Raw genomic sequence first — 72089 nt, 5'->3', positions numbered from 1 at the left:
GGGAATGCCTAGGGTGTAGGTGTTCGCCCTGCCCTACAAATCAGTAAACAAAAATCATTAGATGATTAATGAAAACAAACTATTATCATTAGTTAGTACCATGCTGCATAATCTATCAATTATAAACTAGATTTTAACACCTAAACATTAATTTAGTTAATTTTCTAAATGTCATTATGAGACCTCCTTGTGGGAACTCTATTCATGGTAATTCATGGGATGACCTTACTTCTTTTGTGCAGGCACCCCTTTCCAGGTAGGGTTGATCCACCAACTTGTCGTATGGGTGCCCCTACCAGGCGGGCACCCTGGGGTTCACAACACATGATTCCCCCATGGGTGGCTAGGCGCCCTCACCTTCATGTGGGTGCACCTAGGGTGCTGACATTCGCCCTACCATGCAAATCAATCATCAAAAATCATTATATGATCATTGACAACAAAATATTATCATTTGTTCGTACCATACTGCATAATCAATCAATTATAAACCAAATTTTAACACCTAAACATTAATTTAGTCAATTTTCTAAAAATCATTATGAGACCCTCTGGTGGGAACTCTTTTCATTAGAAGTCATGGGACATACTTACTTATTTTGTCTGAGCACCCCTTGCCAAGTTGGGTCGACCCACCAACTCGTCACACATGCACCCTTACTGGGCGGGGCCTCGGGGAACCTAACACGTGACGCCCCCATGGGTGCTGAGCACCTCGCCTTCGTGTGGACATGCCTAGTGTGCGAGTGTTCTCCCTGCCATGAAAATTAGTCAACACAAATCATTATCTCATCAATGAAAATAAAATATTATCATTTTTAAGTACCATGCTGCAAAATCAATCAATTATAAATTAGCTTTTAACACCTAAACATTAATTTAGTAAATTTTATAAAAATCATTTTGAGGACCCCTTGTGGGAACTTTGTTCATGGGAAGTCATGGGATGAACTTAGTTCTTTTGTGCGGGCGATCCTTTCCAAGTCGCGCTGATCCACCAACTCGTCGCATGGGTGCCCTTGCTGGGCAGGCGCCCTAGTGTGCCTAGAACACAACGCCCCATGGGTGCTCGAGCACCTTGCCTTTATGCGGGCATGCCGTGGGTGTGGACATTCGCCCTTTTGTGAAAATTAGTCAACATAAATTATTGACTCATTAATGACAAGAAAGTATTGTCATTTTTTAGTACCATGCTACATAATAAATCAATTATAAATCGAATTTTAAAACTTAAACTTTAATTTAGTCAATTTTATAAAAATCATTATGAGACCCCCTTGTGGGAACTTTATTCATGGGGAGTCATGGGCCGAGCTTAACACCCCTATCGAGCGGGTGCCTTAGCATGCCCAACACGCGACATCCCATGGACGCCTATGCGCCTAGCCTTTGTGCAAGCATGCCGAGGGTGTGGGCGTTCGCCTTATTGTGAAAATCGGTCAACACAAATCATTAGATCATTAATGAAAACAAAATTTTATCATTTGTTAGTACCATGCTACATAATTAATCAATTATAAACCTACTTTTAACACTTAAACATTAATTTAGTTAATTTTCTAAAAATTATTATGAGACCCCTTGTAGGAACCCTGTTCATGGGCAGTCATTAGTTGACCTTACTTCTTTTTTGTAGGTGGTCCTTTCCAAGTCAGGTCGACCCACCACCTCATCGCACAGGCACCCCTGCTAGGTGGGATCCTAGGTGTGCACAACATGCGATGCCCCCATGGGTGCTCGAGCATCCCACATTTGTGTGGGCATGCCTAAAGCATGGGCGTTTTCCCTGTTATGCACATCACGTTATTAATTTTTCGTCGGTTTCTTTGCTCAAATGTCATCATTCACCCGACTACTCACACATCTTGTCCTTGCTTATTTTGCATGTCTAGCTGACCGCTGTGTTACCTTGTTCACTTGTTGCCTAACTGGCATGGTCCATCTGATGTGTGAAACTTGTCCGCCCATTGCTGTGTTGTGCAAGTCACTTTTAGGTGCCTTGGCACGCCGAGGGCTATCACTTGTCATGTACACGACACCCTCGATTCACTTCACTCATTCAATTTTCCCATTGTGTCGTCTGCCATGCACGCCCCATTTGTACATGGGAGTCAGAGCACCCTACCTTTATGTGGGCATGCCCAAGGTGCTCGCCTCCGTGTTGTGCATGCAACACCCCCACAATCTCACTTCGGTTCATACTTTGGTTTTTTACCACTTTTAGTGGGAATGAGCAGTTTGTTGGAATTTCTAAGTCTAACTGTTAGAAACCCTTCATGTACTTTACTGCTTTATTCCTACCTACTTGTTCTGTTAATTAACAATTTATTTACCATGTAAATACTGGAAATAAATACAAGTACATGCTCAACACCTTACATATCATCAACCAAAGGAAACAAAAACAAGCACACAAGTGACATTGTTGCTTTTGGACTAATGTCCCCGAAAAAACCCAATGCAGGAAAACTGGTGAACTATCTGAGGGTTTGATTTATTAAGCAATTTCAAAATACAATCTAGGTGCCAAATCCGGCTCACCCAACAGAGAAAAATCTCGGCAGTAGTACCTCTCTTCTTGGAAGTAGATAATTCGGCTGAAACCTCGGATAAACTCTCCGGCAGCTTGAATCCGCCCCACGAAACCCCAACATCAGCCTCTAGGGACTGTGTCAGCTCTCTCTAGACCAACGTTAGCCCAACGTCACTCTAGCTTGGCCTGTGTTAGCCTCTGGAGGCAATGTGTTAGTCCTTTGGCCCTCTGCATTACTCACACTGGCCCTCTGAAGCACTGCGCAACTCCTGGCTGGCTCTGCGTGATCCCTGGCTGGCTCTGTGTGAACCCTTGGCTGGTTTTGCCTCCCTCTCTCCAGCTACTGCACTGATCCTCCCGGTGCTTTCTCTGCCTTTCTGCTTCTGTATTCACTGCCCCTTAGCTGCAACTATGATCACTCTCTCAACTTTCTCAACAAACCCAGCCCCAAAAAGTCGAAATATTGATCTCTTGGTGTGTTCTCCAAGTGACCCTCAAGCCTCCTCTTATACTTTTCTTATTGACAAATCAATGATCGAGATTAAGTAGCCAAGATTAGATCTGGCTTGATCCATGAATTTTGGACCATTCTAACACAGTTTTATATTAATTCACTTAAATTTTATTTTCCCTAAGTTTAGACTTAGGGACTCCATTAAAAATATTAATTATTTTAATATTTCCCAAATTGTTTAGAATCTGCGCAAACCCTTTCTGGGTATTGGATATCTAATGTGCCTTAGCCTCTCCACCAATTTTCATGGCTAGAGCACATCCGATGCTACCCCAAATCAGCACTCCCTCTTAGCAAGGATTGTGCTCTAGTAATGCTCCTCATTGAGCATCACTCTGATCATTCGGCATCGGTCCCTGTGCCGATGAAAGGCCTGCTGCCCATCACCTGCCTGGGTACCTCAAGGATCTTGCCCCTCATCATCTGTAGTCCGTCTGACTACAGCTCGATGTCTCCCCACTTTTGCTCAAGTGGTGTGTGTGCACTCATGGCACAATAATTGTCTATCTCCACTTCCTTCTCTACCCTTGTTGGCGCAGTTTTGGTCTCGGAGGCCTCTCCCTTGCTCTTCTTCCTTGGACATTGGGTCACATAATGACCCAACTCCCCACAATGGAAGCATTTGACCTTGGAGAGGTCCTTCTTCTTCCATTTCTCCCGCTTTCCCTCAAATGCTAGGGCAACATCCACCCCCTCCTCCTTCTTGATTCTGATCCCCTTGTCGCTGCTTCCTGCCTTGCTTAGCCTTCTGATCTCTTGTTGGCGAAGAGTAGCCCACATTTCCTCCCAATCTGGAAGGGTTTCCCTACCCAGTATGCTCTGGACAAACACTTCCCAGTCTTCTGAGGCTGCGTTCAGGGCTGTTCTCACCATCAATTCTTGATTCAGCGTGGCCCCTATGGAATTTAGCTGATCCTAGATCCCCTTCAATTGACTGAGGAAGGGGTCGATCTATTCTCCCTTCTACATCTAGTATTATCGCAATTGATTTTCTAGTAACATCCTTCTCTTCACATAAGTATGTTGGTACAATTTCTTTAGGGCCTCCCACATCTCATTTGCCGTGTCCTTTTCGGCAATTTGTGGTACCACATGGTCCTTGACCCCATCAAGAATGATGCTCTTGGCCCTTGCCATTTCCTCCTCGTACTTTTCGTTATCAGCTGGGTCAATTGGGATAACTATCGTCCTTAAGGCGAAGTGCTTGACACGATTGCTGTCTAGAATGGATAGGATTCTGGCCTTCCAGACTACGAAGTTTGAGGCTCCGTCCAGTCTGTCTTGGTCTCTTACCCCGTTCACTGCCATCTCGCTGCTCCTTTACTTCCCTCCTGGAATTTCTTGGTGTGACTCCCTTTGAGCCTCGACTTCCCTCCTAGAAACCCTTCTGCCAATGTCGATATGCCCCCCCAATCCGATCGTTAGTGTAACTGCACCACTGATCTGAATTTCTCGGCTAGAAATCCTCGGTAGAAACTCCCTCCTCCTTGGCCTTGCCCTGTTAGGTACTGTTCTGACTACAATACCCCACCAGCTCCACTCTGCAACTTACCCACAACCTCCTAAACCCCAGCAAACTGAAGGTTGGATCTTCTAGGCTTTGCGCAATCCCAGTACCAGCAAATCAACTTCCTTAGCCATGTGTGTCAGCCCTCCTAGCCTATGCATGGCTCTGCGTGAGCCTATGTTTGCCTCCCTCAGCCTCTGCGCTGCCTCTTCTTGGCTCGAACTTGATGACACAAACACTGCGTCACCCCTTCGTTGCTGCTTCTCTGCTAGGAACAACTTCTGTCACTCGGGACAGATGTTTTCTAATGTTGCTGCTCTACTCGGCTGATGTCCTTAATTCTCCTATGATCTGCAACCACGCTCTGATACCATGTTGGAATTTCTAAGTCTAACTGTTAGAAACCCTTCATGTACTTTACTGATTTATTCCTACCTACTTGTTCTGTTAATTAACAAGTTATTTACCATGTAAATACTGGAAATAAATACAAGTACATGCTCAACACCTTACATATCATCAACTGAAGGAAACAAAAATAAGCACACAAGTGACACTATTGTTTTTGGATTAATGTCCTTGGAAAAACCCAATGCAGGAAAACCGGTGAAGCTATCTGAGGGTTTTATTATTAAGCAATATCAGAGTACAATTTGGGTGCCGAAATTGGCCTACCCAATAGAGAATTTCCTTGGCAGTAATACCTCTCAGTTTCTAACAAATCCCCTGGCTGAAACCCTGGATAATCCTTCTGGTAGCTACTCATCACCAATCTGACCTCGAAACCCTAGTGTCTGCCTCTCTTTGGACTATGTCAGCCCCTCTTTGCCTAGCGTTGGCCCTACATCAGCCTTAGGAGGCCCTGCGTCAGCCCTCTGGCCCTCTGCATCAGCAACACTAGCCTCTTTGGGGCTCTGCGCAGCTCCCGACTGCCTCTATGTGGCCCTGCATGAGCCCTAGCTAGCTCTGTGTCACTCTCCCCGACTACTACGCTGCTCTCCCAACACTGTCTCTGCCTCTTTGTCTCTCTGTACTCAAATGCCCCTCAGCTGTATCTCTCGATCACTAATTCTATCTCTTTTAACAAACCCCGCTCTAGAGAATAGAATCTCATGGGCCAACCTTTCTTCTTTTTTGCGGGTTCCCCTTTCCAAGTTGGGCTGACCCACCAACTCATCGCACGGGTGCCCTAGGGTGATTTTTCTAGATCAACATGTCACTTGGAGGAATTGAACATAATTGCGAATGATAATAATCATGCCTCCCAACCACCTAGGTAAATCTTATTAACAACTAGATTGCTTTAATTATTGATTCTAAGTACCATTTTGATTATACTTATGTTGATAGCATTTCAAAATTGTTGAAGAAAATGTTTCTACCTTAATGACTTTCCAAAAGTAAATAATTACAACTTATACACTTTTCCAAAATTCCTTTTATACATTTTGCAATGGGTTTATAATTAATTGCTTGAGTAATTATATACAATTCAAAAATTTGATTGTCTATTAATTGTCAAATTATTTATGTGATTTGTATTTGAGTCTCAAAACCATCCCATATCGTCAATGCATGCATCTACGATAAGCATGTCAAATTTCAGTGCATATGGGCACGAACTGAAAAAAATTCAATGTTGGTCCAATTCTCAAGTCACATCTGCAACCTTATGGAAATCGATTCACTGACACTTACAAAAAATAGATAGTGAAAAAAATTAAATTATACAATCAACTGATAACACTTTCAAATGATGATGATGGCGATGAGAATAATGGTGACACCTCCTAGTAGTAGATCAACAAATATACCAGTCAACAAAAATCATTAGCTCATCAATGACAACAAAATGTTATCATTTGTTAGTACCACACTACATAATTAATCAATTATAAACCAACTTTTAACACCTAAACATTAATTTAATCAATTTTATAAAAATCAATATGAGACCCCCTTTTCATAACTTTGTTCATTAGCAATCATGGGCCGACTTTAATTCTTTTGTGTGAGCGCCCCTTGCCAAGTCAAGCTGACCCACCAACTCATTGTAGGAGTGCCTTGGTGTGCCCAACACACGACATCCAATGGGCACTCAGGCACCCCGCCTTCATGCGGGTGCGCCTAAGGTAAATCTGTTAGCATGCTCAACAACCGTTTTATCAAGGTCACGTTCATGGATTCATAACCTAAACCATTGGACAACAAATACAACTATTTTGAAGTATTCAAAGTCACACTCAAGTATATCATGCATATACCCATAGTATCAATTATCAAAGAATTTTGGATGTCTCTCACCTTTAGAGGTAACATTGATAACCTGAAATACTGTAGTTATCCCACTATTAGAAGTTTTCATCTTTTCATCCAAACTTTTGATGCAAAATTTGCAGCCAGCACACCATATTTTGTCGTGGGGTTTCAACTGCAATATTTCAAACACATAAAAATGCATTGTCAATTGATAAGCATATTTATACTTGGAAAATTTTAAAATTAAGAAAAAAAAACACGGCATATGCATCAATATTATTGTAGAAAAAACTAAGTAGTATATATGGGTGAATATTCTTGCCTGATAATCTTTTAATCCATATGCTAAATCAACTTCCCTCTATGTAATATTGGTATCTCCACTACGTTGAACTTCTTTGACCAATGTAGACACACCACACCATGATAACCTACCATTACTAGCTTATTTGCATCATTCAATCCATACCTTCATCCAATCAAGATTGTTTGCAATGTATAAATGTATTGTGCCCCACTTTCGACTGGTTGTATTAAAATAAAACAATTAACATATATATAATTAGTTACCATGTTATACCTTCATAATAATGGATTATGCAGGAAAATTAAAAATTAAATAAGTATGATATACATAAAAACAAAAAAAAATCAAATGTGCTATAAATCTTCACTATCTACTTACATCTCACTTCCCTCATTCCACCTTTCCAAAATAGGTCCTCCCCTTCAAATTTGTTCATGGAATTGACATCCCAAATGTGATCCAAAGCATTAATACTTTTTCCTATTGCAGGACTATATTGACGAATATAAACCATGTGTTGATATACCATGCATATATCCCTCCACCATAGAACCCTCAGGACATGCTCTTTATCTGAACAAAGCCTTTAGTGATTTCAAGTGCCTCTCAACCATCCACATTGATCTTGTGTGTATAGGCCCACATTTTTCAATCTCCTTGACTTGGTGTATGAGGTAGTGTTCTTGTATATTGAAAAATGATGGAGGTAGATAATTTTTCATTTCACACATTAGATGAGGAATTTGTGTCCTCCAATACTTTATATATTCTTTATCAATTTCTTTTGATGACAACCATCTACAAATGAAGCAAGAAAATCACATGTTTCAACAAAAAAAAGTATATAGTACATGATGACAAATAAAACACATGCAATAAAAAATATGTGACACAATAAATTATTGAACAAATTACACTTTGCACATAAATCTCCACTTACCTCATGTATTTTCCAAGATCATATATAACTTGTTTGACATTGTTGTCAATTTTTTCTGGGAGAGATAGAGGTAGAACATACTATAACAAAAAAATGATCTATGATTATTTTTTTCCAAATTAGTAGAAAAAAACACTAATTAACAAGATATTTCACCAATGTATAAATATATACACCAAAATAATTACCTTAATGAACGTATGCCAATCATGAGTTTTTACCCCACCTAATTCACCTCTCTTTGTTAGGATATTCTTTATGTTTGAAGAAAATCCAATTGGAAATTTATTTTTTTCAATAACCTCTTTAACATCCTTGCTTTGCTGCTCTATTAATAACCATGGAAGGGAACTTATATTTTGTATGTCTCCATCACTATTTGAATGAGTCACACTTTGCAATGCATGGTTGGCCTCCTTAATGTCATTACAAATCTTGACAAATTTTTCTTTATCTCTCCTTCCATCTAAGATTTGTGATAAGGTCTCTGTTTCATTCTTCTTGATGTGCATTGCATTAAACAAATGAACAATTTCTAGGTGCTCATAGTAGGGGAGTCTATTGAATTTCTCAAGATAAATTTTCATTCCTCGTGGAAGTGCCCTGTTATTAATGCCTTGACGACCTACAACAGAAATCATAGTTAAAGATATTATAACAAGAATATAACTTTCCAATTAGTACAATGAAGAAAGTTCCATAAAAATATAAAATAATCCAAACATATCATGTATATTGATACGTAGACAATTCGATCCATAGCTTGAGAGACTCTATTATATTGCAACTTCCATGCACGAGGCGTCATTCTCCATGGTCTTAATCTAGTCCCTTCTTTCCCATTGAAAATATGTTTTTCGATACTTTGGTACTTACGGTTCTTCGAAAGGAAGTTCCTATACCCGACAAACACCTCCTTTCCTAAGCCTCTTGAATGACAAGATTTCATCTTAGGACCATAAATTGGACAAGAAAACTTACCCTTTGTTTAAAAACTTGAAGAGATGGAATCCTTTTTATATCAATTATTTTAAGTAAGTACAATGAAGTTCGAACTATTTAAAAAACATACATGAAATGAACTTCATAAAATTAAGCACTATTAAAGTGCAGCGTAATGATATAACATACCACATAAATGTGTTAGCCCTGGGGCATCATGAATTGTCCATACAAGCATTGCATGAAATTCAAATTCCCTTTGTGCATCTACTAGTCTAGAGATATCATACAGAGTGAAACTATTCCATAACTCCACTAACTCATCGATACGGGGCTTGATATATACATTCATATCTTTTACCTGGTACTTACCTAATTGATTGAACATAGAATACATAATTACTATAGATATGAGTAAATAAAAAAATTTACATGACAAAATTATAAGGCATAATTGACAATATATGAGTAAGCAAAAAAATATAGGACATGATTATGAAACAAATAAGACAAATGAGATGTTAACGTGTTAAAAAAATTTATTCTAAGAAAATTAATACTTGGAACAATAATTGTCAATGTTATGTGCTCCCTTTTTATTGACTTCAACATAGGAATGTTAATGTTGATAACAAAAATTGGCCATACCAAGTAAGTATATCTGGGCTCTCCAAATGAAATCCTAAGATTACAAGGTTCTCTTTTAACTCTAGCCACTTTTCCTCTATATTCCTAAATGCAGATCCATCTATAGACATTCGAAGAACACCATATTCACTTCTAATCGTTGCATGGTAATCCATAAGTTCTTCTAAGCTTTTGCACCTTAACAATTGTCACAAACATGGAATTATGGGAATATAATGAAGAACCTTGCGAGGCACCTTTTTTGTTACTTTATCGGTTTGATATGTAATCTCATCACATTTTGGGCATTTTTCTTTTGCCACATGTTCTTTATAATAGATAATATCATCATTAGAGAATGCATGCATAACTTAATACTCCATTCCAATATCTTTCATAATGGCATGTAATTCTTATTATGTACGAGGTAAAACATTTGACGGTGGTAATATAAATTCACCTGATAATCTACAACATAAAAATAAAGTAGTACTGGTTAATGTACTAAACAGTATTAATCATACATATTGCATCCAAATGTTACAAATCAATTAAAGGTTGATCAACATACTAACATTAAAAATAACAGAAAAAATAATTTCTTTATCATCTATATAATACTAATGTCACAAAATATATTACATACCTTAAGAGCCATGTCACACATGTGTTTGAAAAACCATTCACCACCTTTAAGTTGACCAATAACAATACAACATAGAGAAGAGATGTTTCTCTAGTACAAGTATATCAAAAGCACAATCATCATACTGGTTTCCATCATCATCGATTCCAACATTATTAAATGTCTCCTAGATCAATCTATTTGTCCCATCTTCTTCAACTTGTTATCAACATCATTATCTTCTTCCATAGGATCACTAGCTTGATCCTAAATTTTAATCGCTCCATGTTCTTGAATAGGCACTTGTATTACAACCACCTCTTCCTCATTGAGAAACGCCCTAGGGGGACCATACTATATATTTACAATCAATAAAGTAATATGAGTATATATAGAAAATATTTAAATGTCAATATAATAACTATTTACAAATATAATATATAAGGACAACAAAGACAAAGAGAAATACAACTTAGGTGAGACCAAGAAACAGATACAACAAATCAATGATGATCCTTGTGCAATTTATCAAGATATTTAAGAATATGTTGAAAAAATCTAAGAAATATGTTACTTTTCTTGACATGTAGGAGTTGAGACACTTCCTGAGATATATAGTCACAAACATTATAAAAAACATATTGATATTATTTTGCATTCATCATTATAATGTCATACTCTTTCTTAATTTCACTTAGAGACCAACAATTTAAAGAGGATGGGTGGGAAACCATGAGCTTGGGTGAGAGCAAGAAACAAATACAACAAATCAATGTGATCATGAAGCTTGTGCAATTTAACAAGATGTTTAAGATTATGTTGATTTTTTTTAGGAACAATCAACATGTGTGAGTTGTAGGAATGTGTCAAACACATATTTTAATGATATGTAAGGGCATTCAATGTATATAAGTGCACTAGAATTAACTCTAGCGATGTACAAAGGTGCAACACATATAGGGGTGAAAATACTTAAAAGCGACACCAACGACTGTAAGAAGACATGAAAAAAACACTTGCACATGCGAACGACCTTGAAAGTGACACATGCCAGAGCGAATATAACATGAAAAAACCACTTATTAAAGTGAAAGTAAGCCAAAACAACAAACGAAAATGTGGAAGCCACATTCGAGAAAGCGACAGTGTGCAAAAGACGCCAATTGAGAAAACTCACCAAAATAGAAGTACAAATGCAACAAAAGTGAGGGAGGATGTCATAAAAATGCTTACTGACTATCGACATGAGTTGAACGTCATAGAGACACTGTCTTGATGGATGACGCTATGCTTGTTTAAGCTTGCATAAAAGAAGTGCGCTTTTTTCTTTAGGCAAGTGGTAGGGAACCCACTAAAGACATTTTTTTATAGGAAACCCTTTTTTACAGAGGCACGACATCAAATATCTGTTTCTACACAAAATGGGGTATTCTTTCTTTTTGAATACTTATTTGATTTAACCAAAATGTCAAAAACTCACTTCCTTTTACTTAGTGGTAAGAGAATGGTATAGAATAAAAACATTGTGTCTACTTCAAAGTATATTCAAAATGGAATGTTCTACCTTGTATGAGTGATAATAAGTAAGATAAATTTGGAAAAAGTAATCTTTGATGATTTATCAAACATTTAATTAATATAACCTTTTGCTAGAACTATTATAACTTTGATATTACTCCAATTGTTTTCTCACAATTTACAACAAATGAGACCCTTTACTTGTCATGAAAAGAGACTTTATATAGATAATTATGCACTCTATATCACTTGAGCTTAAAAAGTTCATTATCACCTAAAACATTTTGAAACACCAAGTGCAAGGCTTGTGTCCCATACCTTTTTCCTTAAACAATGAGAAAGAGTCTCTTTTATGAGTGAAATAGATTGTGGTTAGGAACATAACATTTTAATAAATTGTGGTTTATAAATTTAAACTTTTTTAAATAAAGCATTTTTTTTAATTTTTTCCATAAAAAATAGTTTTTATTAATTAGAATCTTACCTAAATTAATAAAATGACTCCTTTTATATTTATCCAATCATTCTCTATATTAATTCTATTTTTAATCAAATTTTTATTTAATTATTTTTTTAATGATATTAATATTTCATTATTTTGTCTTATAAAATTTTATTACAATATATTATATAATTATTTTCTTCTTTCCTATAAAAATGTATTCATTATGCCCACATTTTAAATTATGTGCATAATATACTTTAAAAACTTATTAATAATGCTCCATAAAATCCCATAATTAACCTCTAAATCCTCTTGGTCCTAATTAACCCCCTAAGCATACATTAACCCCTTAACACATTAACCCCATTCCCCTAAGCCCTTAAACCCCTAACCCCTAAGCCCTTAACCCCTAATCCCTAAACCCTTAAACAATAACCCCTTATCCCTAAGCCATAAAATAATTAACCCCTAACTTGACGTAACGACTTAATCGACCCTTACGAAAATAATCAAATAACATTTCTAGTCCACATCTAGATGAAAACATAGGTCAAACGCCTCCCAAAAGAATATTATAAAATGCATTTACAATAGAAAGACAATACAATTTACAATACAAAGAAATACAATCTAAAATATAATATACATATAAACATTTACAAGAATAATCTACAATATAAAGACATATAATGAACAACTTACTAATGGATGATATTCATGTCCACCTTTATTGTGTCCATATTCTCTACAATACTTTTTAGCTGATTTTACTATAATTCTCCTTGGCCTCAGGCCCTTGCAATTTATACAAGGGAAATAGAATCTTTGATCCTTACAATCCCCGATGCCGATCCAATGTATCCTTGGTCTCCTTGATGAATTTTATGTGATATTTTTTGTCACCAAACTTTCAGTTATGATTTTGTTCAAAAATTAACCTCAAAATAAGCCTATACCTTTCAAAACAATCACAACTAATATATATAGCAACTATGTCAAAATTATATGATGTTTAGATATCTCCCTCCCCCCATATATATATATATATATATATATAATCATATAATATAATATAATATAAATATTAATATATGATTGATATTATAATATTAATGTTATATTTATTATAATTAGTTAAAATCAACTTAAAAGGTTCCCATATTAGGTGTTGTCAACAGGAAAAAAAAAAAAACCATTAATGGTGGAATTGAACATTATGCAATGGTTAATTACCATTTGTTGGATATTGGAAAACACATTTTCAATTAGATAAAGTACCAGATATTCATTGGTAAAAGAACTCTCATTGGATATTCGATGATAATAGGGATTAAAAAAAAAGGTCGAATAATTGATTGGAAAAGATCTTCTGCTGGATATTCGACAATTAAAGAACTCTCATCGGATATTCAATGGGGGTTGAGATTAAAAAATAAAAACAAAAAATACATTTAACTTCTGACAATTTTTTTGATTTTATCTGTTCCGTCAGGTTTCGTTGTCGGAATTTTCGCCCATATGTAGTAGTGACAGCTCTATAATTGGAGGGATTATTGACGTCACGAATCTTGAAAAGAGGTATGGTTAGATTCATTGTCCAATCTATTGGGAACCCTTGCTAAATGGTGTTGTTGAATTTTTTTGTAATGTGAGGTTTATGAAGGAGCATGAGGCTTAGAGACAAAAGGCTTCGATTTTATTCCAAAAATACAAAAAAAGATTACAAGCGAAGGAGTGGGATCCTTTAGCTGTCACTTTACAAAGCTTTCTAGATAGGATTAGAGCTAGAATTAAGGAATTTGAATGATTTTGTAATTAATTCAAGTAGTTTATACTTAGTTGAGATTCTCGAGGAGAATATCATGCAGAGTAGGTATTATCTAGGATTAGATAGATTCAATCCATTAACTGAGGATCTGATTGTTTGCATGTACTGGTATTTATGTAAGTTTTGAATTATTGTAAGGGGATTTGGCTGGATTTTGTTGTGGAGGATTAGACTGAGAAATTGAAATATCTTTGTGTCTCTGTGTATTCTATGAATAAATGGTCAATCCTGGAGGGTTGAATTTCCTTCGAAATTTCTCTGAGTTCTGTTGATTTACAGTTTAGCCCTTTAGAATTAGAGGTTGGTATAATCTTGTGTTATCGCAATTAAATATTTATTTCTATGTATTGATATAGCCGTGATATTTTTAAAAGAAATATAACTTAGACACAGTCTAAACTTGACGGAAGGCAATTTCTTGATGGAACGAGGAAAACCCCGACAAAAGTCGTGAGAAACCTTAGGAAACGACCTGAACCGTCCGATCGACAGGCACAGATCTAACAGTGATCGCATGCTCACAAACGCGAATGTTAACTCTAAAACCGGACGCGATGTTGGCATTATGATACAAGTGTTGTCCTTGATGGCAACTCACTCAGAGACAGGTACAAGTGATGGCAACTTGATCAGAGGACAGATCTCAGTACAGCAGGACAAGAAAGAGATATACGCAGGTTCATTAAGGAAAACCAGTGTGTACACGCAGGTTGGCTTCAGTAAAAGCGCGTACATGTGAAAAGTACCTTTGGTCTGTGGCGATTAGTCCTTGGAAGTTGTGCCTATGGTTTTGGACCATGGTGTCTCGACGGGCGTGTCGATCCCTAGTTTTGAAGTTGATGGTATTGTGTTACTATGGTTTTGGTCCGTGGTATTGTGAAGTGCCTAAGGCTATATAAGGTGAAGATCATTAGGCAAAGTAAAGTAAGCAAGGTGTGTCTGATGAAGTGAGAAGATCTGGTATTGCTGGTTATCTGTTCAGGACGCTTGGCAAGGGTCGGATCTGACAGCGAAGGTATAAGTAATTATTTCTAGATCTGCACGCGGGTTGCCTTTGGAGAAAGTGCGTATACACGCGGTTTTGGTATATCGAAGTAGCGTATGCATAATAAGATTTGATATTTTAGGTTGTTGTTGATTCTGGTGGTTGTTGCAGAGTTCTGGGCTCTGGTTTGTGTTCTGTGTTCTTGATGACAAGGTTTCAGTGATTCAGTATTGGGTGATCTAGAGAATTGTGATGCAAGTATAAGTTGATGATTGTATTGCAGCAGTGTTTGTTTTATACTCATGGATCCAGTCTGAAAATTGATGAAACGTGGTCCCTGTAGGAAAGAAGGTTGTAGCCTTCTGTAGGGTCAGCACCTACGTACTAGTAAATGGATCGGCTAGTACAAGAGCTAAGGGGGTTGTAGCTCCCTTCCAAAAGTAGTTGGAAAACGAGAGAGGGTTGTAGCCCTCTGCAGGTTGTAGCCTGCGTACTGGTATAAGGCTGCACCAGTACAAAAGATTGTAAACTGAAGTTTCTTATTAAAGAAAGAAAGAGACGACTTGCAGCAGGTGGTTTTCACCCACATTGGGTTTCCACCTTATATCATGGTGTTCATGTGTGTGGCTTTTATGTGATGATCTGTTCTGTTATACTGCACCTGTTTACTGTCAATGTGGTTAATAATGTTCTGATGCATTTACTGAAGATAAGCTAACTGAATCATGAGATTTCTGGATATACGCTAGTTGCTTTAGACACAGTAGCATGTACACGCTAGTTCACTTAACTGAAGTAGCGTATATGTTTCTGAGCATGAAATTTGAAAAGTTTTATTGATCTGATAATACTGATTCACCCCCCCCTCTCAGTATTATTTCCAACAATTGGTATCGGAGCAGGTCCTTCAGAGGAAGCTTGATCGCTTGAAGGAAAAGATCCATCAGAATGGCTAATCCAGAAAGAGAGGCACACATCAGGCCACCAGTCTTTGACGGGAACAATTTTACCCACTGGAAGATAAGAACCACTGCATATCTACAATCCCTTGGAGCAGAAGTTTGGGGAATCGTAGAAGGAGGATACAAATTCCCATCAGCAACTCCTACAGATCCAGCAGAGAAAAAGCAATATGAGCTCAATGACAAAGCTGTTACTGTCCTATTGAGTAGTTTGACACAATCAGAATTTATGAAGATCATGCATTTCAAATCAGCCAAGGAAATATGGGACAAAATCGTTACAAGCTACGAAGGAGATGATCAGGTAAAAAGAGCAAAGCTTCAAACTCTCAGAATCCGGTATGAAACTCTTAAGATGCATAGTAATGAAAGCATAGCTAATTATTTCCTGCGTATGGATGAGATTGTAAATTGTATGAGGGATCTGGGTGAAGAATTTGAGGAAGTTGTCTTAGTTGAAAAGGTTTTGAGATCTCTGTCTGCTAAATTTGATTCTAAAGTATCTGCCATAGAAGAAAAGGAGAATGTGCAGAAAATCACCATGTCACAGCTTCACGGGATCTTAACTGCTTTTGAAATGCGACAAGAGGTACCATCAGAAGCCACATTCGAAGCGTCAGAGGAAGAAGATGAGGTAAATTTTGTTAAGAATCTTGAACAGGGAACTGGACGGTTCAAAGGTAAGCTACCTTTCAAATGTTTTCTATGTGGTAGAGTTGGTCACTATGCTGCTAGATGCCCTCATAACAAAGGAAAGATATTTGAAGAAGATGGTAGAAGCTATTATACCCATATTAAAAGTTCATTCAATGATAGTGAAGATATTAGAAGTCTCACGGCACATGAAAAGAAGAATGCTTCATCCAATAATAGTGAAGATATTAGAAGTCTCATGGCACATGAACAGAAGAATGCAGAAACTGAAGAAGTTACCAAATTAAACGAACAATTGGAGACAGAAACCAGGGTAAGGGAGCAATTGCAGGATATAGTAAAGGATCAGAGCATAACTATTCAGAGACTTGAATCAAAGATCCTCTCTCTAAAGGAAGATCTTAAAAAATCAAGAGAACAGAACAGGGAAGCTCTTGAAGATCAAGAACATGAAGTGATCAAACTAAAGCAACAAGTGGAAGAAGGAAGAAAAGCTGAAGAAGACCTAAGGAATCAATATCTGAAAAAGGAAGAACAACATCAAGTTGAGGTAAATATCTTGAACGGTAAATTAGAAGAAAAGGATAAGCTTTTACGATTTCAAGATAGTACTAAAGTCTTGGACGATATTCTTAATAGTCAAAGGTCTCCTGCTATCAAAACTGGTCTTGGTTTTCATGAATATGTTGAAGGTGAATCTAGTTCACAAGGTGAGGCAAGAAACTCTAATGAGAAATATGAAATGCTCAACAAGGAACAACCAAGGAAAGAAATTCCTCAAGGAAGATCCTTTACTCCTAACTATGGACGTGATAGACGATTATTTCCTCCACTGAATAATGTTGAATGTTATGTATGTCATAATCTTGGACATGTTGCAGCCAGATGTAGAAGTAGAATGGTTCAAGACCATTACAAAAGATCATCGCATCCCAGGTATTTAAGAGGATATTGCTTTGCCTGCAATGCATATGGACACAAAGCAATTGATTGCGATAGAAGGAACATGAAATATGTAAGATGTTATACATGCAACAACTATGGGCATAAAGCAAGGGAATGCAGGAGCAGATTTCAAAATTCAAAATAAGAGGACCATACATCATCACAGTTCTAGGAATTGAAGAAGACAGAGACAGAAAGGTGTGGCATAATTCAGACAGCTGACACAACAGACACAGGGGAATCTGAAAGTGATGAATTTCAGTATTCCATCTTGCATACGCTGATATAATGAAGACAAGTCGCATATATACGCGAGTTACAGGCTGCAAAGTCACGTATATGTAGAAAGGGCAGCAGAACAGACCCAGGAAATGGTTCAGTCATGGTTGGCTCAGGCTCAGGGGGAGCATAAAGGGCAGCAGAACAGACTCAGGAAATGTTTCAGTCATGGTTGGCTCACGCTCAGGGGGAGCATATACTTCAAATTATTCATTGTTGGCATTATGGTTGGAAGTTGCTGATGAAACTAAATGATACATCTTGTTGTTTGATCAAAGGAATGGTATTGCAGGCTCATGCGTATGGTACAGATCATATATGATAAATGTTAGTTATTGTTGGTCTTAGAACCTGCATCTGCTCAGGGGGAGCATGGATAGATTGGTACACTTTGGCGTACACAAAGGGGGAGCACATTTGGAGATTTCAGCAGATACTCAGGGGGAGTATGGACAACAGAAGGTATACCAAAGAAGAAAATATCTTGGTCCGCCCTTTGCCCTTGATGTCAAAGGGGGAGAGTGACTTGGTGTGGTGGTTGCCATCAAGTCCAAAGGGGGAGATTGTTGGCATTATGATACAAGTGTTGTCCTTGATGGCAACTCACTCAGAGACATGTACAAGTGATGGCAACTTGATCAGAGGACAGATCTCAGTACAGCAGGACAAGAAAGAGATATACGCAGGTTCATTAAGGAAAACCAGCGTGTACACGCAGGTTGGCTTCAGTAAAAGCGCATACATGTGAAAAGTACCTTTGGTCCGTGGCGGTTAGTCCTTGGAAGTTGTGCCTATGGTTTTGGACCATGGTGTCTCGACGGGCGTGTCGATCCCTAGTTTTGAAGTTGATGGTATTGTGTTACTATGGTTTTGGTCCGTGGTATTGTGAAGTGCCTAAGGCTATATAAGGAGAAGATCATTAGGCAAAGTAAAGTAAGCAAGGTGTGTCTGATGAAGTGAGAAGATCTGGTATTGCTGGTTATCTGTTCAGGACGCTTGGCAAGGGTCGGATCTGACAGCGAAGGTATAAGTAATTATTTCTAGATCTGCACGCGGGTTGCCTTTGGAGAAAGTGCGTATACACGCGGTTTTGGTATATCGAAGTAGCGTATGCATAATAAGATTTGATATTTCAGGTTGCTGTTGATTCTGGTGGTTGTTGCAGAGTTCTGGGCTCTGGTTTGTGTTCTGTGTTCTTGATGACATGGTTTCAGTGATTCAGTATTAGGTGGTGTAGAGAATTGTGATGCAAGTATAAGTTGATGATTGTATTGCAGCAGTGTTTGTTTTATACTCATGGATCCAGTCTGAAAATTGATGAAACGTGGTCCCTGTAGGAAAGAAGGTTGTAGCCTTCTGTAGGGTCAGCACCTACGTACTAGTAAATGGATCGGCTAGTACAAGATCTGAGGGGGTTGTAGCTCCCTTCCAAAAGTAGTTGGAAAACGAGAGAGGGTTGTAGCCCTCTGCAGGCTGTAGCCTGCGTACTGGTATAAGGCTGCACTAGTACAAAAGATTGTAAACTGAAGTTTCTTATTAAAGAAAGAAAGAGACGACTTGCAGCAGGTGGTTTTCACCCACATTGGGTTTCCACCTTATATCATGGTGTTCATGTGTGTGGCTTTTATGTGATGATATGTTCTGTTATACTGCATCTGTTTACTGTCAATGTGGTTAATAATGTTCTGATGCACTTACTGAAGATAAGCTAACTGAATCATGAGATTTCTGGATATACGCTAGTTGCTTTAGACACAGTAGCGTGTACACGCTGGTTCACTTAACTGAAGTAGCGTATATGTTTCTGAGCATGAAATTTGAAAAGTTTTATTGATCTGATAATACTGATTCACCCCCCCACTCTCAGTATTATTTCCAACACGCGAGAAATTATATAATTGAGTTAATAACTCAGTTAATCTGGACCGTTCGCTGGAAGGAGGCCGATCTGACGGTAATCGCGTGATTAACATGCACTGGGTTTAATTTGGAAATCGGATGCAATATTGTATGAATTGCGATTTAATCCATTGAAGTCCATATTGATCATATCCGTTCGCTATGAAGTGACGAGATCTGACGGATATCGCGTCAAAAAGTACATGAGCTTTAATCTAAATTTCAGACCCAAGAAGTTATAAACTGCAGCTTTGTTTCCTTTCGGTTCTGTGGGAAAGGTAAAGGTTTGTGGAAAAGGCAGACACCAGAAGTTTATGAACGACAGTGTTATTTCCTTTCGGTTCCGTGGTAAGTGAAGTTCTACCATATTTCGGGTAATTTTAACAATTCTGTTGTATTAGCAGAATAACTACATTTGGAGGCAGATGACTGAAACTCCAAAGGAAATCCGAGAAGAACTTCCACCTGCACTTGAAGAGATCGTTTCTGGATTTGAATGATTATCCCTTACACCTGCAACCAGACCACCATTAGTGGTATCAGAGCAGCTTATTGACACTGATCAGGATCTCAAAGATTAGAGAAAGAAGTCCAACATGGCTTTCAAAGTTGGAGGAAGACGTGGTCAAAGAAGAGGAAGACCAGTTGCAAATGCTGAAGTGTTGGAAGCTATGCAACAGATGCAAGCTAGATTGGAAGCAGACGAAATGGGAAATCAAGGAGATGCAGATGCTAGAGCTATTAGTGAGCCTGAAGTTGAAGTTGTAGAAGTAGAGGAACTTGCACAAATTACTCCTAAAATGAGATTCTTTAAATCAGTGTTAGGATCCACATCTAAACCTAGACTTGAGGGTTCAATTTATGCAGGAGGTTTAAACCCTGAGGAGTTGATAGACTGGATTAATATCATGGATAAATTCTTTGATTATGAAGAAATGGAAGAAGGAAAGAGAGTGAAATTTGCTGTCATAAGATTGAAAGGACATGCAACACTTTGGTGGGATGGAGTGCAAGCAGAAAGAAAAAGACTTGGTAAGCAGCCAATTAGAAATTGGAGCAAGATGGTGGCAAATTTGAGAGGTAAGTTTTTGCCAGGTGATTATCAACAGACATTATTTAGACAGATGCAAAATCTCAGACATAGGTCTTTGATAGTGAAACAATACATAGAGGAATTTTACAAAGTGAGCATAAGAGCTGGACAAATTCAAGATATAGATGAGAAGGTTGCAAGATATATAAATGGTCTCAAAATGGAGATCCAAGATGAGATAAGTTTACTGTCTCCTAAAACAGTAGAAGAGGCTTATCAGATGGTATTGAAGGCTGAATAAAAACTCATAAGGAAGCAATCTGCCAGAAGTAGAGGTGCTTTCTGAGGAAGGGGAAGTCAAGGTGGTAGAGGAAGATCTACAACACCTAGAGATGGAGCTAGCAGCAACTTGAGTCAGCATACACCCACAGAAGGTGATGCAAGTGGCAAAAGGAGTTTTTTCAGAGGAAGAGGAGGCAGAGGCAAAGGAAGAGAAATTAGATGTTACAGATGTAATAATCTGGGACACAGAGCCTATGAGTGCCCAGAGAACATAGGAACAAATCAGAGAACTGTAATTGTTGCTAAGAGTGAAGAGGAAGCAGAAAAGGTGCAAGAAGAATAAAATGTACCAGAGAAAGGGGAATCTTTGGTAGTTAACAAAGTTTTGTTAAAGCCAACAAAGGAAGTTGTTGAACCAGAACAAAGAAAGACTCTGTTCAGGACTGTGTGCAAGGTTCAAGGAAAATGTTGTCAGATGATAATTGATAGTGGTAGCACTGATAGTTTGGTCTCTACAGAAGTGGTAGAGAAGTTGAAATTAAAGACAAAGAAACATCCAACACCTTAAAAGGTGTCATGGCTTCAAAAGGGACATTAGTTGTTAGTGAATGAAAATGTGAAGTGGAGTTGCAGTTGGGCAAATATAAAGACAAAATTTTGTGTGATGTGATGCGTATGGGTGTGTGTCACATATTGTTGGGAAGACCTTGGCAGTATGACAGAGGAAGTATGCATTATGGGAATAACACATACAAGTTCGGTAAGGATGGTGTTAATCATACATTGCTGCCTATGGAAGAAGAGGATGCATCAAGAAAATCTGATCCAAGGACCTTATTACTCAGTGGAAAAGAATACTTGGAGTGAATTGAAGAGGATGAGGTAAATTTTGCATTTATTTGCAAACCCAAGGTAATAATGACTTCCACTAAAATTTCTGATTTACCAATTGAAATTCAATAGATGCGGGAGAATTATTTTTGATATCATTGTAGATGATTTTCCTAATGAGTTACCACCCATTAGAAAAATCAGTCATCATATATATTTGATTCTAGGAGAAAATCTACCAAATAAAGCAGCTTACAGGATGACTCCCATAGAAAATGAAGAAATTAGGGAACAGGTTCAGGAACTGTTAGATAAAGGACTGATTAGAGAGAGTTTGAGTCCTTGTGCAGTGCCAACAATGTTGAGTCCAAAGAAAGATCGAGGCTGAAGAATGTGCACTGATTCAAGAGAAATCAACAAAATAACAATTAGGTACAAATTTCCTTTACCTATAATTGAAGATTTGATGGGTTGCTTAAGTGGAGCAAGATATTTTACAAAGCTGGATTTAAAAAGTGGTTATCATCAAATAAGAATTAGGGAAGGTGATGAATGGGAAACTACTTTTAAAACAAATGAAGGATTGTATGAATGGATGGTAATGCCTTTTGGGTTATCAAATGCTCCTAGTACATTTATGAGGCTTATGAATGAAGTGTTGAAAGAATTTATTGGTAAATTTGTAATAGTATATCTGGATGATATATTAGTTTACAACAGATCTAAAGAGGAACATATGAGACATATGAAATATGTCTTACAGAAGCTGCAACAAGAAAAGTTGCTGCTAAATCTAAAGAAATGTTCATTCATGAAGGAAGAGTTGGTATATTTGGGCTTTGTTGTTTCTGTTGATGGGTTAAAGATGGATCTAGATAAGATCAAGGAAATCATGGAGTGGCCTTCACGAAAAAGTGTTTTTGAGGTAAGAAGTTTCCATGATCTTTCTAGTTTGTATATGAAATTCATAAGGAATTTTAGTAAGATCAATGCTTCTATTATTGACACTATAAAGAAGGATAAACAACCATTTAAGTGGACTGTTGAAGCAGAAAGGAACTTCCAACTGTTGAAAAGAAAAATCATTGAAAAACCTATTTTAATTTTTCCTGATTTTAACAAACCTTTTCAAGTGAAATGTGATGCCAGTGGAGAAGCCATTGAAGTTGATTTAAGTCAGGAGGACAGACTTGTAGCTTATTTTAGTGAAAAACTGAATGAATCAAAGAAGAAATATTCTTCTTATGATAAGGAGTTTTATGCAGTTGTGCAACCATTGAAGAAGTGGAGACATTATTTGATGTCTAAGGAGTTTATTCAGACAATCATGCATTGCAGTACATTATGTAACAACCAAAGCTTAGTTAGAAACATGAAAAATGGGTAGAATATCTTCAAAGTTTTAATTTTGTATTGAAGCATATAACTAGCCAATCAAAGAAAGTAGCAGATGCCTTGAGCAGAAAAAGTATCGTAGTTCAGGAAAGTCAAATTCAAGAGTTGGGTTTTGATTTTCTTAAGGAATTATATGAGAAAGATTTAGATTTTAAAGAGGCATTTGAAGCTTGTAAAAATCCTGTTTTGTTAGACAGAAGTAAGGGGTTGGATTTTTTCTTGCAAGAAGGATTGTTGTTTAAAAGAAATCAGCTGTGCATACCAAATTGTTCTATGAGAGAAAATTTAATCAAGGAGAAACATAGTGGTGGACTTGGAAGACATTTTGGTGAAGACAAGACTTATGAGCAGGTGAGTCGGTTTTATTTCTGGCCGAATATGAGATCTAAAGTGGAGAAATATGTGAAAAATTGTAAATTCTATTAGTATGCAAAGGGAAGGAGCCAAAAGATAGGTTTGTATGTTCCATTACTTATTCTAGATAGACCTTAGGATATGGTAAGTATGGAATTTATCTTGGGTTTACCAAAAACTCAAAGAGGTAATGACTCAATTTATGTTGTGGTTGACAAATATTCTAAAATGGCACATTTTATTCCATGTTATAAAACTAGTGATGCTACTCACATTGCTAATCTATTTTTTAAGGATAAGATTGCAAGGGTTACCTAAGAGCATTGTTTCAGACAGGGACACCAGATTTGTTGGTCATTTATGGAGGACATTGTGGAAGAAGCTTGGTACTAAATTGAGTTTCAGTTCAACTTATCATCCTCAGACTGATGGATAGATTGAAGTTGTAAACAAAAGCTTGGGTAACCTTTTGAGAAGTCTTGCAGGTGAACATCCAAAATAGTGAGATGAAATTTTGCCACAGGCTGAATATGCCTATAATGATTCTCCTAACAGGAGTACAAGGTAGATTCCATTCCATATAGTTTATGGAATGCATCCAAGAGGGGTGTCTGAATTGAGAGACTTGGGAAAAGTTGGTATGAGAAGTGCTAAAGGAGAAGACTTTTCTTCAGGGATTCAAACAATACATGAACGGGTAAAACAACAATTACACGACAACAACATAAAGTACAAAAGCAGAGCAAATTTGAAGAAGAGAGAAGTTAATTTTGAGGTTGAAGATTTGGTTCTAGCACACCTAAGGAAGGAAATATTTCCAAAAAGGGAGTACAACAAGTCAAAATTTAAGAAAATTGGACCATGCAAAGTCTTGAGGAAATTTTCTGTAAATGTATATGAAATTGAATTACCCCCTGATATTGGAATATCTCCAATTTTCAATGTTGCTAATTTGTATAGGTATGAAAGTGGAAATGCATATGATACAATAGAAGATAAGGAAGAACAAGAGGTTGATTGGGTAAAACAGTTACCTATAGCAAAGGCATTGCAGCCAGAGAACTTATAGGCAAGATTCTTAATGCAGAACTTATAGCCAAGATTCTTAATGCACAAGAGAGAGGCCACTAGGTGTTATAGACATATTTGGGAACATCAACCCCAAGCTTATATGTCGATAAAATAAGGGCTCATTCAACCCCTAAAAGAGTTGTTTCATACCCTAAAGGAACATAATCATCTGAATACATCATTCCCTAAAAGTTCCATATGAGAAACCATCCAGAAAATGCCTAAACTGGACCATACTGACTGCTCCACTGGCAAAGTGCGATGCATACTGACTGCTCCACTGCCAGGGTGCAATGCATATTGTTTAAGCCTTCTATAGGGTGCAATGGGCGAGGATGGACAAATGTCCGAGACAGTTTGCTAAGTGGATGCTCATGCAATCTTCTAGAAACTTCTCCTTTGCCACTTGCCTCTCTAAATTCGCCCAAGGATGAGTAAGGGATCTAAACTTTAGTTATCCCCTCTCTTGTGGAACCAAATGTAACAAGTGGAATGACACTAATCAAACCCCATGGATGACTCACACCCTTGCAAACATCTATAAATGGATACCTCATCCAAGATATCCAGGAGGCTGGAATGTTGTGAATTGCAAGTAAGTGCTGATAGTTTGTAATTGAGGAAAGAGCATTGTATTGTTGGAGTGATCTTGCTATTTCATGAGGTGAAGAAGGATTGAAGCTGGGGGGTTGATGTTGGATCAGACAACTGGGTTGTAATTCTCCCTTCTATCAATAAAGTTCTTCAATTTTTCTTCCATATGATTGTGCAATTGTGAATGTTATCATTTGTGAATGCTATCATTTGTTCATTATATATTTGATTCTGTAATGTTTATGTTGTAATAGATCACGATTCTTTGACGGTTCTTTGTTGCTGTACATGTGCAGGTACTCTTCAAGCGTGTTAAGTACGGGGAGGAGTTGCAGGTTCTGTCAAAGGGGAGAGAGAGAAAGCAAGGGATCAAGCGGAAGTTCCAGGTTGGTTCCATTATCTTTCTCTTATCTGTTACACATAGAAGAAATCGATGAATAGCTTTAAGCTGTTGTTTCTAGGGTAGCTGCCAAACCTAGAGGGCTAGCATTCTTTAGGAATACTAGTTTTCCCAGAAAACAATTTGGCGACTCCATTGGGGAGTGACTAGATGTTTGTTTTCTGTTATTGTTTGTTTTATGTTCAGTTTGATAAACTATAGAAAAAGCTTGAAGTCAGCCAGGTAGCCTTCGAACTGCTCTTGCTTTGCAATTGCATAGTAGATGAATGCTGCTTCAGTCAATCTCTGATTTAGTTTATGAATTGAATATCTGACTTACAAGCACATATAGATGCCCTTTTGGTAGCTCAGTAACCTCTCAAGACATTCCTCCATACTTTTCTCTTTACTGTTCATCAAAAACCACCTTAACTCATTGAAAAGAGCTCCACATTTGAGCCAAAACCCATCTCAGTTGCACTTCCCGGACCATCGCATTGTCTCCCACTATCACTCAGTATGCATAGCACCTCCCAAGTGTAGTAAGTGCGATGCATCTCATATTCTGTGAAGCCCAGGTGCGATGACTGTCTGAACTCTTTTTCCATTCTAGAAATTGAGGGTTTTGACCTTGTTTTCAGTTTTGTTTGGTTGTTTTGCTGCATATGAACAATGCCTCTTTACTGAAGCTTATTTGTATCACTTAGATCAGCCTCAATTACATTAGGATTAGTGAATGTTTTTTGTGTATTTGTTTTTCATTTACAATCCTTTGTCAAAAATTTGTTTAAATCGATTTGTCGCTTTGGTACAAAAAGTGTCGTAATTGTCATTTTGTGTCAAAAAGAGAAGTGTCGTGGATTCTTCCTTCCCTTGATAATCAATTGAACTTTTTCTTCATGAATTTGATTTGATTTGTTTATATCTGAAGTGTCGAAAGCATTTTTATTCAAAATTGAAAAGTGTCATGGAGTCTTCCTTTCTCTTTTGAAGAAGAAATTGTCGAAAATGTCATTTTGAGTAAAATATTTCAGATCTTTGCTGCATTTAGTTTTCCTTTTGGAATTTTTCACATTAAGGAAAGCGAAAAAAAATACATGTATTTGCATTTAGCATTTTTTGATTTGTGTGCGAAAAGAAGATTTAGGAAAATGCACTAGTGTGTGCTCTTTTCTCTTTGTTTAAAGAACTGTTATTTTCTTTCCCTAGTAGCTAGGATTTTCATTGCTCAAAGTAAACAAAGATTGTTTATCATTATAGATTGCATCTTAGGAATTTCAAATCATCATCACGTAGTGAACCATTGAAAGGCAAAATCTAAGCAAGATCAAATTTAAAATTAATTTCAATGAACCTAATAACGCTTTGGAACTTAATGCAACATATCTAGAGGTCTAGGCTAGTGACGTGTTCCAGCGTCGTTAAAACTAGTGGCTATCGTTTTCATTGAAGGTTGGTTGATTCCTCCTCCTCGATAGGACAAGTGCTAGCACGGACTTGTGCTCCCCGTACCATCACGTATATATTGGGAGACCACAATAGGCTTAAATCCATTATCCATAGGAAACTGAGTTTGCCGCCTTATTGATAGCAATGCACTGAAAACAACATTCAGGAAGATTGATTGCCGTACATAAGTCCTTGGTAATTTCTCTTTAATTTATCACCAAGGTGTATATTGTAGTTTTGAAATTGGTTTGGTAATCCCTCTGTCTAGATATTCCAGAGTAGTCACTTTCGTTCCTTTTCGACTCTTTAAAAGAAGAGGTCTATCTGAGCACTTGTCCTTTCAGGCTCATTAAAAATCGAATGAGACTAGAGTCATGTTTAGCTTTTTCTTGACTCTTAAAAAATGAAAAAGCAAAGTTGTGTCCAAGCGTCGTTAAAATTAATTAAATTCAGAATAACATCATTTTCCCCTTAATTTTGAGTTGATCAAATAATCTACAATCATGGAAGAAAGTCAATCAAAACCCTGTCATTCACGGAGACTAGCGAGTTAACCGTCTTTGACTTCGGAAGCAAAGCCAATCCGAGAAAAACGGTCTCGTTTAACTGAGTCCAATTCATCTGGTTTATTTGAAACTTTTGTTTCAACATCGTCAGAGACTACAGTTACTCCGATTATTTCTGGTACATCTTCCTTAAGAGAAGAAGTTCCGCAGTTACAAGAGGACATTAGAACTGATCCTGCTGTAACGATAGACACTTCTGTACCTAAAACAACTCCATCTAGAGTTGATCCAGAACCCCTCTCAGTTCAAACCGAGGCTACATTTGAATCATTAGTTGTTCAAGAACCTCCCCTTAAGACTGAAGTTCATTTACTTGAACATCTGGAAGTTGAGTTTCAGTATTCAGAAGGTGTCACCCCTCCAGTATCTATCACTGCAGAAGTTATACCTTCTTCTGCTCCAGAAATCTTTTACGGACCTGATGTTCTACCTCTTCCACCTAGTTTGATTGCTATAGAGGAGATAGCAGAGGATCCCCCATCGAGTACCCCATTTCATTTTGGTACTGGGATTCATTTGTATCCCTCTGCACCTGAGTTTGGTTCTTTTAATCCTCCTTCATCGCAAGTTCCTGTCAAATCGCTAGGAGATCTTTTGGATAGACTAAACATGTTTGAGCAACCATCAACATCTAGGAATGTATCATTTGATGCAGCTGCGGCGGAACCTCCTGCTGCTATTCCTACAATGTTTTCTGGTACACCATCTGTTCTGGCTGCTTCGGCACCATGGTCTGCTCCTATTTGTTCATCTGGAGTCCCATCTGGTCTTTCTTATGTTGAAACTCAACAATTTGATCCTGCCAACTAGTATCAATTTGGGCAAACCAGTTTTCAAAGACTGATATATCCCTTAAATACTGGACTGTCACCATATGGAGAGCAGTATGCTTTTTCATTGTTTCCTCCTAGGGAACAACCATATGAGAGTTTCCAACAATATTTAGGTCAAGCTAGAATTACATCCAGTGGTTGGGTGCCAGTACTGCCATAACAACTAAGGGTTGTATATCAAATACAACTGATCCAACCTGTGTCGAATATTCCCACTACACCTGCTATTACAACTGTGTTGCAAACACAAGCACGGCCTGTTGTGTCCCAGTCTCAAATCTCTCAGGTCGTGATACAACAACCACTTGTCTCAATGGCTCAACCGCAACCTCAGGTTAGTGCTCCTTTATATGGAATGACTCAGGCACCGACAGGTATTGTCAACCCGTAACTTGGTCAATCTTGCGGTATTGGGCAACAACAAATGGCCCAACAACTGTGGTGGCCACAATACCAACAACCGCAATTCCAGCAAACCCAACCTCAGTTTGGGCTTGGTTTACAAGCTCAAACTGGATTTGGTCAATACCAAGCCTACCGAGGACCTGAGCAACAAAGCTTTGTAGGTTATGGATAGCCGCATTTTCAAAACGGTTATCAACAACCACATTATACTAGTTATGTCCAACAACCTTATCAAAGTTACCAGCAGTAGATGCATTATGTTGGTATGCAAAGACCTACTACTCAAGCGATTCCATCTTATCTTGGGTATGCTCCACCCAACTTGAATCAACAGTTGCCTTTTGTAGCAACTCTAGAATTACCAGATTTGAACCGGCTAACGAATGATCCAATTGCATATGCCCCTTGGTGGCCGGCAATTCCTCATAAACTCCCCTCTGATATTCCTAAGTTCAATGGAAATCCAAGTGAAGATCCATCGAATCACGTAATGACTTTTCATTTGTGGTGCTCATCTAACACCCTGAATGATGATTCGATTAGACTTTGCCTTTTTCAGAGAACGCTCACTGGTCCAGCAGTGAAATGGTATATTGAATTGCCTAGAGCTTCGTTTGATAACTTCACCTTCCTTGCCACTACTTTTCTAACCCACTTTTAGTTACCCATCAGGTACGAAATAGGAACATAACTCCTTACCAATTTTAAACAGACCACGTCCACTCACATATTCGATCATATTCATGAGTGGCGGCATTGTTGTCGAATGGTAAAGTCGTATGTTCCTGATCAGATGTTAGCTGAGTGGTTTATTAAGTCCTTATTGCCATCTATCACTGAGGACGTGGCGAAAGGAGGAGTTGTCACAGAAGAGTAAGTCATTTCTCGTGCCCAATATCTATATTTGATCTATACTCAGTCTGGCACACTCTACGACAAAATTCCTGACGCTCCTAGACTAGATTTTTCCGTTCCACCTCCTTTTAAATCGAATAGGGACTCTCATGCCGGTGTGTGATCGATGCCTCAAGCACGCAAATCGCAAGAGGTCCATCTAGTCAAGCTCTTTCTATTTCTAATCAAAATGCGAATGACAATTCTCTTGCCTTAGAGATTAATGCCACGTCATCTGACAAAGGCAAAAATCCAAAGCAGCCAGGGGGAAAGAAGAAAGGGAAAAATAATAAGAAGAAACAGGAGAATTCCACTCCTGAAAAATCATTTGAAAACCCCACTGCGGCAAGGAAACCTCCTAAGTATCCATGTTTAATCTGTAACGAAGAACATTATACAAGAGAGTGTCCGCATCGATCTAAGGTTTCAAAATTTTTGAAGGCTTTGAATACCTCAGCGGTGTTGACTAATCTGTTTCCAAACCCAAAAACTAATATGGTTGCTACTGATAATGCTTCCACATCCCAAGTACTAATGCTATCCATCGCAAAAAATCAGAATGATGCTTTGGAATTAACAAGGAGTAAAGATTATGGGAATCCATCGTCGTCGAACAATCAGGCTACTGATCAACCTAATGCTTCGACAACGGCTTCGTAGGAATTTGTTCCAACCATTATTCCTAAATTAACCATTAAGCCGCCAAAGGGAGTCGTACATAAATCGACATTTAATCCTCGTGCTCGAGCTGCTCAGAATTATAATATAGTAGAGGATCTGGCTCAATTGCCATCCGCTATGTCGACACTTGAGGTATTGCAAAATTGTCCCTCCCAAAAGTAGGCTTTGTTATCAGCAATAGGTGGGATCAATCCAACGGATTCCAATCTTGTGGCCTTTGATCATAAAGGATATATGCCACAGTTACCAGCCCAACTCGCTTTCCTTATACAGGTAAAAGCCCTCAATAAAAATGTTCATCAAACCATCATTGATGAGGGGGCATCTACCTGTATTATGTTGATGAGTTGTTGGAAAACTCTTGGTTCGCCACCCTTGTCACGATCACCAACAACATTAAAAGCATTCGATGGAAGAACGTACACTCCATATGGGATTTTAAGTAACTTGCAAGTTGAACTGGGGGGCAAGACAATAGAGATTGAAGTCGAGGTCATTGATGGAAACCTTGATTACAATATCTTGCTGGGAAGGCCTTGGATTTATGCTATGGCTGTCGTTGTGTCTACATATTTCAGAAAGATTGCATTTCACTTCCAAGTTGGAATCACAATCGTTGACCAACTAGACTTTTTTGCTAACAGTTCACAAGCTATTGGAAGCATTCCATTGATCCATGGAAATTCACAATCGCTTCAAAATGTTGGAGTAGGTCTCCTAAAAGACCCTTCCTTAATGGGTACTTTTTCCCTCTCGTCTCCATCTGGTTTCGTGGAAGTGGCCACAGTGGAAACCTGTCATATGATCTCTTCTACATCATTTGAAATTAAGAAGAGTTCCAACTATTTTAATAGTGAGGATCATTGCGAGGATTTGCCGCTAAGCCCCATTGAAGCTTGGTAGCAATCAATTTTTTGGGCTTGTATTTCAAATCCGAAATGGCACTCAACAAGTATTTTGGTAGATAGGTCTAGAGAATATGATACCTCTTCTGATCCTTGGTCTCGTATACATTCTACAGATGAAGGAGTCATCCAGTCAATGATGATAGGAGAGAAACCGTGGGAAAATTATCATCATCTTTCCCACCTTCGAGATGAAAAAGAAGATTATTCAAACGACCTTAGTCACCCTTCAATTGTTGATTTTTTATTAAATTCCGTAAATACAATAGATTCCAAGCGAAATCTGTCTAGCATTGAAGAAACTATAGCCATTAATATTTTGACCAAACCTAATATTGTAGAGAATATTCACGTTGGCAAATCTTGTTCTCCATCAGAACTAGATAACTACTGTGCTCTTTTTTGTGAATTCAGAGATGTCTTTGCATGGTCATATGAAGAAATGCCAGGCATTGACTTGAGAATTGTTGAACATGAAATCAAGATGTATCCAGATGTCAAACCAGTACGACAACGGCTTCGACCTGTTCATTTGAAGAAAGCCGCTGCCATTAAAGCAGAGGTTGAAAAACGTTTGCGTGTTGGCTTCATTTACCCTGTACCTCTCACTGATTGGGTATCGAATATTGTTCCTGTGATGAAAAAACAAGGAACGATAAGAGTGTGCGTCGATTATAGGGATGTAAATCAAGCATGTGCGAATGACAACTATCCTACACCCTTTATCGACCAAATTATTGATGAATATGCCGGATGCGAAATCTTTTCATTCATGGATGGATTTTCGAGCTATAATCAAATAAATATCTGCCCACAGGACCAGTCAAAGACTGCATTTATATGTCCGTGGTGCACATTCGCATATCGTAAATTGCCTTTCAGTTTGAAGAACGCAGGGGCAACATTTCAGAAGGCAATGAATTACACTTTCCATGACATCAAACACATCGTTCAACCATATCTCGACGATCTGCCTGCTCATGCGTGAAAATGGACTGATCATCCGCAACATTTGAGAGCCATATTTTTGCGTTGTTGACACCAGAAGATACGAATCAATATGCACAAATGTGTTTTTTGTGTTGGTTCTGGTTGACTGCTAGGTTTTGTAGTTTCTAAGGACAGAATTCGACTCGACCCATTTAAGGTTCAGGTAATTCCTGACATGCCTCCACCTTCAAATTTGCTTCAAATTCAGAGACTCCAAGGGAAAGCTAACTTTCTGAGGAGGTTAATTCCACATTATGCTGAGCTCGCTAAAGGTTATACACGTCTTTTGAAAAAAGGAGTACCCTTCCATTGGGATTAGGTTGCGCAAGCTTCCTTTGATGCTTTAAAATATTCCCTGATAAAAGCATCATTAATGTACGCTCCTGACTATCAAAAAGACTTCAACCTGTATCTCGCCGTTGCAGATAAAACCATCGCCACGGTTTTAGTGCAACAACATGAGGGAACTGAAAATCCTATATATTATTAAGTCGTAATCTTAATGATATAGAAAGCAAGTACTCTTATGTTGAAAAGTTGGCTTTAGCAACCGTTCAGCAGTATAGAGATTTCCACACTATGTACTCTTTCACAAAACTACCATTGTGTCAGATTGCAACCCTATGACATACATTTTGTCACAGCAATTGCTGGGGGGCAAATATTCCAAATGGATAGCCATTTTGCAAGAGTTTGATTTGGAATTCACCAAATCCAAATCAAGGAAGTCTCTCGTCTTTGAAGAGTTACTTTGCGACTTTCCCTCGTCATCCAATGATTTAACATCAAAAGCATCAATCGTGGATGAGACTCTGTTTCTGATATCGTCAAGCGATCCATGGTATGGGGATATACTGGTCTATCTCCAAAACCAAAGTTTTAGGCCTAACACCTCTCACTCTGAACAACAGCGTACTCGATACCAAGCCAAAGATTATCTGATCGTGGGCGATACACTTTACTGTCGAGGTGTCGATATGGTTTTACGAAGGTGCCTCATGCATGAGGAGGCCGAAAAAGTTTTGAATGATTGTCATTCAGGTGCTTGTGGGGGGCATCTATCTGGTTACGCTACTGCACAAAAGATCTTACGAGCTGGTTACTTCTAGCCCACCATATTCAAAGATTGCATAATTGCAGTTAGAAGTTGCCATGCTTGTCAGATTTTTGATCGCAAAACCAGATTACCACCTGCACCACTGCATCTAGTCGTTGTTGTTGGTCCATTCGCTAAATGGGGCATTTATTTCATGACATGTAACCCCACCTCAACCGGGGGGCATGGGTGTATTATAGTCATTGTCAACTATTTTATCAAATGGGCCAAGGTGATGCCTACATTGAACAACAACGGCGAAATGACTGCACTCTTTTTTTTCAATCACGTAGTTTCTAGATTCGGTGTTCCACATGCTATAGTTACAAATCATGGATTGAATTTTCGCAATCACATGATGATCGAATTAACTACCAAATTAGGATTGTCCCATGATAGTTCTACTCCATATTATCCATAGGCTAACAGATAGGTTGAGGCAATCAACAAAGTCCTTAAGCGCATGCTGCAGAGAATGATTGGAGTCCATAAACGGAATTGGCATTTAATCCTATACTTAGCTCTATGGGCATATAAGACTTCGGTGAGAAATGCGACTGAATTTACGCCCTTTCAATTGGTGTATGATCTGGAAGCAATCTTACCAATTCTGTGCAAAATCTCATCCCTCAAGCTCGCAATCGATCTGCTTCTCGAAACTTCTGAAGAAGAGGCTCGTTTCTTGGAATTAATCCATCTGGATGAAACCCGTCGTGATGCCACGTTGGCTAACAAAGTGAATAAGAAACGTGTCAAGGCACAATATGACCAAAATGTCAAACCTCGTGTCTTCTTAGAAGGTGACTTGGTTTTGCTTTACGATCAGGATTCCGACAAATTAGGAGCAGGTAAATTTGAACCTTTATGGATGGGCCCTTTCATTGTTAAACGTGTATTGACAAAAGGAGCCTACGAGCTAGTCGATTATGATGGCATTCCACTGTCGCAGCCCCGAAATGGGTTGTATCTTAAACGTTACTATGCTTGATTGAGTGTAGTAAACTCATTGTACATATGATTTTATTGCATTTTTGAGCTTTTTCTTTTAGAGTTATCATTTTGGTTAGGTAATCCACTTCGCATTTGTTGCAGATGTCAGACTTTTTTGAACCATTTGTTGGGTATGCCGACAGATCTAGTTGTAGTACGCAGAACTTATCTTCTGTGGCCTGGGCCATCTTCGCTCCAAGCGGCGAGTTAGTGAGTTTTAGGGGGATATGTATTGGTCGATCGACGAACAACATCGCTGAGTATAGCGTGTTGATTGAACTTCTCTCTAATGCCATTTCACATGGCATACACCGACTCATTATTAGGCTAGATTCACAACTCGTCATTCTACAACTTACTGGCGTTTATTCCGTTCGGAACCCAGCTATTTATCGCATGTTCCTAAGAATTAGGATTTTGTAAAGACATTTTGATTCCATTCAATATCAACACATTTCCAGAAACTTAAACGCATTGAATGATTCATTAGCAAACTATGTATTAAATAGACATTTGCAACATTTGTGAAGAAAGCATTTCACATCAACATTTGCATTAGGATTTCATCACTTAGCCAAAATAAAACTCCAAAAATAAAAAATATATAGTTGTTTATAGTTTTTACAAAATGTTTTGTTTCCAAGACAAAACCGGTCATTTGACCAAGAAACCCAAAATGAATGTAGAAAAAAAACCTAGACTAGTGATGCTGGTGATAACATGTCACCGCTTGTGCAATCATGCGTGGGAGCCTAGTCCAATGACTCGGTACACCAGTAATATGGTGCTGTAACCTCAAAGGTAACTCATCGGTACTAACATCTTGAATGCCAAGAGTGAGGCCCTCAATCTGATCCTGCAACACTGCCAGGGTCTCTGATATGTCTAGATCCCGAAGGATGGCCCTCCCTACAGCCTCTCATGCTGGAGCATCGTCTGCCTCCCGTGGGCATGCCAATGGTCACATTGGTCGAATATCTGCACACACATATGAGTTTGTTTAGCCTTGGTAACATCAAATACACAAAAAACATTATAAAAATGAAAAAAAAAGATGTGGTTGAATCATTTTACCTATAGCACTCCACTGCTCGCCAGCTGGTAAAGCCAAATCCGGATCACCTCAGAAATCCATCCTGGTATATGGATACTCCGTGAATACCATCTCCTGGCGATGGAACCACTCGAAAAAGGTATCTGAGAAGGAGATCTGTGACTGGCCGACATGTCTAGCCATCAGGTCCACCCATCTCTGCATCCGTGGTTCCCTCAGTGCTAACAATCCTAGTGAAATGTTTTGAGGTTGCATCAGTGGAATTCTTTCCAAAGTAAAAGCAGTCAATATGGATCCATAACCAAAATTCTTGGTTCTTCCATTCTTTACTTTGGACAGTTGTTCTTTTATGACAGGAAGTATCACCTCACACCAATTGAACACCTTCGGTTCTAGGCACTCCAGGGTATAGTGCATGTAAGATCTGTTCGCTAAATGTAAGGCCATGCTGCCAGCCAATCTAGCAAAGGTAAATAAAATGGTTCTCAAAGGACGATCTGTAACATCACGGATATTTATCTTACCATCTCTACTGAGTTGAGATCCATCCCTACAGTCCCTGTAGAATTGACGAATGTAATCTTTCGCGGATTCGCCCCCACGAGCAAATCTTGATAGTGAAAGAGAGGCACCACGCCTCGACAAACCTGTCAGAAAGTAAATATCCTCGACTGTGAAAGGAATAGATTTATCTCTGATCTGGAATACTTGGTCAATAGGATCCCAAGCATCGAGAAGATACTGCAACAAACTGATCTGCTGCCTCATGCTGGATATGCAGAAAAACTTCAATAAACCATAGTTTCTTAATGCATCCACTGTGCCCTGGTCATGTAAAGCAATCATATCCTCCTCTTCATGTTCTCGTTCACGCCATGTGACAACCTTCTTGATCCAAAAAATATCTGAAATGCAAACAATAGATGAATTAGGATCCAATTTTGAATAAAAACACGTAAAAACTTGATGAAAAAATACTGTATGAAGTTACCTTTCTGCGCCCATTGCACCCTGCCTTTGAGCAAGGTGAGATGCATACTGACTGGCCTGTTGGTAGCTCAGTATGAATCACACCTTTCGATACTGGCTAGGTGCGATGATTGGAGAATGAGATCTTTAAACCCCAGGGGCCCAGAAAAGTGGAAAAATTTGCTCAGAATCAAGAAAAGATGGAATGAAAATGAAGAGCTCAGGGATAGCTCCTACCTGGTCCTGACGGCACAGAGAATGGTCCACAGAATCTCCCAAAATCAGTTGGTGAAATTTGAGGGGGAAAACTACTTCAGAGCTCCAAAATCCCAAATTTGAAATAAAATGATGAAAGTGAAAGGTAAAACTACTTTTATGTTTACTATTCATGTACTTCAAAGTGAAATGTTAGTTTTAGTTCATTTTTGTCCATATATATGTATTTCTAATCAATTTGATGGAGTTTTGAGCAGGTTGAACGACTGATGAAAGAATCTAATGTGCTAAACAGTGAATTGAACATCTTCGACCATCAAGCATAGTTTTGTTCGTTTCGAGCTTGTGTAAAAATGAAAAGGACTCCAAGCATAGTTCCCCCATGGTTCAAGCTTGTCAAAAAATGAACCCATTCTTCAAGAATAGTTTGTCTTTTTGAGCTTGTGTAAAAATGAAACAGAGTCCAAGCATAGTTCCTCCGTGGTTCATGCTTGTCAAAAAATGAACCCATTCTCAGTAATTAACCTTTGTGATTGCCATTCTATCAGCCTTTTGAACCTTGCTTTTGTACCTCCCATCACCACCATCCCTTTGGCTAATCATACGCTCTCACTTGGTTGTTTTACCCTTTTGAGGAATAGTTGCAATGAGTGGTCTTATTAGCCAACCTCTTCACAGAATTCAACATGTTTTGAGAAGTTCCGAATTCACCAAGAACCAGTTTCTACCCTAGACACCACTCGTTCCTCAAAATCGAGTCTTCTTTAAAATCTTTTTAGACTCGTTAAATATGAAAAGATTGTCGAGCACTTGTCATTTTCGGCTCGTTAAAGTGATCAGAAATGTCATCCCTCCTGTATCGTTTTATGTTTTTTTGGACCTGAGGGATTACTTCACAAAAAGGTCGAGCGCTTGTCATTTTCAGCTCGTTAAAGTGGTTGGAAATGTCAAGAGTCCTCTTTAAAACCTTTTCAGACTCATTAAATATGAAAATATTGTCGAGCACTTGTCATTTTTGGCTCGTTAAAGTGATCAGAAATGTCATCCCTCCTGTATTGTTTTATCATTTTTCGGACCTGAGGGATTATTTTACGAAAAATAACTTATGGATTTTTGTTTCTGTCCCTTTTCAAACTCTCTAAACATGAAAAGGACCGAGTTATCCTTGTCGTTAAAATCGTTAAAACAATAGCGATAAACTTATCCATTCTAGACAAGACCGAGTTTCACTGTCGCTAGACTTGTTAAAGCGTCAAATAGCGACAGGTTTTCCCGAAGGGCGAATTATAGAACAAGCATATGTTATCCTCCTCAAGCTTGAAAAAAATAAAGAGGTACTAGTCAGCAATGACTGGGGAAAAAGGAAAAAAATTGAAGAAATTTATGGTAGCAGGTCGCTCTTGAACATGACACTTTCACTTCATCTCCGTGATTGAGTTGGGTCAGGTTATTCCGTTCGCCGGTCATCTCACCATTGGTCTTTCATACCATCCATATTTTAAGGTTAACGCTACCAATTCATCTCAGTGTCGCTGACATATTCAAGAGAAGTCATTCAGTTGAGAAACCACCATCCAGTTAATGTCTCATCCACTGCAATACCTCCAACCTTCATTTTTTTCATGACCGCCATTCCTGAACCTTGTGTCGTCAGTTCATTTTTCACCTCCAAAAAATCATTTGATTCGTTTTGTGTCGTATATGTGGGATACATCAAGGCCCTCCTATGACAAGTTGCTTCTTGTTGATATCAGCTCATTATCCAAGAAGTTGACTTACAAACAACCCTTTCAGTGCTTTGAAGCTTGCATACATCAATGGCAAGTTTCTCACCTCCGGCGACAGGTTGACATCAATGGCCTTCGATCGAAAGATTTTGCGTGGTGTTCGACATCAGATCATATATTCACACTACGTGAATTGTATTGTAGTACCTTGAGGGTCATTATCATTAACGGTGATTCCCCTCGCGTCTGTTAACAACTTACATCATTGGCTGGTAATCAGGCGATGTCTTTCCATGTTCGACTCCAGAACATCTTTTCACATGGATTGACTTGTACATTGAGCGAAGATTGAACGATTTTGAAGACCCTGGATCTAGTTCCATCCATCTGGGCTGCGATATATTCAGGAATATGAAAAACATAAAATGTACAAAGGCTTTGCACAAATGGTCATCCTAACCATGGATGGTGACTCTATATCTAAAGAATCACCAATCTGTATCTGCAAACAACTATCTGCTCTATGTACATGAAATGAAATTTATAAAGCTGAGCATGGGAATGCCTCCCTCAGCTAGATCATGAAATTATATTATGATGACGTATTGTATTGTAACTTATGCAGGTCACCTTCCAGTTTTGAAACTTTGGATCCTCATGATAAAGCATTTCACCCGACATCAATATTTACGACTTCATGCTTTAGGGGGCAATTGTTATAGACATATTTGGGCACATCAACCCCAAGCTTATATGTCGATAAACTAGGGCTCATTCAACCCCTAAAAGAGTTGTTTCATACCCTAAAGGAACATAATCATCTGAATACATCATTCCCCAAAAGTTCCATCTGAGAAACCATCTAGAAAATGCCTAAACTGGACCATACCGATTGCTCCACTGGCAGCGTGTGATGCATACTGACTGCTCCACTGCCAGGGTGCGATGAATACTGTTTAGGCCTTCTATAGGGTGCGATGGGTGAGGATGGACAAATGTCCGAGACAATTTGCTAAGTGGATGCTCATGCAATTTTCTAGAAACTTCTCTTGTGCCACTTGCCTCTCTAAATTCGCCCAAGGATGAGTAAGGGATCTAAAATTCAATTATCCCCTCACTTGTGGAACCAAATGTAACAAGTGGAATGACACTAATCAAACCTCATGGATGACTCACACCCTTGCAAACATCTATAAATGGATCCCTCATCCAAGAGATCCAGGTGGCTAGAATGTTGTGAATTGCAAGTAAGTGCTAATAGTTTGTAATTGAGGAAAGAGCATTGTATTGTTGGAGTGATCTTGCTATTTCATGAGGTGAATAAGGATTGAAGCTAGGAGGATGATGCTGGATCAGACAATTGGGTTGTAATTCTCCCTTCTATCAATAAATTTCTTAAAGTTTTCTTCCATATGATTGTGCAATTGTGAATGTTATCATTTGTGAATGCTATCATTTGTTCATTATATATCTAATTCTGTCATGTTTATGTTGTAATAGATCATGATGCTTTGATGGTTCTTTGTTTCTGTACATGTGCAGGTACTCTCCAAGCGTGTTAAGTACGGGGAGGAGTTGCGGGTTCTGTCAAAGGGGAGAGAGAGAAAGCAACGGATTAAGCGGAAGTTCCAGGTTGGTTCCATTATCTTTCTCTTATCTGTTACACATAGAAGAAATCGGTGAATAGCTTTAAGCTGTTGTTTCTAGGGTAGCTGCCAAACCTAGAGGGCTAGCATTCTTTAGGAATACTAGTTTTCCCAGAAACACCAGGGCCATGAATGTGGCACAATGAGGTCACTAAGTTTCTTAGAGGATGAGCAACACTTTTAGCAGGGGGTTATGATAGGCCTTTAAATTAGACATAAATTAAGACCCATGCCTCTAAATTAAACATAAATTAAGGCCTATGACCATGCTTCAACACATTAAACCTCTCTTTTTGCATTAGATAATTTATTTTTAACTTTAATATATTCATTAGGAAGGTTTATGAATAATTGCATATTTTGTGCCTAATATTATTTATTTTTGTGGAATATTATGAGAATATTGGACACATTATGAAGATCTGGAGGAGGAGATAACTTAGGGACTTGCTCCCTACTACAGGAGGATCACTATTAAATAATAAATCAACAAGATATTATGGAATTATGGCACAGATTGTGAAACTTCAATGATTTAGAAAATCTAGGAATGTGCTCCCTGCCATTTAATGCAGATTCCTAGTATTGGGAACTAGATCCATTAATCAAGGGATTTTGGTGGGGAAAGCTTCCTCCATTCATGGGAAATGATTTCTAATCATTTTTTATAAGTACCAAGTCGAATTTTCATCTAGGGAGAGATTTTCATTAGTGTTCTTGTGGAGAGAACTCGTATTTTTGCAACTCCATTGTATTTTCTTGCAGGGATGTAATTGTATTGATGAAAATAATGAATATTGGTGCCATGTTCAACTTCTAAATATTGTTCTCCTCCATAGGTCTTTGAGTTTCCTTAGGCTTGGCCATCCTAGGAGCTTGAGAGCCCTTTTGTATCGTTTTCTTTCCTTCTTTTCACATCTTATTCACATGCATCTCTTGTTTTTATTTCTTTTTATTTCTGCATTTAATATTAATGATTTCTTGTTGTAAAATTGGGTTAAATGGTTTATGCAAGTTATTTTGTAGGACAAGCATCATTTCATTCTTGGAAAATCTTTGGAAGATCATAGTAATCATTGAGCTACTTGTATTAGCTTTCTTATTCCCAAATCTAGATTTCTGGAACTCCTTTATGGGAAAGAACAATACATTTCTGCTACTTTTTAGAGCATGCTAAAGAGCTTCAATCAAGTTGGTTCCACTTGCATTAGATAAAAAAAGCATTCTAGTTCATAACAAAAATTACCCCACTTCATTTTCACTTGATTAGGTTAGGCATTTTATAGATTTACTAGCTCACTAGTTCTCGAATTTCTAGATTTTCGACTAGTAATTTTGTGCTATTTTTTAGCATGGGTTAACAGAGGTCTTTTTGAGTGATTCCACTTGGAATGGGGACCTAAGACATCATAGTCAATAAAAAAATTTGTCCCATCCAATTTGGATTTGATTTTCTTGGTCATTCGATGAATTATAATTTCGTATAGTAAATCTGTAACATCCTGTAGTAAATCAGGGGATCCTGTAGGAGAACTAGGAGATCTTGTAGGAGAACTAGTACATCATGTAGGAAATCCTGTAGCGGCCTATTTTGAGTCTGAATTGAGAAAAATCATCATTGAAGCTAGGATTAGGCCCCTACTTGACCTCCAAGCCATCAAAATCATTGTACCCCTCTTGCTCCACACCTGTCTCCCTTGCCAAAGATCAAAGAAAGATTAGCATTTGCATTTATAAAGCAAAAAGATTTAAAAAATGAGTTCTTTTATATTTACACATGCACACAACAGTTAGTACTCTCTAGATCAGATTTCATGCTCAGACAGTTTAAATCATCACATGTGATAAATAGGGTTAATCTAGGTTTCTTTTACATTTAGTTCATCATATTTATGCAATTAGAATAGGTTTCTTTCCTTGTACTTTCTTTCTTGCAATAGGTTAAGATTCCATTTCGAACATTTCATTTTATGCAATTAGTTTAGGATTTAACTTTAGTACATGCACTCCATTACATCATGACAACAAAGGAAGGAAATATTCTATGATGCACATATAGTGTCGATATCTCTTAAGTTTGTGCGAAACCCGGGTTTATAATTAAAGTCGGTAGCCTTGGGAGTTGCATCATTCTTGTTGCAATACCAAGGCTCATCATTGATATCATCCTTGATTCTTCTTATGTAATATTTCCAACAATTTCATCAAATGGCGGGAGGACATTATTGTTTCTTATATTAGTAATGAAGGTTTCCCAAATAGGAGGAAGACCTCTAGAGTTACAACCACTAACTCCTTGTTAGGCACAGATTCTCCAACTCTCTACAATTGATCTCTAAGGCTAGATATCCTCATGATATAAGATTGTACAACTTCTCCTTTTTGCATCTTGGTGTATTTGAGTTGATATTTCAAAGTAATGATCTCATTCAAATTGTTTATTTCATACATGCCAACTATCTTATCATACATATCTTTGGAATTCATTAAATTCCCAACATATGCAAGTAAATGATCTCGTAAACCATCAACTATAATTTGCTTTTCTTTGGACTCACCTTTCTTGTACCTATTTTTGAGAGAAATGGAAGCATTTTTTGGAGGTTTGGGCATTCTTCCTTGAATGTAGTCCAACACATTATTGTTGTCAACTATGATTGCCAACCTGACTTTCCATGTAACAAAGTTTGATGAGTCACCCAACTTATCATGCTCCTTGAAGGTAGAGGAAGACATATTGAATTTGACTAGATAAGCTCCTTCAAATTTCCAAAGGTAATGGCTTCAATGGTTGTCTCCTTTTGGGCTTGTCCTTCACCTTAGCTCTGAAACCATGTTAATTTTCCAGATTGTTCTATGCTGTTTCAATTACTTCAACCCAAATCAATTCTTTATTTAGCATTGCATCTGATTATTAACCATGTTTCCAATCATAAACAATAATTGAAGATAAAAATATATATGGTATAACACAACCACAAGAGACACCAGATTGGTCAAAGACCAGGGAAAAAATCCACCAGGGGGAAAACCCTTTCAAATATTCTTCTTATTAAATTGTGATGTAGGAGAATTCGGACTTAATCAGCAATGTGAAAGTTTTTTCACATGTTGTGGCTAAACAAGTTGGATTTCATTGACCTGATTGGTCAAAAATAAGTTTCATTGAGAGGGTTTGATCTCTCAAAAAATGAGTTGTATTTCATTATTGTAATAAGTTAGAAATTGTCTTATTTTAGGCTCAAAGATGAGTTGTTAGCATAGGTGTGAGATAGAGCTAGGAATTAGAATATTTTCTGTTAGATTTATTAAAAATAGGGATTGATTTGTTAGAAACAGTTAGAGTGATATTCAATTTATAAAGGGAAGGGAAAATGTAATGAAAACAGAGAGGATTGAGGCATGGAGAGAGAGCAGGAATAATGTGTGGATTGGTCTTTGAGACAGAGGTCTTTATTTTGTTGTAATCAGGCCCAAGTCTGAGACTCTATAAGTATTTTATTATGAATGAATAATATTGTGTGTATGATTGATTATCCGTTTGTGGAAACCCTTGTACGCTGTCAGATCCTTTATAGTTGGAAGAGTGTTATTTCCTTTGCTATTCTGTGTTTCATGTCGAAATCGTGGGTTTTATGGGAGTCCGAGGCCTTTTCTCTAAATCTCATTGTTTGATCCACTTAATCCTGACCGTCAGATCACCTTTATCGGGTCGGCGAAGTTTATAATGTAGTTTCGGGCCCGCAAGTGTAAAACCCAGTTTACACTAAAAAATAAGCGCAAAACATAGTCGGATTTGGAATCCAGACTTGAAACATTTATAGGTGAGGATATATACCATATCGAGTCTGTAAGACTGATATCGGATCGACACTTTGAAGCAAAAGGAGCCTGGGAATTGGAGACGATGACTTGTGATCGAGCGATTAAATCGCAACCCTTGGATCGCGATCAACCGCGATCGTTGGATCACCAAGTGGTCTCAATACAGTGAATGGTTATCAGGCGTGTCAAAAGCTGTAAGTAGTTTTAGTGGCCCGGCACCCGATTCCATTGAAATGTTGCCACGTAGCAAAGGTGGAGGGGAATAAAACCATATATCGGGCGGTTAAACCCCAGTCTATTGTTCCACCCGAAATCTCTGACAACCGTCAGATCTCACCGATCCAGATCGACGGTTCCAAAGCATCGTTGTGTTGAATTTTGGCGTACGATAAGTGCGCCAATATAAAAAGGTAAATATCAATGTTTTACATTGTTTTTCAATGTATTCCGGGAAAGAGGAAAACAATCGGGTTATACTTTAGAGGGGATCCGCTAGGTGATTATTGGGTTTTGTGAGTTCTGCTTCCGTGCGGCGTCATTTTTGGTATTAGAGCAGAAGAAAGGGTTGTTTGTAGCGAAAATGCCACCAAGAAGAGGAGCTGGCATTGGTCGAGGAAGACCCGAAGCAAATGCAATTCTATTGGAAGAGGTCCGGAGTCTGCGTACGAGAATGGAGACAATTGAAATTGCCCAGAGAAGAGCACCTGATGAAGGAGATGAAAGTTCTTCAGAAGAATCTCTTGAGGAGGTAGTAGACGAAGACAATGAAACTGCCAAAGTCATTAAGATGTTGGCGAAAGTAGGAGGAAAACCTAAGGCGGAAATCCCTATGTATGAAGGGAGTTTGAATGTAGAAGAGCTAATGGATTGGATCATATCCTTAGACCAATACTTTGACTATGAAGAGGTTGAGGAGAAGAAGATGGTGAAGTTTGCAGTTACCAGATTGAGGGGTCATGTAGCTATCTGGTGGGATGAGGAACATACATCAAGAACACGCAAAGGAAAGTCTAAGATCAAGCAATGGGACAAAATGGTAAGTAAAATGAAAGCAAAATTTTTGCCAAAAGATTATTAGTTAAATTTTTTTAAACAATTGCAAAATTTAAGGCAAAAAGGAATGACAATTAAAGAATATACATAAGAGTTTTATAGATTGAGTATTAGAGCAGGGCATGTAGAGGATGATGTGGAAAAGGTAGCTAGATATATCAATGGTTTAAGGTATGATATACAAGATGAGATTATCTTGTTAAGTCTGAAAACTATTGAGGATGCCTATCAAGCAAGTTTGAAGGAAAAAGAGAAGATATTGAGGAAACAAAGTCAAAGGAATAGAGGAAAAAGCTCAATAAGAGGTGGAGGAACTACTAGACCAAGGGACAATAACATCAGCATGAAGCAGGAAGCTCAAGTATCAGACCACCACAGAGGAGAGAATTTAATAGAGGAAGATTTGTGCCTAGAGGAAGAGGGCGAGGAAGAGATGTTCGGTGTTATACATGTGGAGAATGGGGACATATGTCATGGGACTATCCTCATAATAAACCAGCAAGTCAGAGGAATGCGAATGTGGCTGAGGCAAAGCTAGAACCACCTCGACTTATGGAAAAGGAAGAACCCCCTGAAGAAGGTGAATCACTATTATTGAGAAGGACTTTGCTTAGGGTAGAGCCAGAGATTGGAGAACTAGCATAGAGGAAGAATTTGTTTATAACTACTTGTAAATCCAAAGGTAAGTGTTGCAAAGTAATAATTGACAGTGGAAGCACTGACAATCTTGTTTCTACAGAGATGGTGGACAAGCTCGGACTAGCAAAGACCATGCACCCTACTCCTTACAAGGTATCATGGTTACAGAAGGGACATCAGATTATTGTGACTGAACAATGCAAGGTGGAGATACAAATTGGTACATATAAAGATGTGATATTATGTGATGTAATACCCATGGATGTATGCCATGTATTGTTGGGAAGACCGTGGAAATTTGATTAAAAAGCTATTCATGATGGAAGGAGAAACACTTATACTCTGGAGAAGGATGGAACTAAACACACATTGCTGCCATTAAAGGATGATGATGACAAAGGAACACCTGGAAGTAGTATTATGCTAATAAGTGGAAAGGAGCTGCTACAGGAAGTAGTGAAGAACGAGGAGTTGCATTTTGATATTGTGGGAAGACCAAAGGTAATTTTGACTTCCACAAGCTTGGATGATTTCCCTGAAGAAGTTAAAATGATGTTAGATGATTTTTCTGATATTATTGTGGATAAGTTTCCAAATGCATTGCCACCGATCAGGAGTATTAGTCATCATATTGACCTAATACCAGGAGCAAGTTTGCCAAATAAAGTAGCATACAGATTAACTCCTCAAGGGAATGCAGAAGTTGGAAGACAAGTGCAGGAGCTGATGGATAAGGGGCTAATCAGAGAAAGTCTTAGTCCATGTGCTGTACCAACAATACTCAGTCCAAAGAAAGGAGGAGAATGGCATATGTGCACAGATTCCAGAGCCATCAACAATATCACTATCAGGTACAGATTTCCTTTGCCACGCATGGATGATTTAATGGATTGTTTGAGTGGATCAAAATACTTTACTAAAATAGATTTGAAGAGTGGATATCATCAAATAAGAATCCAAGAAGGTGATGAGTGGAAGACTGCATTTAAAACAAACAGTGGGTTGTATGAATGGTTAGTGATGCCTTTTGGACTCACTAATGCAGCTAGCACATTCATGAGATTAATGAATGAAGTCTTGAAGGAGTATGTAGGAAAGTTTGTTATTTTTTATCTTGATGATATTCTAGATTTTAGTAAAAGTAAAGAAGAACATTTAGAGCATCTTAAGTTAGTTCTAAGAACTCTGCAGAAAGAGAAACTACAGATAAATCTGAAGAAATGTAGCTTCATGAAGGAAGAACTGGTTTACTTGGGATTTGTAGTTTCTAAAGAAGGCTTGAAGATGGATCCAGAGAAAATCCAAGCAATTTGGAACTTGCCTACTCCCAGAAATATATTTGAGGTAAGAAGCTTCCATGGTCTTGCAAGTTTTTACACAAAGTTTATCAAAAGCTTTAGTCAGATTTGTGCACCCCTTCTTGAAACAATCAAGGAGATCAATTAGCCATTCAAGTGGACAGAAGAAACAAACAAAAATTTTAATTTTCTGAAGAAGAAAATCACAAAGGAACCAATTTTAGCTTTACCTGATTTTGAAAAGATATTTCAAGTTGAAACGGATGCTAGTGAAGTTGCAGTTGGCATAGTTCTGTGCCAGAAGCAAATACCAATAGCATACTTCAGTGAGAAATTGAATGATGCAAAGAAGAAATATTCTTCTTATGATAAAGAGTTTTATGCTATTGTGCAGGCCTTGAAAAAATGGAGACATTATTTGCTGCCAAAAGAATTCATATTATATTCAGACAATCATGCCTTATAGTTCATCAATAACCAGCCGAAGCTGAATCAGAAACATGCCAAGTGGGTAGAATTTCTGCAAAGCTTTACTTTTGTAATAAAGCACAAGAGTGGTAAGTCAAATAAACTAGCAGATGCATTGAGGAGGGTAAGTTTTATTGTGCAAGAATTCAAAGTGGGTGTTGTAGGATTTGAGGAAATGATCGAAATGTACAAGGATGATGCATATTTCAAAGATATCTATAGAACAATATAGAATCCAATGATTCATAACAGAAGTCAGTGGTTGGACTATCTCATCCAAAGGGGCCTATTGTTTAAAAGCAACAAGTTGTGTATTCCCAAATGTTCTATGAGGGAAAGCATAATAAAGGAGAAACATAGTGGAGGATTATCTGGTCACTTTGGACAAGATAAAACCTTTGCTCAGGTGAATTCTTTTTATTATTGGAAAAAAATGTATACTGATGTTAAGAAATTTGTTGAGAGGTGCAAGATATGTCAGCATGCAAAAGGAAGGAGTTAGAATGTAGGATTGTATCAGCCATTGCCAATACCAGACTGACCGTGGGATGCAGTTAGCATGGATTTTGTTTTTGGATTACCAAAAACCTAGAGAGGGAATGATTCCATTTATGTTGTAGTAGATAGATTTTCCAAAATGGCACATTTCATTACATATAGGAAGACTAGTGATGCAACACACATAGCTAATTTATTCTTTTCAGAAATTGTAAGATTACATGGGTTACCTGTAAGTATTGTGTCTGATAGAGATACAAAGTTTGTAGGGAATTTCTGGAGAACTCTTTGGAAGAAATTGGGAGCTAACCTCAGTTTTAGTTCAGCATACCATCCTCAAACAGATGGACATACCGAAGTAGTAAACAGGAGCTTGGGGAATATATTGAGGAGTTTAGTGTATCAAAATCCTAAGCAGTGGGATTTAGCACTAGCTCAAGCTGAGTTTGCTTATAATGATACTCCAAACTGAAGTACTGGAATGAGTCCATTTCAGATTGTTTTTGGAATGAATCCAAGAGGTGTGTATGACCTCAGGGATTTGGGTAAACAAGAGACAAGAAGTGTAAAAGCTGAAGAGTTTGCAGAACAGATGTAGAGACTACAGGAAGAAGTCAAATGAAAATTGCAGGAAAGCAGCAACAAATACAAACAAAGGGTAGATATGAAAAGAAGAGAAAAATAATTCCAAGTGGGAGATTTAGTGATGGTATATCTAAGAAAAGAAAGATTTCCTGCTAAAACTTACAATAAACTGAAAATGAAAAAGATAGGACCATGTAGAATTAAAAGAAAGTTTTCAAGTAATGCTTATGAAATTGAGTTGCTAGAAGGGATTGGAATATCACCCATTTTCAATGTTGCAGATTTGTATTCATACAAAGAGGTAGAGAAAGAGATATAGGAGGAAACTACAGGAGATGAATTTCAAACTATGAACTAGGAAGAACAAATGCCAAAGACAACTAAGAAAGAAGTGGAAGCTGTTTTGGAGAAAAGAGTATCCAAAAGAACCAGAGGACAAACTTATTTCCAATATTTAGTCAAATGGAAAGGACAACCAGTGGAGGATGCTAGCTGGTTGACAACAACAAAATTGCAGAAGTATGGAGTAAGTCCTGAAATTTTGAAGGACGATTCTTTTCTTCCCCGGGAGTCTGATGTAGGAGCATCCAGACTTAGCTAGAAATGTGAAAGTTTGTTCACATGTTGTGGCTAAACAAGTTGGATTTCATTGACCTGATTGGTCAAAAATCAGTTTTACTGAGAGGGTTTTATCTCTCAAAAAATGAGTTGTATTTCATTATTGTAATAAGTTAGAAATTGTCTTATTTTAGGCTCAAAGATGAGTTGTTAGCATAGGTGTGAGATAGAGCTAGGAATTAGAAGATTTGCCGTTAGATTTATTAAAAATAGGGATTGATTTGTTAGAAACAGTTAGAGTGATATTCAATTTATAAAAGGAAGGAAAAATGTAATGAAAATAAAGAGGATTGAGGAGTGGAGCGAGAGCATGAATAGTGTGTGGATTGGGCTTTGAGACAGAGGTCTTTATTTTGTTGTAATCAGGCCTGAGGCCGAGACTCTGTAAGTATTTTATTATGAATGAATAATATTGTGTGTATGATTGATTATCAGTCTATGGAAAGAATTGTACGTTGTCAGATCCTTTGTAGTTGGCAGAGTGTTATTTCCTTTGCTGTTCTGTGTTTCATGTCGAAATTGCGGGTTTTTTGGGAGTCCGAGACCTTTTCTCTAAATCTCATTGTTTGATCCGCTTAAATCCTGACTGCGGATCACCTTTATCAGGTTGACGAAGTTTATTATGTAGTTTCGGGCCCACAAGTGTAAAACCCAGTTTACACTAAAAAATAAGTGCAAAACATAGTTGGATTTGGAACCCAGACTTGAAACATTTATAGGCGAGGATCTATACCATATCGGGTTCGTAAGACCGATATTGGATCGGTGCTTTGAAGCATAAGGAGCCTGGGAATTGGAGACGGCGACTTGTGATCGGGCGATTAAATCGCAACCGTTGGATCACGATCAACCACGACCGTTGGATCGCCAAGCGGTCTCACTACAGTGAATGGTTATCGGGTGCGTCAAAAGCTGTAAGTGGTTTTAGTGGTCTGGCACCCGATTCCATTGAAATGTTGCCATGTAGCAAATGCAGAGGGGAATAAAACCGTATATCGGGCGGTTAAACCCCAGTCTATTGTTCCACCCGAAATCTCTGACAACAATTAGATTTCATTGATCCAGATCGATGGTTCCAAAGCATTGGTGCGTTGACTTTCGGCGTACGATAAGCGCGCCAATATAAAAAGGTAAATATCAATGTTTGCATTGTTTTTAAATGTATCTTGGGAAAGAGGAAAACAATTGGGTTATAGTTTAAAGGGGATCCACGGGGTGATTAGTGGGTTTTTGTGAGTTCTGCTTCCGCGCTGCGTCACATTGCCATAAAATTTTTCAGCAGAAAGTACAAGGAACCCAATATATAATCATCCAACAAAGATTTACCCAATACAAATTAGAAGCAGACTTCCAGAATTATTGTACAATAGCGAGAGACCTTCGAGTCTTTAGACATTTGCAGTCAATTGCCAAACCCTAGCTGAGAACCCAAGTCACACTCATCAGGTTATTCTGTGAGCGTCTACGAATTCTCGGTCACTCTCTGAGACACTATGAGTGAGCGAATATGACTTTTTGGTCGCTCTCTGAAGCATTATAAGTGAGCGACTGTAGTAATATTTTTCCAGAACTATCTCAGATCCTTGGTTGCACCCTGCTGTTATTCAAGTGACTGTGGCTTCCCAGTCTCTCTCTGAGGCACTGTGAGCATGCGACTGCGGTTGGATCTGACCTACAACAAGGGAGCGAATGGAAAATTGTTATGTCCCTATACTACTAGTGTAGCCCCTTATTGTTATTAGTGCAAACCCCTTATTGTATTGTTGTGCCCATGTAGTCCCCATATTGTTATTATTATGCCCCATAAAAGCCCACTATTGTTATTGTTGAGCCATTATAATATTATTATTATGTAGGCTCTGATTATATTGTGACTCCTTAGATTCCTATATATAGAAATGAGGTCTTGTCATTTGTATCATCCAATAATTGTTCATTTGTGTAATGTAAAGGAGGTTGCCCCCTCGAAGAGGCTAATTTTGAAGTCGTTGCTCTATCTCTTCTTCTATTTTGGGAGTTGGTTGCATAACATTTGGTATCAATTTCAGAGTATCTCATCAAGTGGAAGAACTTACCCACTGAGGATTCCACATGGGAGGATGAGAATTTTATACAGAAGCATCCATAACTAGTCAAGCGTTGAGGACAACACTTTTTTGAAGGAGATGGGCATGTTAGGTCCCTATACTACTAGCATAGCCCCTTATTGTTATTAGTGCAAATCCTTATTGTATTGTTGTGTCCATGTAGTCCCCATATTGTTATTATTGTGCCCTATAGAAGCCCACTATTATTATTGTTGCGCCCTTACAATATTATTGTTATGTAGGATTTGATTATATTTTGAACCCTTAGACTCCTATATAGAAAGGATGTATTTTCATTTGTATCATCCAAGAATTGTTCATCTGTGTAATGTAAAGGAGGTTTCCCCTTCGAAGAGGTTGATTTTGAAGTTGTTGATCTATCTCTTCTTCTATTTTGTGAGCTAGTTACATAACAAAAACAAAAACCCTAAACACATGCGAGCCTTAGACCTATAATTTTAGATCTTGAATGAGCTTCCTCTCTCAAACCTGTGTGAACCAAACAATAGAAGAAGAGAAGAAGATGCTTGATGATGATGTTTAAATGAGCTTGAGGTCTCTTGTATTTATAGGATTCCATGGGGGTCCATTTGATGTTGAGGCTAACTTGTCTAATTGTACATGAGTGTGAGGTTGACCTGTCCCAATGCATATGAGTGGGTACATAAATTCAAAAACCAACTTCTTCTTGTCCAAATGAGGTGATCTTTAGGTCGATTTTGGTCCTCTCGAAAAGAGGATTTCAATGAAATCATCATCTTCGTCATATGAGATGTACAAGGTGAAATTTGACCCTAGTTGTTTAAATTAACATTAAAATGTGGATTTATTACAAAAATAAGAAGCCCATATGCAACTCTAATAGTATTGGTTTGAAAGAATGATGGATCTTTTGCACTATGTATAGAATATCAAGGATTAAACAAAATAAATACAAAAAACAAATTTTCCATTCCATTCATATATGAACTATCTATGTAGAAAACTAATTATCAAAGTTAGATATGAGGTCAAGTTATTATAAGATACAATTAAGGCTAGAATATGTTGAGAATATTTCTTTTAGAACTCAAGGACATGATGAATTCAAGGGGATGCCATTAAAATTAACAAATGCCCCAACTACATTCCAAGTAACTATGAATGAATTTTTTCATCCATACTTATGGAAGTTTGTATTCATTTTATTTGATGATATCCTTATATGCAAAAAAACCTGAAAGGAACACCTTATGTATCAGGAGGATGTAATTTCCTTACTAGAAAAAAATCAGGTTCTATGGAAAAATATCAAAGAGTACTTTTGGTGAAAAGGAAGCTAAATACTTCGGCCATATCATATCCAAGGAAGGAGTCAAGGTAGACCCCAAAAAAATCAAGGCAATCAAAGAATGGAAAAAACCCCAAAATATATTAAAACTAAGAGGATTTATGGGATTGATAGGATATTATAGAATATTTACGAGAAACTACGTGCATCTGACTGCACCCCTATCAAACTTGTTAAAGAAAAATTCATTTTAATAGGATGAAAAGGCAAAATATTGTTTTGATACATTAAAAGAAGTAATGTAACCTTCTCCTATATTAGCAACCCCATGTTTTTCCATGCCTTTTGTGGTAGAATGTGATATTTCAGGGTTTAAAATTGGAGTAGTATTAATTTAGGACAACCACCCAATAGCTTTTGAAAGCCAAAAGATCAACAAAAGGGAAATCATGAAGTCTAATTATGATAAAGAAATTCTTTCGAAGATATATGCATTGATTAAATGGCGTCAATACCTCTTGGGAAGAAAATTCTCAATTCGTATAGATCTGAAAAATCTTCAATTCTTGTTACAACAAAGACATTATCTATAAAACAAAATAAATGGACGGAGAAAATCTCCTCATTTTACATGGAAATACTAAATAAAAGGGGGAAGGATAATGTAGTCATTGTTGCACTTTCATGAAGAGATGAAGACATAACATCATGCACAACAGTAGTAGTAGTTCCTGACTAGTTAAATGGCATTTAAATTGAATATGCCAAAGATTCAAAATCTTGTGCTATAATAAAAAATTTGGATCAAAATCTAAAATTTGAATGGAAAAATGATATATCATGGTATAAACATAGAAACTACCTAATTCCATCCTCTAAATTTAAAATGAAGGTTTTAAAAGAACGCAATTTGCTAGCAGCAAGACAGGTTGGATTCTTCAAAACATACTATAATGCTCGTCAATAATTCTATTGGAAGGATATGAGTAAAGGGATTCAAAAATTTATTTCCGAATGTGATATCTATCAAAGAAATAAAAATAAGAATGTTTTGACCCCATGATTACTTCATCCTTTACATATTCCAAATAAGAAGTGGGATGAAATCTTGATCAATTTCATCGACGTGTTGATTATGTATGTCGGAAAAGAAAAAATATTCATTGTAGTGGATAGAATAACCATGGCAGTTAAGAAGACATATTCAAGAAAACAAATTGGAGAAGTATTATGCAAAAATATCTATAAATTACATGGCCTCACCAAGGTCATTGTCAGCGCTAGAGACGTAAAATTTAAAGGGAAATTCTGAAAACCTTTTTGTAACTAGGCTAGAAAATCCCCTAACAAGAGTTCAACTTATCATCCGCAAAGGGGAAGTCATGCATAAATACTTAAGAAATGTTTAGAAACATATCTCCATTGTTTTGTAAAATATATGAAAAATACCTGGTCTCAATGGTTGCACCTAGTCGAATGGTGGTACAACTCCACCTACCATACATTAACTAAAATGACTCCTTTTCAAGATTTATACAATGATGAACCTCCCAAATAGAAGGAATTCACATTGAGTGAATTTAAGGTTCAAGCAGTGAAGAATCAATTGGAAGAAAATAAAAACTCATTAAAATATTGAAGGAAAATTTAACAACAACTAGTAATTGAATGAAACAATAAGAAGATCAACACTTTTTAGAGAGAGAATTCGAAGAGGGCAATAGGATATTTGTAAGACTTCAACCCTATAAAAAATTGTTTATGAAGCAATAAGGAAAGAACAAGTTAGCTTCAAAATTCTATGGATCTTCTCAAATAATAAAAAAACCAGTAAATAGGCTTATGGGTTGAAATTACTGGATAACTATTAAATGCATAATGTCTTCCAACATAGTTACCGATCAAACAGGGAGTATTACCTCAAAACGGGTACTCTAGCCCAAAAACCCCAAAAACCCCAAAAACATGAAAAAAGAACCCAAAAACGAAAATTGTGTATGCCAAAACGATGTCTTTTTTAGGTTAAATTTTCAACATTTTTTTTAAATGGAAGTAAAAACCAATTTTTTTTTCAAAATGGATGAAAAAACACCCTAAAAAAAATAAGTGTTGATGTTGAAACAAAAAAAAAAAACCGGGTTACAATTTTGACATTTTTTAGTAATGGAATTAAAGATAAAATATTAGGACGTTGAAAAACTATAAAATTCCAACAATTCTCGGATGTGATGTTAAATATAAAATATCATATCTCAAATCCCGATAATTCTAACAATTTCCATCCATGTTGTTAAAGATAAAATATCTTGACCCTAAAAAATTGTAAAATTGTAATTGTTTTCAACAATAACATTAAAGATAAAATATCATAACTCAGAAAAACCTTAATATTTTGACAAATTTTCAACCATGGAATTAAAAACCTTAAGTTTTTAACATATTTCAACCATGAAATTATGGAAAAATTATATGACTAAAACAATTTTTAAAAATGAACAAGTAAATGAAAGATTCATTATTCCAAGAGTAATTTTTATTTTAAAAGCTAAAATTATAGCTCTTTTCAAATTTTAGCCTAAGACAACTTATCCTATTGCAACAAAAACCTAAAAATCAACCATCAAAATGAAGTGTCCCTTTTAATGAGGCATTGAATTTTCAACATTTTTAAAACTATCTTATACCAAATGATAACAGTAAATAATATCATGGCAATATCACTGTATAATTTAAAAAATCAACATTAATATCCAATATTTCTTTACTTTTAATCGAAATATCAACTTTGGTAGATTGAATATCACATACATTTTATTTTTGTAATTCATTATTGCATTCACTTGGGATTCACTCAGTGAACCTCTGACATATCACGTGTGTTTTTGGCATATTATACAATACCCTTAATTTGACTACATATTGGAAAATCCCTCTAAAAAATCACATTATTTAACCCCCTACCAATATGAACCCAATACCACTTCCCAATTCAAAAAACCCCTAATTTCACTAGATTTTATAGGTATCTATTTTTCATTAACATTTTTTATACCCCTTTATATTTTCTCATTAACTTTAAGCTCCATTTTTTTATATTTTCAAATATGAAAACCCTTTACCCCCTATATATCCCCCAATATATTACGTCATTTTTTCTTCAACATATATCCCCAATATGAACCCACATGGTATGATATTTCTCCCCCAGCGAAGCCCCCTTGAATGCATTGTGTATAATCTAAAGAGATGAATTCTTCATAATTAAAACATATAATCCAACAAACATAGAAATGACCCATAACTTCACGTAAGATCATATGGAAGTCAAAATATTTATTTCAAGTTACCATGAAAACATGTCTAAAGATATGAATTCTTTTTAATTAAAACATATAATCCAACAAACATAGAAATGACTCATAACTTCCTGTAAGATCCTATGGAAGTCAAAATATTTATTTCAAGTTACCATGCAAACATCTCTAAAGATATGAATTATTCATAATTAAAACATATAATCCAACACACATAGAAATGACTCATAAATTCATGTAAGATCATATGGAAGTCAAAATATTTATTTCAAGTTACATGCAAACATCTCTAAAGAGACAAATTCTTCATAATTAAAACATATAATCCAACAAACACAGAAATGAATCATAACTTCATGTAAGATAATATGGAAGTCAAAATATTTATTCAAGTTACCATGCAAATATCATTTACATAAAATGTCTTAGACATTTATTCAAAACCATCCATAGGTTCTGGAACACCATCAGAATCTACATCTTCAGATGAATGAATGGATGCAGATGAAAATGACCCCTATTCTTCTCTTTCATCAACTAGAGCCCCATCTGAGTCAACACGCATGCCCACCATTTCAGGTTTCAAATTCTTCTAGATCTACGACTAGGTTCAACACACTCCCATCTTGATTGTTTCTTCTGGTAGAAACTTCTTCAAAATCTCTATGGTCTTGAAGCGAAGAATTACTCTCTTTGTTAAATTGAAGTCATAGACAAGTATGTCAAAATCCTCCAATGTTAAGAGGTCTATGCGACAACGATTTATATTTGCACCCTTTCTTTTTCTCTTTTTGCCACTTTGTTTATCAACTACCATCTCTAGCTTGTACACACCATTAAATGGGTGCGTATTTGTGGTATACCAATGTACTTCAACAAATGTAATATCTTCATGTTCTTTAATGACCTTTATAACCTTGGAAACCCATAATGGATAGCCAAGTGGATCTCCATCTACTAATACTTCTATCATGCAACCGTCCCGTTGACGGTACTGGACCTGCCAACATGTCAAGGGGATCTCCCCAGTAAGAAGTCCCAATTAGACCTCAGAGCGTTTGGTGTAGGAGTCCCAATAATGGGTCGTAAGGTAATTCCTTGAAGGCGATGTCGCACAGAGGCAAGTAAGATAACTCTGTCAGTAGCAAGGGTGTGACTGATGTAGTGAGTCAAGGAAGGTGTATGAGAGGTTCTAACACTTCGAAGGGAGAAGGAGGTGAAGGTGAGTTCTAGGTTGAAAGGGATCAGTCCCAACTCGGCTAGGAACATACAACACAAAAGGACATGCATAGCTTCCAGCAAAGCAATCCACTCAGATGCGTAAGTCACATCATACAAGGTAAGATAACACTTACAACACTCATGGATCAGTTAGAGATGAGTGCGATGGTTGTTACAAAAAGGTTCACGTGAAAGGTCTGTCTGATGTCCGGCAGAGCATTCGTCACGGACGGTGACAACATTTAAAACATATGCAACACATTAGCAACAAGATTCATATAATTTCATGTGAATCAGTTCATACACAAGTACATAAGTTAGACAACACACATCATTAAAGCAACCGGAGGAGTCCAACTACAATAACAACATATGCATGAAAATGTGCTGGCTCTTATTATATAAATAAGTGTAAGTCACGATCATATAATAAATCCATGTAAACCTACTAGCCTCAACAGTGGAACATTACAACCACATCCACTTGCTCCTCCAAAGAGATGTACTAGCTTCGTGCAATGGAGAAGCCAAAGCGCGTTGCAATACTGTCAAAGCCTTCTTCAAAATAGTCTTAGTAGAAGTTTGGCTGACCAAAAGCCTCTACAATGAGTTATGAGGGACTATTTATAGAAAAGGGTGGGGTGACCCTTGACATTCCCCTTTGTGACAGTTCAACTACCCTCATGGCTCTTCACCTACTCTATGACTGCTACATCCAACCACTGACACTTGACATACACTTGATATGACTCAACACTACAATACACATGTACTCATGTGAGACAATGTGGCTTGAGCAAGCCTTGCAAGACATCACTGACACTCGGTTCGTTGAGATGAGACTAACTCTTTGACATGCTTGCGATGGTGAAGGTGGTGAGATGATGCTAATCTTGGTCGTCCGTGATGGTGTGCATGCACCTCATGGTGACATCTTGCTGAAGCAAACTCTTGCCTCCGTTGCAAGTCTAGGGAAAATTTTAAGAACCCCCCCTAAATTTACATGTATAATAAATGGGCGAATCTCCATGGTATATAGGAAAAATGGAAGGCGATTTTATCAATAATATGATATGTATATATAATTTTTTGGCGAATCTCTCACGAGGCATGGCGAATATTTTACTCAATTATAAAATCTTGTGTTTATTGAATACACAAATGAAATCATTGCTTTTATTTAAAATATATTTTGAAATCAAAATTACCGAAATTACATATCCATAACCGAGTGGGTGTAGGATAAAATTCACCCGTGCCATTCACAGAAAGCATGAGAAAAAACCTAATACTATATATAAAACCAAAAAAAAATCAAATTCATCACTTCTAGGGACCTCGTAACCACCCTGCCAATACACAAGTATGTTCCTATTTGCAATTAGAAAAATTACCAAAATTACAATCTGTTTACTCCAGCATATGTTGGAAAGTTATAGAAGGATGACTAGTGCGATCAATCCATTCCTTTTAGCCCTGGATTTGTTTCAGTTTAAAACAGAAGTATACAAATATACTTGTCCAATGTCTATGCTTTAACCATTCACCTTAAGATATTTTTACAATATAATTTCCTAAGTCTATTTAATATCTTCATTATCATAAAAACCAACCTATATCCATCTTAACTCCACATCTACCATTCTTAGGGGGATGAAATCTATTTATCCCTCTGAGCACTTGGTAGACCCAGAATTAAGATGGATCTAAGATGATAGAATTTCCCCTTTAAATAGTCTAGGCTCACATGAATACCATGGTATTACCATGGGTCAATACCATGGGTTATCATAAACCTGGAGCTTAAAAATTACTATTAGTAATTTATAAAAATTAATAAAATTAATAGTTGATTTTTATTTTATTTTTTATTATAACCAAGCTAAAATGTTTAGCATACATTAAATTACAACATCCATTTTTACTCTTGATCGGATCAAATATTTTTTCACTCTATGCTAGTTTGCATATCACGATATTTGATACCTCTCGGGGGTTAGTAGATCCAAAGTAAAGATGGATCTATGCTGGTTTAATTCCCCCATTTAAATAGGCTACATTCCAGGTGAATACCATGGGTCAATACCATGTGCCATTTTGGTAAATACCATGGGTCAATACCATGTGCCATTTTCATTTTTATTAATACTAATATTAGGGTTAATAATGTTTTTTTGCATGGTATTAATAACAATCTAGTCCATGGTATTTGTCCCATAGTATTTTGCCCATAGGTTTCACCTAAATATAACCCATTTTTTGAGTGTTCGTAAATATAAGGTGACTTACAGAGTAAATATAAAAAAATGTTTTATTTGTTTACCAACCTCTGGTTTATTTATATTTTTATTAATTTACCATACCTCTTTTACAAATATGGTATTTGGCCCATAGGATTCACTTAAATAAAACCTCTTTCTTGAGCCTTCATAAATAGAATGAGGGTTATGGACTAAATATAAAAAGAGGTTTTATTTATTTACCATGCGTCTAGTTTATTTATATTTTTATTTATTTACCATAACTTTTGAGTAAGTATAAAAAGACGTTTTATTTATTTACCATACCTCCACTTATATTTTTATTTGTTTACACCCTTGCATGTATATAAGGTGACTTATGGAGTAAATACAAAAAATGTTTTATTTATTTATCATACCTCTCATTTATTTATATTTTTATTAATTTACCATACCTCTTTAATAAATATGGTATTTGGGCCTTTGGCCCATAGGATTCACTTAAATAAAACCTATTCTTGAAAATGGGTGAATGGATTCACTTAAATAAAACCTATTCTTGAAAATGGGCGAATGGATTCACTTAAATAAAACCTATTCTTGAAAATGGGCGAATGGAAGGTTGTAACTCCTAATTTCAAGGGCTAAATTTACCTTTTTTACCCTCTCCCTTAAAATAAGGTGGGCAATTTGAGGTGATTTGTATTTATGTACTATGATACAAAATATTTGCCCACTAAAAATTTAAAACCCCTTAATTTCGCCAAAGGGCGAACATTCGCCCCTAAAATTTTCTATGGTTGCAACTAGTGCATTGATTCGGTCCCTTCATCCAACTTGCCTGTTAACACGCGCATGGTCTTTTTGGGTGCGGCTGAACTAGCAACACACTGATGCATAATGTCCGTTCTGATCTTCAAGTGTGTGTTGGTGGTCATGCACATCAACTTTCCAAAGTACATGTTCAACAACAGTTGGAATTGCTTCTTGTCTTCCCCTTGGTGAGTGTGTTGAATGGGTTGGATTGCATGCATGCACACAACGACATGCATGTTGTTGAATCCCTTGCATGCGATCACCAACACTGCTCACCATGTCTGCTCCATGTTAGCTGCTGGGATGGATCTTTAATTTGTACGGGCATAGTTTCATCCGTGAGTGCACGATGCACCCACTGTTGTTCCCTATCTTGCTACAACTCACTCGTCTATCTATGCAACTTCATGTTCTTCCTTGAGTTGCTGCTTCAACGCATGCAACTCCTTCTTTGTTCCATTCTATGTATTTGCACGATCTTCATGTCACGCCGTCACCTCATAGCCAGAGTCTCCAAAGTTGCTTTCATCATCAATGGATCTACTTGAGCTTGCAACCTTGTTCCACCTCCGTGTTGTCAACAACCCTCCTCTTGCATTCATTGCATTTGGTATGATGTCTTCAGCTGTTGTTCATGATGCTGCTCGCTGTGATGTTGTTGTTGTCATATCTTGATGTCCTTGTCTATGAACAACTTGATGTTTTCGTGGGTAGGCAAGTCCATAGACACTTGATCGACTGCATCCCCAAGTGTGCTCTGAACGGTGTCTTCGTCTCTCCTCTCCTGGAAACCATTGTACCTATATTATTGAGAGGTAGATGAACACCTACAATATCTAGAGACATGGCAACAGCATGGCAAGCAATCTGTCAGTCGAAAACCAAAATTAACATGAGAACTAACTTGCAACATACCTGGGTGAATGATCATGAAGGTTGCACAATTTCGACCGGGAGGTCGAGAGATCGATTGCCAAGACTGCACAAGGCACAGTATGGGTTGTTGGGAGATTGAATGAATGTTGGAACTGTGCAATGCACAATCTAGCTTGGCTGCTAACTGCTAGGATTGCACAATGCAAAATTCTAGCTGGGAAGGACTGCTGGCCTAGGGACAGATTTTCACAATTTCTTGGGCCATGCAGCCACTGTCCTCTAGAAATGCGCAAAACAGTCCTGGAGGCCAGTGCTGGGTAGGAATGCACAAATCTGAAGAGGAAGGTTGTTATGAAACTAGCTCACAAAAAGATAGAAAAGAGAGATAAACACCTTAGAATTTAGCTTCTTCGAGGGGGAAACCTCCTTTACATTACACAAATGAACAATTCTTAGATGATACAAATGACAAGACCTCCTTTCTATATATAGGAGTCTAAGGGGTCATAGTAGAATTAGAGCCGACATAACAATAATAATGTAAGGGCACAATAATAACAATAATGGGCTTCTATGGGGCACAATAATAACAATATGGTGGCTACATGGGCACAACAATGTAATAAGGGGGTTTTACTAATAACAATAAGGGGTTACACTAGTAGTATAGGGACCTAACATACCCCTCTCCTTCAAAAAGTGTTGTCCTCAATGCTTCAGTAGTTCTTGATGCTTCTGTATAAAATTATTGTCCTCCCATGTGGAATCTTCAATGGGTAAGTTCTTCCACTTGATGAGGTACTATAAAATTGATCGATTTCATAGCTGTCGGGTTCTTGTTTCTGTGACTGATCCAGGATCCAATATGATTTTTCCTTCCTCGTCAAGTTCTAGAAATATTGTTTTAACTGGGATCTTCTGCAACTTTTGAATGAGTGGCCATACTTCTTCATCCTTCTTCTATTCATCCCTTTCTTTGTTTATCCAATCTAGTTGGATGATAGAAATAACACAAAACAATGCTTCCACATCCTCATCCTTTCTTGAGAGTGCATCTGCAACAACATTTTGCTTCCCTTTTTTGTAGATGATTTCAAAGTCATATCTTGACATATTTGTGACCCATTTTTTCTGTTCTTCTAATGATAATCTTTGTTCTAAAAATTATTTAAGACTATCATGATCCATTTTTACCTTGAAGTGTCTTGCCATTAGGTAAGGTTGCCATTTCTTAAGTGCATGTAATATTGCCAACATTTCCTTCTCATAAATAGCTTTCTTGAGATGTAGCCATAAAAATACCCAATCACCTACATCAAAACTTCTTTCACTGCGATTTTGATTTGCCAGTTGTTTCATTCGATTCTGCACCAAAGTGGTGTTATCCTTTAAAAGTTGGAGAACTTGTTGTTGATGCTCGATGTGATCTTTCACTGCTTGAATCTTTTTCTTCTTGATATGTCCTTCTATCTTGATAGTTTAAGGAGTCATAATTTCTTCCAATGCATTACAAGATATGGTTGGATTCATTTCTTGATGCTCGATGGGATATTTCACTTCTTGAACATTTTTCTTCTTGATATGTCCTTTTATCTCGATAGTTTGAGGAGTAGTAATTCCGGCCAATGCATTACAAGGTATGGTCAGATTCATTTCTTCTTTCTCGATGATTGATTCCTATTTTATATCCTCTTCTTTTGATGTTTCTTGATCCTTTTCTTCCTACTCTTCATAATCCATGTAAAATAATTCCTTCTCAGCACACTTATGACCTTTAGTGTATTTGCTATCACAATTGTAACAACGCCCTTTTTCTCTTTTTTCTTCTAATTGTTTTCGTGTCAACCTTGTAGGTTGTGGAACGCTAGGAGAAACAACACTTCCATCTTTATAGTCGTGAGGGGTAGACTTCCTTGTTGCCATAATTTTGCTTTCCACTTTTCTTGCCAACCCGAATGCCTTCTCCAATGAATCGGGTTCCTAAAGACAAACCTCATGTTGAATGTTATCCTTTAAAGTCCCTATGGAGACATCAGTCCTCTGCTTCCCAAGAATATCATTTTACCTTATATTTAATTTTTGAAAGTCCTCAATGTTCTCTGCCATTGAACACTTTTTTTTTGAGATTTATCAATTGGCTAAAGAAGGTGTTGCTCTTTGTATCTGCATAATGTGGTATCATTTCCTCCATGAAAATTGACCATGTAACAAGTGGTTTATGAGAACAAAGCACTTTATACCATAAAAATTGATCCAATTCTAAATATGAAGATGTAATATGTACCCTTTGTAATAGTTGCACCTCATGTAGATCAAAATATTTCTCCATATGTAGTATCCAATTTACCGGATCCTTGTCATCAAACTTCCTCATATTTCCTTTTCTTGATTTTAGGATCTCGATCTTGAAATGACTGTAACTTTGTAATTTCAGATCCCCAAGTTTTGAAATTGCGATCTGCAGTAGTCCGCTGAGTTCTCTTTCTAACCCCACAAGTCTGATCAATATTTCATTCTGAAAGGAAGAGTTAGATCAAATCTCCCATGATGACCTAATTATAGACCTTTTCAGAAGAGCGAACTTTTACAAAGTCCCATGTGTCACTGTTTTGCCCTTCGGATCTGAAAAAGATCAATAAAAAACTATAGTCCGTCCTCTTTCTGTAAGTTCTTACGAAATTTCAATCTGATGCTCAGAGAGACAGTTACGACGATTTTCCCCAAGTCACCTATTTAGAATGTAATTCGGGAGTCTACAAAAACCCTACATTCCTCAGATTATATCTCCGAAAACATAGCGAGACAAGCTCAGAAATTCGGACCCAAAGTTCAAAATGATTTCGTCTCAAATGGGTTTTTATTTTAGCTTCTGAAATGTCTCAAAACAAAAGTATATTGAAAATTCCACAATGTCTTGTTTGGAGTAGTGAAACCCTAGAATAGAAAGCTCTAATACCAAATGTTATGAAACTAGCTCACAAAAAGATAGAAAAGAGAGATAAACACGTTAGAATTCAGCCTCTTCGAGGGGGAAACCTCCTTTACATTACACTAATGAACAATTCTTGGATGTACAAATGACAAGGCCTCCTTTCTATATATAGGAGCCTAAGGGGTCATAATATAATCAGAGCCGACATAACAATAATAATGTAAGGGCACAATAATAACAATAGTGGGCTTCTATGGGGAACAATAATAACAATATGGGGACTACATGGGAACAAAAAGATAATAAGGGGGTTGTACTAATAACAATAAGGGGTTACACTAGTAGTATAGGGACCTAACATGCTTCTTTCCTTCAAAAAGTGTTGTCCTAACACTTGAGTAGTTCTTGATGCTTCTATATAAAATTCTTGTCCTCTCATGTGGAATCTTCAACGGGTAAGTTCTTCCACTTGATGAGATACTCTGAAATTGATCGATTTCATAGCTATCAGGTTCTTGTTTCTGTGTCTGCTCTAGGCTCCAATATGATTTTTCCTTCCTTGTCAAGTTTTGGCAATATTGTTTGAACTGGGATCTTCTGCAACTTTTGAATGAGTGGCCATACTTCTTCGTCCTTCTTCCATTCATCCCTTTCTTCGTTTATCCAATTTGGTTGGATAATAGAAATAGCACAAAATAATTCTTCCACATCCTCATCCATTCTTGAGAGTGCATCTGCAACAACATTTTGCTTCCCTTTTTTGTAGATGATTTCAAAGTCATAATCCGACATATTTGTGACCCATCTTTTCTATTCTTCTAAAGATAATATTTGTTCTAAAAATGATTTAAGACTATCATGATCCATTTTTACCTTGAAGTGTCTTCCCATTAGGTAAGGTCACCATTTCTTAAGTGCATGTAATATTGCCAACATTTCCTTCTCATAAATAGCTTGCTTGTGATGTAGCCATAAAAATACCCAGTCACCTACATCAAAAATTCTTTCATTGCGATTTTGATCTGCCTGTTGTTTCATTCGATTCTGCACCAAAGTGGCGTTATCCTTTTAAAGTTGGAGAACTTGTTGTTGATGCTCGATGTGATCTTTCACTGCTTGAATCTTTTTCTTCTTGATATGTCCTTCTATCTTGGCAGTTTGAGGAGTCTTAATTTCTTCCAATGCATTACAAGATATGGTTGGACTATTTCTTGATGCTCGATGTGATCTTTCACTTCTTGAACATTTTTCTTCTTGATATGTCCTTCTATCTCAATAGTTTGAGGAATGGTAATTTCGGCCAATGCATTACAAGCTATGGTCAGATTCATTTCTTCTTTCTCGAGGATTGGTTCCTAGTGTATATCCTCTTCTTTTGATGTTTCTTGATCCTTTTCTTCCTCCTCTTCATAATCTATGTAAAATAATTTATTCTCAGCACACTTATGACCTTTAGTGTATTTGCAATCACAATTGTAACAAATCCCTTTTTCTCTTTTTTCTTCGAATTGTTGTCGTGTCAACCTTGTAGGTTGTGGAAGGCTAGGAGAAACAACACTTCCATATTTATAGTTGTGAGGGGTGGACATCCTTGTTGCCATAATTTTGCTTTCCACTTTTCTTGCCAACCTGAATGCCTTCTCCAATGAATCAGGTTCCCAAAGACGAACCTCATGTTGAATATTATCCTTTAAAGTCCCTATGGAGACGTCAGTCCTCTTCTTCTCGGGAATATCATTTTACCTTATATTTAATTTTTGAAAGTCTTCAATGTGCTCTTCCATTGAACACTTTTGTTTGATATTAATCAATAGGCTAAAGAAGGTGTTTCTCTTTGTATCTGCATAATGTGCTATCATTTCCTCCGTGAAAATTGACCATGTAACAAGTGGTTTACGAGAACAAAGCCCATTATATCATAAAAATTGATCCAGTTCTAAATATGAAGATGCAATATGTACCTTTTGTAACAGTTGCACCTCATGTGGATCAAAATATTGCTCCATCTGTAGTATCCAATTTACCGGATCCTTGCCATCAAACTTCCTCATATCACCTTTTCTTGATTTTAGAAGCTCGATCTTGAAACGACTGTAACTCTGTTATTTTAGATCTCCAAGTTCTAAAATTAAGTCCTGCAGTAGCCCTCTGAGTTCTCTTTCTAACCCCATAAGTCTGATCAAGATTGGATTATGAAAGGAAGAGTTAGATCAAATCTCCCACGATGACCTGATTATAGACCTTTTCATAAGATCGAACTTGTACGAATTCCCACATGTCACTGTTTTGACCTTCGAATTTGAAAAACATACACAAAAAACTATAGTCCGTCCTCTTTTTGTAACTTCATATGAATTTTCAATTTGATGCTCATAGAGACAGTTATGAGGATTTTCCCTAAATCACCTGTTTAGAATGTAATTCGGGAGTCTACAAAGACCCTACATTCCTCAGATTATATCTCCGAAAATATAGCAAGAAAAGCTATGAAATTTAGAGCCAAATTTCAGAACGATTTCATCTCAAATGGGTTTTGTTTTTAGCTTCTGAAATGTCTCAAAAAAAAAATTATAGCGAAAATTCCATGATGGCCTGTTTGGAGCAGCGAAACCCTAAAATAGAAAGCTTTGATACCAAATGTTAAGAAACCAGCTCACAAAAAGATGGAAAAGAGAGATAAACACCTTAGAATTCAGCCTCTTCGAGGGGGAAACCTCCTTTACATTACACAAATGAACAATTCTTGGATGATACAAATGACAAGGCCTCCTTTCTATATATAGGAGTCGAAGGGGTCATAATATAATCATAGCGACATAACAATAATAATGTAAGGGAACAATAATAACAATAGTGGGCTTCTATGGGGCACAATAATAATAATACGGGGACTACATGGGCACAAAAATATAATAAGGGGTTGTACTAATAACAATAAGGGGTTACACTAGTAGTATAGGGACCTAACATGCCCCTCTCCTTCAAAAAGTGTTGTTCTCAATGCTTGAGTAGTTCTTAATGCTTCTGTATAAAATTCTTGTCCTACCATGTGGAATCTTCAATGGGTAAGTTCTTCCACTTGATGAGATACTCTGAAATTGATTGATTTCGTAGCTATCGGGTTCTTGTTTTTGTGACTGCTCTAGGCTCCAATATGATTTTTCCTTCTTCGTCAAGTTCTGGCAATATTGTTTGAACTGGGATCTTCTGCAACTTTTGAATGGGTGGCCACACTTCTTCATCCTTCTTCCATTCATCCCTTTCTTCATTTATCCAATCTAGTTGGGTAATGGAAATAACACAAAACAATGCTTCCACATCCTCATCCTTTCTTGAGAGTGCATCTGCAACAACATTTTGCTTCCCTTTTTTGTAGATGATTTCAAAGTCATAACATGACATATTTGTGACCCATTTTTTCTATTCTTCTAAAGATAATATTTGTTATAAAAATTATTTAAGAATATCATGATCCATTTTTACCTTGAAGTGTCTTCCCATTAGGTAAGGTCGCCATTTCTTAAGTGCATGTAATATTGCCAACATTTCCCTCTCATAAATAGCTTGTTTGAGATGTAGCCGTAAAAATACCCAATCGCGTACATCAAAAATTATTTCACTACGATGTTGATCTGCCTGTTGTTTCATTCGATTCTGCACCAAAGTGGTGTTATCCTTTAAAAGTTGGAGAACTTGTTGTTGATGCTCAATGTGATCTTTCGCTGCTTGAATCTTTTTCTTCTTGATATGTCCTTCTATCTTGAGAGTTTGAGGAGTCATAATTTCTTCCAATGCATTACAAGATATGGTTGGATTCATTTCTTGATGCTCGATGTGATCTTTCACTTCTTGAACATTTTTCTTCTTGATATGTCCTTCTATCTCGATAGTTTGAGGAGTGGTAATTCCGGCCAATGCATTACAAGATATGTTCGGATTCATTTCTTCTTTCTTTAGGATTGGTTCCTAGTGTATATCCTCTTCTTTTGATGTTTCTTGATCTTTTCTTCCTCGTCTTCATAATCTATGTAAAATAATTTCTTCTCAGTACACTTCTGACCTTTAGTGTATTTGCTATCACAGTTGTAACAAAGCCCTTCTTATCTTTTTTCTTCCAATTGTTGTCACGTCAACCTTGTAGCTTGTGGAAAGCTAGGAGAAACAACACCTCCATCTTTATAGTTGTGAGAGGTAGACTTCCTTGTTGCCATAATTATGCTTTCCACTTTTCTTGCCAACCTGAATGCCTTCTCAAATGAATCAGGTTCCCAAAGACGAACCTCATGTTGAATGTTATCCTTTAAAGTCCCTATGGAGACATCAGTTCTCTAATTCTCGAGAATATCATTTTACCTTATATTTAATTTTTGAAAGTCCTCAATGTGCTCTGCCATTGAACAATTTTATTTGAGATTTATCAATTGGGTAAAGAAGGTGTTGCTCTTTGTATCCACATAATGTGCTATCATTTCCTCCTTGAAAATTAACCATGTAACAAGTGGTTTACGAGAACAAAGCCCTTTATACCATAAAAATTGATCGAGTTCTAAATATGAAGATGCAATACCTACCTTTTGTAACAGTTGCACCTCATGTAGATCAAAATATTGCTCCATCTGTAGTATCCAATTTACCGGATCCTTGCCATCAAACTTCCTCATACGCCTTTTCTTGATTTTAGGAGCTTGATCTTGAAATGACTTTAACTCTGTAGTTTAGATCTCCAAGTTCTGAAATTGCATCCTGCAGTATCCCTCTGAGTTGTATTTCTAACCCCATAAGTCTGATCAAGATTGGATTCTGAAAGGAAGAGTTAGATCAAATCTCCCATGATGACCTGATTATAGACCTTTTCAGAAGAGCGAACTTGTACGAAGTCCCATGTGTCACTGTTTTAACCTTCGGATCTGAAAAAGATACACAAAAAACTACAGTTCGTCCTCTTTCTGTAAATTCTTACGAAACTTCAATCTGATGCTCAAAGAGATAGTTATGAGGATTTTCCCCAAGTCACCTGTTTAGAATGTAATTTGTGAGTCTGCAAAAACCCTAAATTCCTTAGATTATATCTCCAAAAATATAGCAAGAGAAGCTCTGAAATTCAGATCCGAAATTCAGAATGGTTTCATCTCAAATGGGTTTTGTTTTTGGCTTCTGAAATGTCTCAAAAAAAAGTTATAGTGAAAATTCCACGATGACCTATTCGGAGCAGCGAAACCCTAGAATACAAAGCTCTGATACCAAATGTTATGAAACCAGCTAACAAAAAGATAGAAAAAAGAGATAAACGCATTAGAATTTAGCCTCTTTGAGGGAGCAACCTCCTTTACATTAAACAAATGAACAATTCTTGGATGATACAAATGACAAGACCTCCTTTCTATATAGGAGTCTAAGGGGTCATATTAAAGTCAGAGTCGACATAACAATAATAATGTAAGGGCACAATAATAACAATAGTGGGCTTCTATGGGGAAAAATAATAACAATATGGGGACTACACGGGCACAACAATATAATAAGGGGGTTTTACTAATAATAATAAGGGGTTACACCAGTAGTATAGGGACCTAACATGCCCCTCTCCTTCAAAAAGTGTTGTCCTCAACGCTTTAGTAGTTCTTGATGCTTCTGTATAAAATTATTGTCCTCTCATGTGGAATCTTCAACGGGTAAGTTCTTCCACTTGATGAGATACTCTAAAATTGATCGATTTCGTAGCTTTTGGGTTCTTGTTTCTGTGACTGCTCCAGGCTCCAATATCAATTTTCCTTCCTCGTCAACTTCTGGAAATATTGTTTGAACTGGGATCTTCTGCAACTTTTGAATGAGTGGCCACACTTCTTCGTCCTTCTTCCATTCATCCCTTTATTTTTTTATCCAATCTGGTTGGAAAATATCAATAGCACAAAACAATGCTTTCACATCCTCATCCTTTCTTAAGAGTGAATCTGCAACAACATTTTGCTTCCGTTTTTTGTAGATGATTTCAAAGTCATAACCCAACATATTTGTGACCCATTTTTTCTGTTCTTCTAAAGATAATATTTGTTCTAAAAATTATTAAAGACTATCATGATCCATTTTTACCTTGAAGTGTCTTCCCATTAGGTAAGGTCACCATTTCTTAAGTGCATGTAACATTGGCAACATTTCCTTCTCATAAATAACTTGCTTGAGATGTAGCCATAAAAATACCCAATTGCCTACATCAAAATTTCTTTCACTGCAATGTTGATCTACCTGTTATTTCATTCGATTCGGAACCAAAGTGGCGTTATCCTTTAAAAGTTGGAGAACTTGTTGTTGATGCTTGATGTGATCTTTCACTGCTTGAATATTTTTCTTCTTGATATGTCCTTCTATCTCGATAGTTTGAGGAGTGGTATTTCCGGCCAATGCATTACAAGATATGGTCGGATTCATTTCTTCTTTCTTAAGGATTGGTTCCTAGTGTATATCCTCTTCTTTTGATGTTTCTTGATACTTTTCTTCCTCCTCTTCATAATCTATGTAAAATAATTTCTTCTCAGCACACTTATGACCTTTAGTGTATTTTCTATCACAATTGTAACAAAGCCCTTTTTATCTTTTTTCTTCCAATTGTTGTTGTGTCAACCTTGTAGGTTGTGGAAGGCTAGGAGAAACAACACTTCCATCTTTATAGTTGTGAGGGGTAGGCTTCCTTGTTGCCATAATTTTTTTTCCACTTTTCTTGCCAACCTGAATGCCTTCTCCAATGAATCAGGTTCCCAAAGACGAACCTCATGTTGAATGTTATCTTTTAAAGTCCCTATGGAGAAATCAGTCCTCTGCTTCTCAGGAATATCATTTTACCTTATATTTAATTTTTGAAAGTCCTCAATGTGCTATGCCATTGAACACTTTTGTTTGAGATTTATCAATTGGCTAAAGAAGGTGTTGCTCTTTGTATCTGCAGAATGTGCTATCATTTCCTTCGTGAAAATTGACCATGTAACAAGTGGTTTACGAGAATAAAGCCCTTTATACCATAAAAATTGATCGAGTTCTAAATATGAAGATCCATTACGTACCTTTTGTAACAATTTCACCTCATGTAGATCAAAATAATGCTCCATCTGTAGTATCCAATTTACTAGATCCTTGCCATCAAACTTCCTCATATCGCCTTTTCTTGATTTTAGGAGCTCGATCTTGAAACAAATGTAACTCTGTAATTTTAGGTCTCCAAGTTCTAAAATTGCATCCTGCATTAGCCCTCTACATTCTCTTTCTAACCCCACAAGTCCGATCAAGATTGGATTCTGAAAGGAAGAGTTAGATCAAATCTCCCATGATGACATGATTATAGACCTTTTTAGAAGAGAACTTGTACAAAGTCCCACATGTCATTGTTTTGACCTTCAGATCTGAAAATGATACATAGAAAACTACAGTCCGTCCTCTTTCTGTAACTTCTTATGAAATTTCAATCTAATTCACAGATAGACAGTTATGACGATTTCCCCCAAGTCACCTGTTTAGAAGGTAATTCAGGAGTCTGCAAAAACCCTAATTTCCTGAGATTATATCTCCAAAAATATAGTGAGACAAGCTCTGAAATTTAGAACTGAAGTTCAGAATGATTTCGTCTCAAATGGGTTTTATTTTATCTTCAGAAACGTCTCAAAAAAAAGTTATAGCAAAAATTCCACGATGACCTGTTTGGAGCAGCGATACCTTAGAATACAAAGCTCTGATACCAAATGTTATGAAACCAGCTCACAAAAAGATACAAAAGAGAGATAAACACCTTAGAATTTAGCCTCTTCGAGGGGGAACCTCCTTTACATTACACAAATGAAAAATTCTTGGATGATACAAATGACAAGACGTCCTTTATATATATAGGAGTGTTATAAACATATTTGGGCACTGCAACCCCAATCACATATGTCCATAAACCAAGGGCTTCTAAACCCCTAAAAGTGTTGTTTCATACCCTAAAGGAACAAGGTCAGCTGATTACATCATCTCCCTGAAGTTCTCCATGAAAAACTACTCAGAACTGGAAAATACAGACTGCTCCATGCATAGGGTGCGATGCATCTCACCTATTACACATGGGGCGTGCGATGCATACTGGAAAGCCCTTCTGTAGGGTGCGATGAGCGAGATCAGACAAATGGCAGAAGCAGTGTGCTAGGTGGAAACCCAGAGAATCTTCTAGAAACTGCTCATATGACACTTGCCTCTCTG

This window comes from Pinus tabuliformis, chromosome X, assembly GCF_031772625.1.
Source record: "Pinus tabuliformis cultivar Carrire ecotype Pingquan chromosome X, CPIR1, whole genome shotgun sequence".
NCBI lineage: Eukaryota > Viridiplantae > Streptophyta > Pinopsida > Pinales > Pinaceae > Pinus > Pinus tabuliformis.
Note: the sequence above shows the minus strand (reverse complement) of the source record.